Source organism: Eptesicus fuscus, chromosome 20 (assembly GCF_027574615.1).
Source record: "Eptesicus fuscus isolate TK198812 chromosome 20, DD_ASM_mEF_20220401, whole genome shotgun sequence".
Taxonomy (NCBI): domain Eukaryota; kingdom Metazoa; phylum Chordata; class Mammalia; order Chiroptera; family Vespertilionidae; genus Eptesicus; species Eptesicus fuscus.
This window is the reverse complement of record NC_072492.1, coordinates 28,881,659-28,944,913: the sequence shown is the minus strand read 5'-3', so window position 1 is coordinate 28,944,913 and position 63,255 is coordinate 28,881,659. Positions and strand designations below refer to the sequence as shown.

Here is a 63,255-nt window from a genome sequence, read left to right as displayed (position 1 = left end):
ACTCACCTCCATGGCGAAGCGGTCCCCGTCCAGGCTGTGCTCCGAGCCTGCATCCGGCATCCTGGACCAGTGCAGGTGCAGCTGCTTGGCCCGGTACGGGGAGGCCAGGCCTCCTCCAGCGATCGTGGCCCCGTTCCCCAGCGACACCATCACTGAGGGGCACAGGAGGGGCAGTCCTGTACCCACCTCCCCAGCTCCTTCCAACCACTCTTCCCAGCTCCACCCAAGCAAGACCTCAACTGCGTCCCACCCTCTGTGGGCTTCAGGCCTGGACCCGGAGGGAGGGGACAGGATGGGTGGCGCAGCCCTAGACGGTTCCCTGGCCCCCCTATCTGCCTCTCCCTCTGCACACCTCCCACTGCCCCAAACAGGAAACTCCGTGGGTCCCTCCCCTGCTCCAATGCGCCCCCCGCCCTCCATGGTGCCCCAGCGTCCTCAGGGGACTAGCCACCTCCTCAGCCCTCGGGGACCTGCCCCGGCCCCTCCCAGCCTCACTCTGTGAGCCACAGGCAGTTCCCAGGCGGTTCCACATCCACACCTCTGCACCTGTCGTTCCTTCGTTCCTGGAACACCCCCCTCCCAGCCCCCACCCCTGTCCCAGCCCCAGACGGATCCGATGACGTCTGGCAAATGCTTCTTTCCAAAGGCTGTCCTGCCCCTCCCCTCCCCCACCCCTCCCCCGAGCTTCCAGCTTCTCCTCAGCAAAGTGGACCTGGGCCTGTGCGCCCTCCTTGTCCTCAGGGAACTCAGGGGCCCCTGGACCGGTGCCCACGCCTGCCCAGCCCTCCATCCTGCCCGCCCCCCCCGCCCCGGGACCCACCTGAGTGCCCATTGTTTTGGACGGTCCACTTTTCCTTCTTGTCGTAGCCGGAGAAGGAGAAGGGCCCCAGGCTTTCGTTCACCCGCGCCTTGGTGGTGACGATGTTGATGGGGGACTGGCGGTCCTTCTGGCATTGCCCACCCCACTGGTCCGGCCCTGAGCAGGGAGAGAGGGCGGGCTGAGTCGGGGTGCCTGGCGCCAGGCTGCGGCCTCCTCTGCTCCTTGGAGGTCAGGCCCAAGCACCCAGCTCACTGGTGGCAAGGCCTTGGGCCTGGCAGTGATGTGGGACCGACAGGGTGGGGACAGGGTGGCCAGGAGGTGGCTGTGAGCTCTGGGGGAGGGGACAGCCTCAGGCTGCTGGGCTGTGAGGGGAGAACTGTGGTGCTGACCTGCGTGATCAAGTTCAATGGGGAAGGGGAGGGCTCTGGGCAGGTGTGGAGTGGGCCCCCTGGAAGGGCTGGAGGCGGGGTGTGACCCAGGGAGGAGCCTGGTTCCCCAACCCAGGTGACCGGCTGGGCTGGCCGGCCTGTGGCAGCAGAGGCAGGACCAAAGCTGCAGCTGGAAAGCGGAAAGCGGTCCGCGTTTGAGTAGAAAGTGCAAGTCTCCATTTTGTTCCTCGAAAGAGTCACATGTCTCCATCTGCTGCTGCCATCGACGTCCCCGAGGACGCCCCTCTATGGCAGGGATGGGGGTGCCAGGGAAGGCCCCTGAGCTCGGTGTGTCCCCGCAGGCGTGTGCCTGCGTTCAGAGCTGGTCTGTGGCTGGCGGGGCACCATTATCCTTCGTCCTCCCACCATCCTGTGCCTCCAAGGCCGGCTGGACTTACCCACGCAATCCTTGGAGTCCTTGGCTTGAGTCGCATAGCACCAGTGTGACTCTGGAGCAGAGAGAGGCAGGGGGTGAGGCCTGTGCACGCGTGTCCGTGGACCGGTGCACACATACGCCCCTGGGGCGCCCGTGAACCGTGTGCACACAAGCCACACCGGGTGTGTGTGTGTGCGTGTGTGTGTGTGTGTGTGTGTGCGTGTGTGTGTGTGTGCGCACGCACAGAGGGTCAGAGGCTGCTAATCTCCCTGGAGTCAGAGCCCCCCTCGGGTCGGGTTGGGGTGTTCCTGGGAGAGGACACTTAAGAAGAAACCGTGGGTGGGGATGGGGCAAGAAGGCCGTACAAGAACTGTGACTCATCTGCTGGTCATTCTTCCCCAAGACAGGGTTCTCGGCTTTTCTTTCCTGGGGCAGGCAGGGCTCCGAGGCCCCCGGGCTCTGGCCTTCACACGCTCCCATTGCTGCTCATCAGCCTCCCCCTCCCTCCTCCAACCCAAACCTGGAAGGGCGGCGGGAGGGGAGGAGGGGGATTAGGACCACAGAGCCAGGTTCTGGATGCCTTCCCAGAGTTGACCAGGGGGGTGATGCCTCCAGGAGATTAGGCTGGCCCCTCCCTCTTGTCAGTAAGACCCATTCTTGGCTCAACTTTCACAGCCCCAGGGCAAGGAAGACAGCCAAGCCTTTGCCCCTGACCCACCACCCCACACTCCTGAGTTTTGGGACCAGGCGGACTCAGGTTCTCATCCCGGACTCAGGTTCTCATCCCGGCTCTGCCTCAGGCTGGTAGAACCAGCATCTCTGCAAAAAGGCTGCACCACAAACATGCCACACACATGCATGCCGATAGGGGAGACTGTGCAGGGGCAGAGGGAGCACACAGGAGCCCTCTGCTTTCTGCTCAGATTTTCTGTAACCCTAAACCTGCTCTAGTTAAAGTCTGTCGATATATATTTTTTAAAGGCTGGACCAGCAGGGTGGACAAAGCATTTGATCCGGAGCTGGAGCTAGCATTCTGGCTGAGGAGCTGTGGGTTTAGGAGCAAGTCACTTAACCTCTCTAAGCCTCAGTTTTATCATCTGTAAAGTGGAACAACACCGCCCACCTCACTGGGCTGTGGGGAGGACTAAAGGAGATGGCAGGAGGGTTGCGGGTAGCCCGGAACTCAGTCACGTCCCTGCTGAGCCCTTCCCTTCCCTTGCCTCCCTCCTTCTGGCCTCTTATACGTGCACAGATGGCAAAAGCCAAGTTGGAAAGAATTCAGGGATGAGGAAATTCCTAAGAAAAGCACGGCTTCCCACTCAGCCTGAGCTCAGTCCTCTGAGCAAACCCCCCACACACACACACCTTCTTGCCTGGGCTGCCCCCCATCCAAACCCACCTTCTCTGGCGTCCCTGGAATGGGGACAGGGTGGGGAGGGAGCCGTGAGGAGGGCAGGGTCTCCCTAGGGAGTGGGAGGAAGAGTTTGAGGCCAGGAGTGAGCCCTCACAGAACGCTGGACACCCTCTTGCTCTGGGACCCTCAGAACCACCGTGGGCGTTCAAGTCCCCCAGCTCTGGATCAGATGCTCCGCCTGCCCTGCTGGGACAGCCGCTTTCCCAGACGGACAGTCCCTGAGTGTCTTCCCCACGGCAGCCCGTTCCCCTGGACAGGGCTCTGCTGCCCCTGGGAGTTGCTGCATCTGGAACCCCCCCTATGGGTCCACTCTGCAAGGGAGAGCGGCCACTCCGCATGCAGGCCCCTCTGCGGGTGGCAGGAGCTCTGAGGCTGGAGGGTCCCCTGGCTGCCTCTGGCTTAATCGCTCTCAGCGGGAGAGCTCACGGACTCCTGAGCCCCACGGTCTTCCTCAGGCAGGAGTGCGTGTCCCAGGAGACAATGAGAGGGAGGTCACCTGGGCCGCTGAAGAGCTCCTGGTTACAATCCCGTGTCTTCACCTCTCAGAGGTCCTGGAGGCAGAAGGGGCCTCCAAGGTCAAGTTGGACTGGAGGCGGAGGGAGAGCCACTCCAAGGGAAGCCTTACTTAAACCAGAGCCCTGGGAGCCAGCTGTGAAGGGAGGAACCCCTCCGAGCCTCCCCAGGGCCTATTTGGTTCAGGCTAAGCTTTTCTCAGGAATTTGCTCTTTCCTGCCGGCTACGGCTCCTGTGTTTGTAATGGTAACCTCTGATCCACTGTCTTAATCACAGAAACTTTTGACCTGCTTGGATGAATGCTCTTGTAACTACCCTCTTCAGGAGGCAGGAGCCAGGAAAACACAACGTTGATGGGGCCAAGGCCAGGGGTCAGGTCTGTCTGTGGGCCGAGGGGAGAGAGCTGGCTTTTAGGCAAGAGGTGGCAGGTCACACACCAGCTCAGGTTCCTGTATTCGTTCACGAGAGGGCTGCCCTTGCTGAGGGTTACCCGCCCTGTCTCAGCCCCCCCTCCAAGAGGGCCCGGGAAGGAGAGGGGCTCCCCACACCTAGGTCTTGGCTCTGAGCTCCAGGTTCCACCTAGCCTACCCGCCCCTCACCAGAAACAGAGCGAGAGACCTAACCACCATCGCCAATCACCCAGCCACTGTCCCCCACCCTTGACTGTCCCACCCCTGACCCCCCCTTCTTTCGAGATGACTGAAGAATCTCCCTCTGATGGACCTTGGTCACCCCACCCTCCCACTCTGGGGGGAGGAAGGGATCCTGAAAACCAGCTCAGCGGAACCCAAATATGTCCTGGGCAAAGTCTCAGCAAGCCCTGGCCCGGAGGCTGGGACTCTCCCGTCCCCTCATGGCAGCAGGTGCTCTGGGGACGTCTATGTGCAGCCCGGTCCTTCCCCAGCCTCAAGTTCCCTAGGGCAGTGGTCGGCAAACTCATTCGTCAACAGAGCCAAACATCAACAGCACAACGATTGAAATTTCTTTTGAGAGCCAAATTTTTTAAACTTAAACTTCTTCTAACGCCACTTCTTCAAAACAGACTCGCCCAGGCCGTGGTCTTTTGTGGAAGAGCCACACTCAAGGGGCCAAAGAGCCGCATGTGGCTCGCAAGCCGAAGTTTGACGACCACGGCCCTAGGGGCTGGAATGGCTGCAGGAAGGCAGGGCCCAGGCGGTACAAGGAGCACAGGCTGTGTGAGGGGGCAGCTGAGATCAAGCCCTGGTTGGCTGGCGCAGGCCAGTGGTAGAGCCATCGTAGCCAGCCTGCACCACACGGAGCACGTGCACCCACTATCTATGGGGACCCTTAAAACCACCCGTGAGGTGAGGTTCATCACTATCCTGCTTTGTAAATGAGAAAAACGGGGAGTGACTTACCCAAGGCCACACAGCCACAAACTATCCGAATTAATTGCAAAACCTTTCTCTTCCTACTGAGCCCATCTGCTTAAGTCGGTTTCAAAGGTCCCACTCTATAAATAGAAACGTTCCCGGCCGCCCGCTGTGAAAGGGAGGAACACAGGTCCTCTGCCCTCCTGGGGTCTCTCGGCTGTCTGATCACCAAATAGACATGAGACAGATGAACAAGCGAGCATGACCAAGTTTAATGTCGTCTGTATGTGTGGGAACCCCACAGGCACGAGCGGTTCCGAGAAAGGGAAAATGAAGTCCATATGGCATTCTGGGCTAAGGATGAGGCAAGGCGCCTTGGGGCTTCCGAGGGGAGGCAGCCCATCCCCAAAACAGTAAGAAGAGCAGATGTGCAGTCATTAGAAGGCTGCCCTGCCTTATAGATAAGTCGTAAGAAGCCAACTCCGGTAATAACTCCGGATCGGTGAGGTCCCCACTTTAAAGTCTTTCAGGGAGAGGTACAAGTTTTCCTATTGCCTTCAGCTCAAAACAATTCACAGGCCCCCGGGGCACATCGTGGGGAGGGAGTCCTGCTCTGAACCCCTTCACGGCCTCGTTTCTCTTTCCTCCTCTCCTGAGAGTTGTGCACGATGCCCCTCATCCCGGCCCTCCTCCCCCAGGCGGCCCAGTCTGTCCCGCGCCCGCACCCCCTCTCCCTGCTGCCGAGGTTCCCTCGCCCCCCACGCCATGCTCCCAGGGAGGGCATCTGGCTTTGGAGAAGAGAAGAGGTTTGGGCGGATGGGCGCCAAGGACCGTGGTTTAGGGGGAGCTGAGCTGGGAACGGGCAGGCGGGGGCTTCGGGAAGGCGGTGGGCCCCCGGGAGGTCGTAGAGAAGGCGCCTCCCGGGTCCCTGCGCCCAGCCGCTGGAAGCGCCTTCAGTTCCTTATCAAATATTAACACACGTCTCCTGCCACCTCCCACCTAGGAGAATAATTAAGAGCTTGCCCTCACCATTAATCTTTAAACGAAAATCACCCTGGCCGGAAAGACCGGCTCAACCGGGGACCTCGGGTCTCCGGATGTCCCCAGCCAGGCTCCCCACAACAGCGCCGGGGCCGCCCCCGGGGACCAGGAGCTCAGGGTAGGGAGCGGGGGTGCCAAGGACCCGCCGCACCCCGTGTGCTGCCGTAGCTCCGGGCAGAGAGGGTCGGTCAGCCCCCCAGCCCCCAGCCCCGCGGGGCGCACAGCGGCAAACTCGGGGGGACCAGGAACCGCCTGAGACGCCAGAAAGGGCGAGAGGCGGAGGCGCGCGCCCGGGCGGCGGGAGAAGCATCCTTCCCACGGCCTCGCGCTCCTCTCGCCCCGGGCCGCCGCGCACACACGGGCACGCGTTTCCCCCGCACAGCACGTGGCCGTTCGTGTGCGCCCACGAGCTCGCTCACGTCCCGTCCGCCCGCAGCCGCCGCTCCCGGCGCACGCGCCGCCCGGGACGGACGCGCAACCGGCGCGCACCGGTAGCCGCGGGCGCAGCCTGGGCCGGGGCGCGGGGCGCAGGCGGGCCACCCGAGGGGCAGGGGCCGGAGCCCCGGCGTTCACCTGCGCGGGCCAAGGGCCGGGAGGCGGCGAGGGCCAGGAGCGCCAGCAGCAGCCGCATCCTGCGCGGGAGCAAAGACGCCGCCGAGCCGGGGGTCGCACGCCGAGGAGGCCGCCGTGGGTGCTGCGCCCATAAGGGCCGGGGTTTTATAGCGGAGCCGCGACGGGAGGGAGCCCCGATCCACGGGACGCGGGTAGCGGCTCCTCCCCCTGGCGGGGCCTCCCCTCCCCCTTGTCCTGAAACCACCAACCCCCCACCCGCACCCTGCTCCACGCAAGAGGCCCCCCACCGACTCCGCGTCCTCTCCTCTCAGAGGAGCACCCCCTCCCCCCGCCCCCCGCCCCCGTTCCACACCGTCGCGGGTTTGGGAACGGGGTAGCAGCATCGCAAGGTGCTTGAGCCACACAAGGTGCCCGGGTTCCTGGCTTGGACCATTTTGGCGGGGCCCCTGAGCCGCGCTCTCGCCTCTGGAGAAGCCCGCGGGGGCCTCGGGGGCCTCGGGGGGCCTCGGGGCCTCGGGTTGGGGGCGGGCGGTGGAGACGGCCTGGGCGGGAAGACGGAGCTGAGGGATGCGCGTTGGCCCCGCACGGAGGGTGTGCGTCTCTTTCCCGGGCGGTGGCCGCTGATTTTGGGTCCCATTTCGTTTTCTCTTTCCTCCCAGGCTGCTCCCTAAGAACTTAATTTCCGAGCAGACCAGAGACCCTTCTTTCAACACAGCGTGAAGACGCCCCTAAACTCCCGTGAGTGTTCATGCGATGCCCAGAGCAGGAAGGGTTGGGGCGGGGCGGGAGGGGGGGGCGCGCAGAATTGAGAAATGAATTGCAAAGGGGCCCCATGAGAGCCAAACCTGCGGGGTCAGCGGGGAGGGCCCGGGTCCTGTGCAGCCACCCTCCACCCCTGAGATGGTGTCCGAGGGGACCCCTAGTTCTCTCATGTGCCAGGATCTTCCGACGAGTTTGGGGAAAGAAGGGTTCCGTTGAAGGAGGCCCAGCTTTGGGGGTAACGGGGCCGGGGTGGGGGCCTCGAGGGGAAGCTGCCTGTGGTCTCCCCTCTCTTCCTTTCTCTGCGCCGGGGGTGCGGGCTTCGGTGGCAGTTTGGGAACCTCAGACTTGGGTGAGGAAGAGGGATGGGGAGCCAGGCAGTGGGCCGGAGGGGCCCCCCTCCATCAACAGGAAGCCCCCGTTTTCTGATCTAGGCTCTTCCCCTTCTGTTGCCAACTGCTCAGCCCCCGCCAGCCTTTGAACCTAGGCTCGGGACCTCTGAAAGGGATTGCCTCCCCAAGAATTACCTGGGTAAAGGGCTTCCTCCTTGGCTAGAGCTCCCCACCCCGCTCCTGGCCCAGGATCACTCAGGCCCAGGAGCAGCTTTGATCTTACAGAGGCAGCAGGGCCCCCATCAGGCTTGGGGCCTATTGTCCTCACTGCTGTGGACTTGAATCACCAGCCTGGGCCGATGACAGTGGGCAGGGCGTCTCCAGGGCTGAGTGGATTTGGGGAAGTGGATTTCTGTTCACAAGGCTGTAAATCTTTCAGGACTGGGGACGGGCAAGGGGAGGGGCGGGAGAAGCCTATTCCTGGGAATGGGGTCTACTTCAGAGGGTCCCCGTGGCCCCAGGCCAGCCCCACCTGGCAGGAGAAAGACTTGGAAACATTTGTGGGGTTAAGGGGCTATTGATCAGCGACTCTTGGATTCACTTCAAAATCCATTGCATTGGGGGCCCCCAGGGGAGAGGAGTGTGGGAGGGGGAGCTGCTCCCTAGGTAATTATGCTCTTCTCAGGTCATTGCACCCCCTATTGTGTTTTGGGGCCAGCAAGATGGGGAAGGAGAGCCCGGCTGGTGTGGCTCAGTTGGTTGAGCGTCATCCTGTGCACCAAAAGGTTGCAGGTTTGATCCCTGGTTGGGGAATGTACTGAAGGCAGCCGATTGATGTTTCTCTCTCCCTCTCCCTCCCTCCCTCTCTCTCCCTCTCTCTCTCTCCCTCTCCTTCTCCCTCTCCCTTTTCTTCTCCCTCTCTCCCTCCTTCTCTCTTTCTCTCTTTCCCTCCTTCCCCCCCCCCCCCCTTTCTCTAAGCATATCCTTGGATGAGGATTAAAAAAAAAGCTTGGGCAGGGGAGGAGGTAAAGGATGGGCACCACTACCCTGGCTGGGTAGCTCAGAGGGTAGAGCATCGTCCTGATACACCAAGGTTGTGGGTTTAATCCCTGCTCTTCCTCTGACCCAGGATAACCTAGGACAACTTCCCTACTCCTCTCTTTTTGCAACTTCCTCATCTCTAAGGTGGGGATGGTAATCTCTGCCCTTCTGACCTCTGCCAATAAACAGTTATTGGGCTTGCTGTGAGCCTGCCCCTGCCCAGCCCAGACTTTCACAACCCGCAGCCGTCCTGGTGCCTGGGTGTCACACTGACCCACGACCGAGGCAGAGTTGAATCATAGTTCTCATCCTCTGGGGATGTGCACGTACAAGGCCCTTCCAGGAACAGGAGGGAGGCACTGGGCAAGCCAGAGGGCTTGGACATCAGACAGCCCTGGGGTCACGTCTGGTCCCCTCCACTTGCTCTGTGATGTCAGCAGGGCCTCCGTTTCCGTCGCCTGTAAAATGAAAACCATACCCCTCACTTCCTTCTAGGTTACTGTGAGAATGCAGTGAGCTGAAGCCAGGTGGGACACATTAGTACACGTGACCATGACCTCTAAGGGGAGGTCCCTCTACCTGGATTAGACCTGACCAGAGGCAGGTGTGGATATAGCATCAGGGGGCAGGGGACAGGAGGCTGAGCCCCAAGAGGGGCCCTGACATCAAGGTTCTTCCTAGATTCCAAGACTTGGGGGCGGGGGGTGAGCAAGGCTGAAGGGCAAGAGGGAAGCCCCAACGGCAACCGCATGGGCTCTGAAAATGCAAGATTCAGATTCAGCCCTTCCTGGGGCTCCGGTGGGCAGAGCGGGGCGGAGGCACCTATCTCAACACGCGTGGTGTCCACAGGTCAGAGGAAGGATAGAACATATCTGGAAACAGAAAACTGTGCTTGTGTTCAAGGGGTGATGTGAGCAGACAGAGCTTCTAATGGGCTTTGGCATGACACCGCCCTGGTTCACATCCCAACCTGGGCACTTACCCTTCACCTCCCTCAGGTCAGTGTCCTGATCAGCAAAAGGAGAACCAAGACCACACCTCCCTCCCACAGGTGTGGTTAGGATTTAACTAGATGATGCTGGGTGAAGGGTCTGGTAGAGGGCCAGGCACTTAGAAAGTGCTCAATAAATCTCAGCTGTCATCACTAGCTGTTGAAGGCAACAGTGGCATATGCCCGTGATGTTACAGGAGCCCGGGGCAGTGGCAGCTCACCCAGCCAGGAGGTGGGGAATCTAAGAAAGCTTCCTGGAGGAGGTGAGCTGAGTATTAGAAGACAAGTAGTTGTTAATCCCCAGAAGGAAGGGAAATCCAGGCAGAGGAAACAGAATGAGAAAAGGCGCGGAGGTGGCTGGATGGGTAGGAGCATCCAGTGAGGGGAGAATGCTGAGAGGAAACTGGAGAGGTATTTGGCACCAGATGGATAGGATTGTTAGTTGGGATTAGAAGGTTGGACTGATCTTTCCTTCGATGGGGTGTAGATATCAGGATCCTAATTTTATAGGCCAGGAAACAGCCTCAGCCACTCGGCCCTAGAAAGGGACAGGGATCCTTGAGTTACAGAGAGGAAGCTGAGGCTCAGAGAGGGCAGTGACTCACCCAAGTTGCCCAGCAAGGAGAGAGCAGAGCTGGGATTCGAACCCTGGTCTCCCTCACCCTGATGTTCTTTCCATGCCCTCTCATTCCCCACAACACACCTTCCTCCCATGGGGACCCCCAGCCTCCAGCTCCCCTGGCTTTCTGCAGTCTCCTCTTGTTAGTAGAAAAGTAGGTTTGCAGAGACTGCAGTTTTTGCATCCCGGGAATCTTGAGATTAAACCCACATGTAGTACAAGGTTTAACCCAGAGCCTCAGCTCCGCCACTCCCCACCCTGGATCTCTGCCAGATCCTAGCAGAGACAAGAAAGCTCCTTTCCTGCCAGCATCTGTGGAGGCTGCAGTCCCTCTCCCCCCACCTTCAAATCTACCTTCTTTCTGGGCTCTGTGGAGAGAATCCTGCGGGAGCAAAAAGCGGGGGGACGGACAGAGTCCTGGGGGTCGTCCTGGGGAAAGACAAGGGCTTCCTTATTAGAGGGTTTGGCAGGCACTTCTGCCCCTGAACATTTTGAAATAATAACAGCAGGAACAAGCACGGAATAATCTGGCTCCGGAGAGGACATATGTTCTGTTCCTGCCCTGCAGAGTTCAGGAAAACTCCCCCATGGCTCTCCCCGCCCCTCTCCGCGTCTCGGCCGCCGGGGAGCCCGGGCTGACCACAGCAGGAGGCTGAGATCTGACAGCGCTTCCTTGCCTTTTCCAAGTGGATTCGTTTACATTCTGGCTTTGTAGTGGAAGGACCCCTAAGGAGCCTGATGAGGGTGCAACCAGGTGGAGAGAAAAAGGAAGAGCTACGCAGGCAGCCCTGGGGGGAAAAGGGGACAGTCCCTACTCCGTGAATGCCGTGGCAACAACTTCTTTGTGGGTGTGCGTGCGCGTGAGCATGGAGGCGGGGAGGGAGCAGGGAGATGTAGTTTCCTTGCCTCTTATTATCCAGATAATATCTACTCAGTGTAGAATATTTGGGAAGAAGCAAGGGGCAAGAGTGACCAATAATCTTGTCTTCTAAAGGCAAGATTATAAAAAATTTTATAATTTGACATAGTTTTAAGGGAAAAAAATCTTAAGGAAATAACCTTAATTCATCTGTTTGATTTTTTCCGTCTTCCCTTTTATCAATATGCAAAACACTATTGACATAGTGAACAGCTTAGCGTCCTGCTTTTTAACCTTCACATTTTACTGTAAACATGAGTCCCTGTTACCTCACAGCCTCCACCAATGTCACCTTGCAGCTTCACAGTGTACCCGGTGTTAAAGAAACAAAAATAAAAAAAAAAAACCCACAAATTCAACGGAGTGAATTTGAAGCTCTAATGGGCTTTACTAAGCAATTCATGAATTGGGGTCTTAGAAAAAGTTTCCTTCCCCCAACCCTTTCCCTTTGGCAACCATCAGCTTGTTCTCTATATCTGTAGATCTGCTTCTGTTGTGGTTTTTTAATTCATTTAATTATTTTCAATTTTTTATATTCCACATATAAGTGAGATTGAACAGTATTTGTCTTTCTCGGTCAGACTCATTTCACTTAGCATAATACCCTCTAGGTCCACCCATGTGGTCACAAATGGCAAGTTTTCATTCTTTTTCATTGCTGAATAATACTCCATCATGTATACATACGACCTCTTCTTTATCCTTTCATCTACTGATGGACACCTAGGTTGCTTCTATTTCTTGGATATTATTAGTAATGCTGCAGTAAACATAGTGGTGCATATATCTTTCCAAATTAGTGTGTTTGTTTTCTTTGGATAAATACCCAGAAGAATAATTTCTGGGTTATATGGAAGTTCTATCTGTAAATCTTTGAGAAATCTCCATATTGTTTTTCATAGTGGCTGCAATAATTTACAATCCTACCAATAGCGTAGGAGGGTTCTGAAAGATGAAACAGAGGGCCAGAGACCATGGGATACCAGGACACAGGCTTTATTGGAGAGAAGACCCCTGCTGGCTCCCTTCCAGAGGGAAAAAGAGAGAGAGAGAGGGCGTGTCGGGGTGAACACGCCTTTTAAGGGGAGGAAAAGAGGGGACGGGGCTTAGGGCACTCAGCACACGCTGATTGGTGGTTTCATGTAAGGCACATGATTAGGCACCTAGGGACTTAGGAATCGGGGGCTTAGGGTATTTGGCAGGTGCTGATTGGTGGTTCAATGTACAGTCCATATAAGGTGTTCAGGAATGTCCGGCTGCAGGTGGAGTTTACATCATACTCCGTCCATCAGTTGGGGGAAGGGATGATCTATCAGGTTTCTTTTTCTCCACATCCTTTCGAGCACTTTCTACTTGTTGATTTATTGATGATAGCCATTCTGACAGGTGTGAGGTGATATCTCATTGAGATTTTAATATTCATTTCCCAGATGATTAGTGGTGTTGAGCATCTTTTCATTTGTCTGTTGGCCATCTGTATGTCCTCTTGGGAGAAATGCCTATTCAGATCCTCTGTCCATTTTTTAATTGCATTGTTTTGGGGGAGGGGTGTTTGGTGTTAAAATTGTATTTTGAGTTATTTTCAGATTTGGATATTAACCTCTTATTAGATGTATCATTTGAAAATATCTTCTCCCCTTTAGTAGGCTCTCTTTTCGTGTTGTTAATGGTTTCCTTTGCTGTGCAAAAACTTTTTAAATTAGTGTAGTCCCATTTGTTTATTTTTTCTTTCGTTTCCCTTGCTCAAGGAGACATATCCAAAAAGATAGTTATAAGAGCACCATCCGAGAGTTTCCTGCCTTTGTTTTTTTCTGAGTTCTATAGTTTCAAGTCTAACATTTATGTCTTTCATTCATTTTGAGTTTATTTTTGTATATTTCATTTTTTGCATGTGTCTGTACGGTTTTGCCAACACCACTTATTAAGAGACTGTTTTTACCCCACTGTATATATTTACCTCCTTTGTCATGGATTAATTGACCATATAAACAAGGATTTATTTCTAGGCTCTCTATTCTATTCCATTGATCTATGTATCTGTTTTTATGCCAGTGCCATAATGTTTTGATTATTGTAGCTTTGTAGTATAGTTTGAAGTCAGGGAGCATGGTACCTCTCACTTTATTCTTTCTCAAGATTTCATTGGCTATCCAGGGTCTTTTGTGGTTTCATACAAATTGTAGGATTAGTTCGAATTCTGAGAAGAATGCCATTGTTATTTTAATAGGGATTGCATTGAATCTGTATATTACTTTAGGTGGTAAGGACATTCTAACAACATTAACTCTACTAATCCATGAGCAAGGTTTATCCTTCCATTTGCTTATATCTTCTTACATTTCTTTCTTCAATGTCTTACAGTTTTCAGAGTGCAATTTCCACCTTTTTGGCTAAATTTATCCATAGGTATTTTATACTTTTTGATGTGATTGTGAAGTATGGTAGCAATCATCTCAGGTAGAAACTGCTGTTTGGGTTCTGTACTTATTTGTTTGCTAAAACAATAGAAAGTTATTTTGATTTTCTGAACTTATGTATGCTATCCCAATACTCCATTGATGATGGTATGAATGTCCCATTGATTGTGATCTCACTGGTCATCGAAGCACATTCTTCTGGGACCCAGGACAGATCAATTATCCTAAATTACCTCAGTAGCTACAAATAGTGCATTCCTGTTGACTCAGTGATCCCAGAATCTGGACAGCACAATTATTCTAAATTGCCCAGGTGGTCCCAGATAATGTGTTTCTGTTGATTCAGTGATTCTTAGATACTTTATTTATTAATTTATTTAAAATATATTTTATTGATATTTTACAGAGAGGAAGGGAGAGGGATAGAGAGTTAGAAACATCGATGAGAGAGAAACATCTATCAGCTGCCTCCTGCACCACCCCCCACTGGGGATGTGCCCAAAACCAAGGTACATGCCCTTGACCGGAATCGAACCTGGGACCTTTCAGTCCGCAGGCTGACGCTCTATCCACTGAGCCAAACCGGTTTCGGCAATACTTTAGTTAACTAACTTGCTCACGAAACAGGTTCCTCATTCCAGACCCAAAGATGTAATTGATACCTTTGTGATATTCTGCCAATATAAGCCAGATGTGGCAAGCTGTTCGGGACTGCGAGATTTGGAGCTTTAGCCCCTCGTATGCCACCAGCTTTTAATAAATGACTCCATAATTCGACTTTTTGAGGCGTCCTTTGTAAGATGGGGGTTACACTACAACAATTGTAAATGGGATTGTTTTCTTAATTTCTTCTTCTGTTTGTTATTGATGAATAGAAATGCAATAGATTTCTGTAGATTGATTCTGTATCATCCTTCAACTTTACTGAAGTCATTTATTAGTTCTAATGGTTGAGAGTTTTTATCATAAAAGGATGTTGAATTTTTTCATATGCTTTTTTTCTGCATCTGTTGAAATGACCATATGGTTTTTGTCCTTTATTTTGTTAATGTAATATATCACATTGATTGATATATGGATGTTCAACCATCCTTGCATGCCTGGGAGAAATCCCACTTGGACATGGCATATAATCCCTTTAATTAATTGTTGAATCTGTTTTGCTAACATTTTGTTGATATTTTTAAAAATATATTTTATTGATTTTTCACAGAGAGGAAGAGAGAGGGATAGAGAGTTAGAAACATCGATGATAGAGAAACATTGATCAGCTGCCTCTTGCACACCCCCCACTGGGGATGTGCCCGCAACCAAGGTACATGCCCTTGACCGGAATCGAACCTGGGACCTTTCAGTCCACAGGCCGACGCTCTATCCACTGAGCCAAACCGGTTTCGGCCGTTTTGCTAACATTTTGTTGATAACTTTTACATCTATGTTCATCAAGGATATTAGCCTGAATTTTCTTTTTTTGTAATGTTTTATCTGTTTTTGGTATCAGGGTAATGCTGGCATCATAAAATGAGTTTGGAAGTGTTCCTTCCTCTTCAATATTTGAAATATTTTAAGAAATATAGGTATTGCCTGGCCAGCATGGCTTAGTGGTTGAACATTGACCTATGAACCAGGAGGTCAGGTTCTATTCCTGGTCAAGGCACATGCCCAGGTTTCGGGCTTCATCACCAGTGTGGGATATGCAGCCAATCAATGATTCTCTCTCATCATTGATGTTTCTCTCTCTCTCTCTCTCCCTCTCTCTCTCTCTCTCTCTCTCTCTCTTCTCTCCCTCTCCCTCCCTCTTTCTTTCTCTCTCTCTCTCCCTCCCTCTCCCTTTCCTCTCTGAAATCAATCAATAAATATATTTAAAAAATAAATATAGGTATTAATTCTTCTTTAAGTGTTTGGTAGAATTCATCTGTGAAGCTACCTGGTCATCGGCTTTTATTTGTTGGGAGTTTTTTTTACAACTGCTTCCAGTTTCACTGCTAGTAATTGGTCTGTGGTGTCAGTTGTAACTTCTCTTTTTTTCATTTATGATTTTATTTATTTGGGCTCTCACTCTCTTTTCCTTGATGAGTTTGTCTCTTTTATTTATCTTTTCAAAGAACCAGCTTTTAGTTTTATTGATATTTTCTGTTGTTTTTTTATTTCATTTATTTTCATTCAATCTTAAAAATTTCCTTCCTTCTGTTTACTTTGGGTTTTGTTTGTTCTTCTTTTTCTAATTCCTTTAGGTGTAGAGTTGGATTATTTGGGATTTTTCTTGTTTCTTTAGGTAGGCCTGTATAGCTCTGAACTTCCCTCTTAGAACTGCTTTTGCTGCATCCTATAATTTTTGAAAAGTTGTGTTTTTATTTTCATTTATTCAACATAGTTTCTGATTTTTTGTTTGATTTCCTCTTTGATTCACTGGTTGTTTAGTCTCCACATATTTGTATTTTTTCATGCCATTATGATGAAATCATATGCTTGATATGATTTCAATCTTCTTGAATTTATTGAGGCTAGTATTGTGGCCTAAATCAGGCATGTTAAACGAGTAACGTTGAAGATTTAATTGTCTTTATTCAGCAATTTATCTATTGGGTAGCACCCCATCTAACAACTAGAAGGGTACAGTGGGGGGTTTTACAAAATGAAAGGTTTTTATAGGAAGAAGGATCGGGCAAGGGAGCTAGTAACAAAAGCAAAGAAAGGATTATTTTGAGGCCAGGACATCTTTTTCTTTTCGGTTGGGGAGAGCCTTGCTGGTGGTTGACCAGAAAATTCCAGGCTGGTGCTTTAAGATTACATTCCTGTGAGATGTTGAAACGGCACTTAAATCAGGTATTAAATCTAGGTTTGGTTACAATGGGTTTTAAGCATGAGGGATGGCATTTTGGACCTGTGATTTTCTCTTTAGCAGGCAATATGCCATCGAGAAAGTAGAGAGGCACTCCAAAGAGTTGTACAAAGTGGAATGTTTTTGTAAGCAGAAAGAGGTGGGATTAAGAGAGTGGATTATTTCAGGCAGGAGGTCTTATGCAGAAGTGTCTGATCAGGAAATTCCAGGCTGATTGGTTTAAAATTCTACTCCTGGAAAAAGCTGAAACTGAATTAGGTTAGTTATTAAATTTTGGTTTAATAATATGGCTTAGCAAAAGTGACTCCCTCTGGCCTGTTTCTTTCTTACTTTTTCTTTTCTTTTCTTTTTTTTTTTTTTTTTTTAACACCAAATTGTGTCAGCTCACTTTCCGTGGAAAATGACAATGCAGGGAACATCTTCCCAGTGGAGGGGCAGGGCCACAGGCTGGGAAAGGAAACCAGGGTCCCAGTTTCTCTCCCCAGCTCCTCACTGAGCAGAACTAGCGTCAGCTCATGAAGATAGTTTGGAAGTGGGATAAGGATTAAGGCTAAAGATTTGGGAGACACCACCCTTGAAGGAACCCTCAGAGGCTGTTTGGAGAATCTGAACCTGGAGTTGTAACTCTTTTTGATTTCTGATGTGCCTGTAAAACAGGGAGTGTGTGTGTGTGTGTGTGTGTGTGTGTGTGTGTGTGTGTGTGTGGTGTGTGTGGTAACAGGTGTTTCTGTGTAGATTTGCAGGGTAGAGATGTCCCCGAAAGGGGACTGGGCCTAGAGCGGATCTGCCTCAGGCCCGCCAGTAGTGTGTGGGTTCATGCAGGGAAGATTTCACAAGATGAGTCCAGGTGATTTCGAGAGTATGTTTGTTAAAGCTGGGGACAGTGAGATGAAGAAAGGCTTAGCCTAGAAGAAGCAATAAGAGAGAGCATGTGCGGTACTCAGCTTTGGCTCCCCAGAAACGTTATAGGGAAGAAGTGGGCCATGCTGGGCTGCGTGAACTCGCTGAGAAGTCAAAGTCACAGTGAAGGCGATGAGCCATGGTGGTGCTGCCGTTAGTTCACTGAAAAATCAGAGAAAAGGGGGCCCTGGAGACAAGTTCAGGGGTAAGCCCAGGACGAGCTCCCTCAGTTGCAAGTCTCATGGGGACCCTTAAGAGTTTAGGAAAGAAAAGTAAAGATGCACAAATGAGAGGGAAGAAAGGCATGGGCATGCTCCAGAGAGCCTGAGCTGAGCTGGGTCTTTGTTTTGAGGGTTCTTATCTGTTTTCTAAAGGTGGGGATTTTAGGGGAGGACTTAGAGGAGGACCTCAATAGAGTATTGCATCAGCTTTATGCTGAAGTGCCAAAATGAGATTTATTCCCCTGACTTCATCTGTCCTTGGGTGTGGTTGGCACAAATGGCACTCACTTGATTTCTGTTATCTATCCCCTGAGTAGGGTGATTTATGCTATCTACCCTCTAGTTGGGGAGAAGTGTAAACCATTTACTCTTAGTGTCCTTGGTTAGGGAAGATAAGATTTTGTGATTTACTAGATGGCTGTAAATTGCTTAGCCGTTCAACATCCTGTCTCAGTTTCCCTTTTCCATTTGTCCTGGCTTACTAGCCTGCCTCACAGAGGGTGTGAGAAAAATGAGTGCCTGTGGGTGCCAGCTCCCAGGATTGTATTTGCACAATGGCGCCCTCTGCTGTCCCTGCTTTTCCAACAGTTCCGGGCCATCTACGGTTTGGAAGTTCTTCCTGCTGTCCATCCTTCCCTGGTGTTTCAGTTGTGGGGAGGACATCACTTAATGATAACAAAATAGCAAACAGAGAACTGGAAAGCAACTCTTTAGGTCCACCCTATACCTGATACCCAGAACTTTAGCTTGCTCCTGGAGACTTTCCGATACTACTACCACATGCAACCTCTTTTAAGACCTGAACTACTACGGTCTCTTAGGTATCAGAGGGGAAACTGAGACAAGCCACTGAGAATGTGTCAGAAACTCCTCTAACGACCCCACCTTACCTACTTCTTTCAGGTGTGACCCCAGCTGCCCCCATACCCTGGGGAAGGATGGGGGTGTCAGAGCTGCAGAAAGAGGCTGAGATTTAGCAAGGCTGCATAGATAGCTCACTTCCCCGCTCCGTAGGTCCTGTGGGAGGGTGAGATCAAACTGCCCTGCCTCCTTCCTTATTCTGGCAAACCAGGAGGTGGGGGACAGTGGCTCTTCCATAATAAGTAACCCCTATGTTAACCTGAAGTGCAGTTCAAGTTTAATGAGACCTATATGGGGTTGGTAGGCTTCATGGCTGTGGAACTCATGAAGTTTCAGAGGGGGTGCACTTGGTTTAATATTCTGAAATGCACAACAATTTTTGAACAAAGGGCCTAGCATTTTCATTGTGTAGCGGATACGGGGTGAGGGTGGGTGGGTGATGTGCAGTCTCCTGGCTGGCTGTCCACCCTCCCGGGGCTGGTCCAGAAGCAGCCAGGCAGTGGTGCTCGGACAACAACCCGTGGCCCAGCAGCCCCTTGTGGAGCCCTGGGCTGGCTCAGGTTCTGCTTTCTCAGAGGAAATGCTCCCTTGCTAGAAACCCAGGGCACCACATTGCTCCCTCCCCAGACAGCCAGCTCTTTGGTATATGGGCTGCGGAGGCCCTGTGGGCTGTGCACCGAGTCCAGCCCAAGCACTGTTGCCACGTGGGTCGGACTGGGCTGGGAGCCGTGTCTGGCAGTGCTGGACACTGGCAACTGGGCACTTGGTGCAGGCTCAGCTCACCGGGAACATACTGGGTGGCAACTAGTCTCTGGTCTCCCCCTGGGCTTCACACTGTGCCCCAGACTGAAGATAGGAAGGCAGGAGAAGGCCCTGGAAGAATGTTCAGGGGCAGAGCAGGAGCTGAGGAGCAGCAGGCCCTCCCAGGGCTCCGGGAAGCGCACGAGTGTGCCTTCCGGCTGCTCAGTGCCCTCTTTTCTGCACTAGGCCCTGCTGCAAGGAGCTGCATCTGGCTTCTTCGGGCTTCCCAGCATCACCACATGAGGGTCACACTCACGTGCTTCTACCTCATCCCCAGGTGCCCCAGGGGTGGGTTTCTTCTGGTTCGTGTGTGGGCACTCAGGCTGCCAATCTTCTGATCTGAGGAGAGGGCTCCCACCTTGGCCTTCTTCCGGCGGCCCCTGCAGTGCCCCTCAGTTTCCCTCATTCGGCCAGGCCTGCTGGATGTGTTTGGATTCACGTTTCCCCCCAACAACAGCATGGCACAGCTGTGGCTCAACTCTGTGATGAGAAGCGGAAGCAGCATTCTGGCTCATTGCCTGAAGGCCCGCGGTGAGGAGGCACCTGCACTTCCTCAGGCCCCGACCTGTCCCCTGGGTCTGACTGGCAGTCCTTTCCCCACTGGGTGTTCATGTGCGTGTGTCAGGCCAGCCCAAGGGTGGCATGTTGGCCCTAAGGTAATAACCCTCCTGCTGTCCCCCCAGGAGGATTATGTTGAGAACCCTGGAGCGGTTGTTTTTTAATTACCGTGGCCATCAGAGCTGTTTGGGTCTGATAGGAGGGACCTCCATTATCACCAGGTCCTTGACGAATGAAGTGGAGAACAAGGAACAGGGAGGAGGATGTTGGAGTGAACAGAAGTTTGTCTTTGGGGGTGTTAGCGCTTTCCCATGCCTTCTCTGACCCTCTGTCTTCCCATATGCCTAATGGGTTTGCTAATATCCACTTAGTCTTTTGGGGTCACTATGATGCCCAGGGCAACACTAGTTATTAATCTGTTGCCATAGGGGCCACAGGATGGGGCTCCCATGTTGGGGTGGGGTTAGACTTTTTCAACTGCTGGTGGACTGCCCACTCCTGCCCACACAGGTGTGTTCCTTCAGCAGGCTGCCTATCTTCATTCATCCAGGTTGCACCAGCAGGCATCCTGGATAAGGACAGGGAGCAGACGTCAAGAGTCAAGCAACATGATTCACTATACACCCTTTTGCCTCTACTCGTACCTCATTCCTCTCCCAATCTGAACTGAGGTTTGACTGATGCTAAGGAGAGATGACTGGGCCCTGGGCTACCATAATGGTCACCCATGGGGTTCTGGGGCAACAGGACATGGTAGGTCCAGTGTGGGCTTGGTCCTGGGCACCTATGCAGCCACCTGTCTGCTCCTTCTGGCATCCTACCGGCCCCTCTTTTCTGGACTAGTTTCTGCCCTAGTAGTTATACCCAGTTTCTTCCTGCTGCCCAACATCACTGCCATCACGATTATGATAAATTCACGGGGCAACCGTGTCATTTACTCCCTCAAGGGCAAGACTCTAGACTCCCAAGTTGCAGAGCCCTTCACTGGGGACCCCGGATCTCCCCTGCCTGCCTGGACACTGGGTGAGGAGAGCAGTCGTGGGTATCTGTGAAAATTGGTGGTCACCCAGAGTGGAGTGGAGGCATCTTTACTGCAAGGAATGTGTATGAGAGGGATCCCAGGGCTTGTCTCCTCCTCCCCCCTTTCAGGTGGCTGGGCCTGCTGGCTTGGGTGCAGGTGGGAAGAAGAACTGAGTTCCTGGAAAGTGAGTGGGCCCTCCCCAGTTGTCTGGGGAACCATACAACGCACACGACAAGTGTGAAGAGGGCAGTGGAGATGCCTGTAGTGCGTGAATGCCTACTGCTTCCAGAATGGTGCACAGGAATTGAGTACTGTCCACTTCCCGAGGCTCCAGGCCCCTGGACAAACATTGGCATTCCTGGGCCTCCTCAGGAAAGCTCGGATCTCTGGGAAAATTCCAGTTTAAACCCGCTGAGGCAGACAAGCACCCGTACAGATTAATAGGCTAGTCTGGACGATGGCCGGGTTAGGAATAGCAGCTGCAGGCTGGGACTGCCTCTGTTCTCTGGCGGCAGTGCTCTGGCTGCTTCAGCACCGCGGGCTGGACAGCGCCTCCAGGGCCGGCGGGGAGGCTCCTCTCAGAACTTCTCGGGGTGGGCGGGCGGGGGGGGTCGGGGGGTGGGGTGTCTGACCGGACAAAGAAGGGAAGGCTGTTAGAGATAGAGACGATTTTTTTTTTTGGCCCCTAGAGGGCGAGCGCAGGTGGTACGAGAATCCTTAACAGGTTGGAATCCTTGTGGGGCTGCGTCTATGTGTAACGCCCCCTCTCCTGATTCTGGCCGCTCAGCTCAAGACCGGTCACAACCCGCCTGTCCGGACTTATCTGTGACCAGTCCACACCCCAAGACCTCTGGACCCAAAACATCATTTTAATTTTTATTTTTTAAAATATATTTTATTGATTTCAGAGAGAAAGGGAGAGGGAGAGAGAGATGGAAACTTCAATGATGAGAGAAAATCATTGATTGGCTGCCTCCTGCATGTCCCCTACTGGGGATGGAGCCTGAAACCTAGGCATGTGCCCTTGACCAGAATTGAACCCCGGGACCCTTCAGTCCGCAGGCTGACACTCTAGCCACTGTGCCAAACCAGCTAGGGCCAAAACTCACACACACACTCTCTCTCTCTCTCTGAATCAATATATATATCAATATATATAATTTATTTCAGAGAGGAAGGGAAGGGAGAGACAGAAACATCAATGATGAGAAAGAATCTTGATCGGCTGCCTTGTGCACACCCCCTACTGGGGATGGAGCCCAGGATCTGGTCCTGTGCCTGACCAGAAATTGAACTGTGACCTCTTGGGTCATAGGTCCACATTCAACCACTGAGACACACCACCTGGCTGGACCCAGAACTTTTTGAGCTGGGTCTGCCTAGCTTGGGGACCCCCATTCTGAGCCCCACTCCGCATGGGACCCTTCAAAGCTTCTAGGAGAATCTGGTTGGGAAGTCCTGATTCCTTTGATCTCTGTTTGTCCTAAGGAGATCTATGTGGATTTGCAAGTGGGAGAGAGTGGGAGGCAGGGTGAGTGTGTTCAATGAAACAACAAGGACCTGTACTGTTGGTACTTTCCCAGTTCTTCTGGGACTGTGAATAATGCAGTTATTCTCTATCCCTTTTATTGTTTGGAAGTTCTCTTTGGAGTCTAACTGTAGGACAGACTGTCATTGTCTAGAGTTGGGGAATGAATACCATTTCACAACTATAAAATAACATGCGGAGAGTTGGAAATCAGTTATTGGGACCACTCCACCAGAACCTCAGGCCTCCTTTTATTGAGAACCAGCAACCTCATTCACTTGAACACCTGAACACCAGAGGGAAAACAGAGGGGGGCAGATGAGAACATGACAGTAGTTCACCTAAAATCTCCATACTGGGGGGCAGGGATAGAGGTGTTGGAACTGCAGAGAGAAGCTGAGATTGAAGCATGGCAGCACAAAGAGTCTGACCTTAACCCCTGGGCTCTGATAAGGGCAACGAGTAGCCCATGTGGGCTGATTAGATTGATCCCCCTGCCCCATCATGGCATTGAGGGAAGGTGCAGGGCAGTGGCTCAGGCCCTAGTTAGTAACTCAAAAGCTCCAGATTAAGCTTTCATAAGACTAATGTAGGTGGCCTCCACCCTCTGGGGCTGACAGGGAGCATGGGGCGATGGTCACTGGGGAACTGCCCCTGGACAGCCAGTTGCATTTGGAGTCCTCGCTAGCGTGGGCCTTGCTTTCGTCCAGACACTCTTGACCATAGGTCAGCTGCTTCCTCGTCGCGCTTCCGGCTCTTCCCCGCCACTTGGCGATGTGCGAGGTGCCGTGGCGGGCCCAGGTCCGGACTTAGTCCTGCCTGCGGGGTGAGCGGGGTGAGACAGCCTTGTCTTCTCTGCAAGGTCTGGCGCGAGCGCTGCTGCACCGGGGCCGATCTCTACCTGGAGCGCCCTCTGGCGGTGATGGGCGTCAGGCCTGGGCATCCCCGCGCGACTCTGGTCTTAGGAGTTAGCCCCAGGATTGGCTTGCCTGAAATGCGCTGGACAGCGCCTGCCAGGGCCCGTAGCTCTGAAAACCATTGCTCCAGGATTATTACCTCGCCTCTCCTGTCGGCACTGCTCAGTCCGACGCTAAGGAGGCGCGAGACAGTTGCTAGGATGGGCATGGTGGAGGTCCAGGGGAGACAGGCGGCCACCGTGGGCATCCGCATCCGTGTGGACATTGCTGGGCCTGGTGCCATACCTGTCATTCTTCTCTGAACTGCCCACTGCCCACAGGAGTTGGACTGGCCTTCCGTGGCTGCTGCTTTTTTTTTCTTTTCATTTTTTTATTAAGGTATTATATGTGTACATATCTTACCATTGCCCCCCCCCTCTCCGTGGCTTCTTGATGTTCCTCGATTTCATCGCCATCACAGCTGAGCCACCTTCTATCCTGGACATTGGAGGAGGAGGGGTGAGGCTGTCCAGGAAGTGGGGGTCTCCCAGAGTAGAGGGAGGGTTGTTTTTTATTGCGTAGAATGTGCGTGGGAGGAATCCCGGGAATTTTTTGTTTTTGCTGGAATCACCATTCCTGGACCCGAAGTTAAGGGAGTCAGTGTGGTTTGGATGTGGGTGGGGTTGAACCCCTGAAAATTTTGTAAACTTTTCGGGGCCTCAGCCTCCAAACACAATTCACAAGAAAAGCCTGGAGAGGGCAGTGGTGATGTCCATCATGGGCAAATTTCTACCAGTGCCAGACAGGGCACGGGATTTAAGTGTGGTCTGACAAGTCGCTCACCTTCTCTCTGGCCTTCCCAGGTAAGCACAGACCTTCTGGGATACCTCTGATTGAAACCAGCGGTAGTCACAATTGTTGAGGAATACAAAGAACACTGCAGATTATTGGGTCATTGTGGGTGCATCTTGGATTTTGCCCGGGCACCTGGCTGGAGGCTGGAGGTAGGGACATTAGCACACGGAGGCAGCCAGAGGGGACCTGACGGTTCAGCACTGAGGACTGGACAGCGTCCTCCGGACAGTCCGGCACAGCCAAAGGAAGGATGGAGAGTCACTCATGCCCAGGGCCAGCACAGCTCAGAGGCTGATCGCAGAAACCCGGGACTTGGGGCCTGGGACCTGTGCTCATGGGGTCTGGACTTGGAGCTACAGGAGAGTTACAGAAATGTTTTAGATATTGTGGAAATAACTCTTTGTAGTGCTCCAGATTATAAACCTTTTTATACATGGTCTCTTTGCCTCACAACAGATAGGGAATATAGGTCTGGATATCTAATAGATGAGGGAGCTCAGAGAGGATAATCAAACTTTCCAAGTCACAAGGCCAGGGAGGGGTTTGAGCTAAGACTAGAATGGCTGCCTTGGTTGTAGCAGATGCATTCCCACAGATTTTGAAAATCATGGGGGACCCTTGTTATTGGGATCCTGAGGGCTGATGAGCCAACAAAAGGAGGGGCACTTAGGGTGAGGGCACCACTCATATGGGGCAATGCTCAGGGCTTTGAGGAGAAGGGGGACTCCAAATAAAGCGTGAACTTGTCTATTCCTAAAGCCTGAGGTGGCATTCAAGGCTCATCAGAGCTCACCTATCTGGACTCAGTAGGACAGGATTCCCACCTTTGGGCCAGAAGTCACACTTCGCTTACCTGGTTAATCTGTCCCACTCTGGGCTGGGACTAGGGTGAGGTGAGTGAGAAACCAAGGGTGCAAAATTTAAGCAGGCACTCACTCTCGGGGTCATGCAAGTGCAGGCTAGTGTCAGCATGACTCTAAAACTGAGTCTCTTCCTTCCAACCTCCCCCTGCTTCCTTCACTCTAAGCCCTAAGCTCCCAGAGGCCAGAGACAACCTTTGATAATCCCTGGGTGTCCCAGCCCAGCATGTGGTCATAGCAGGACTCACAATTAGCTTCAATAAACGTTTGTCAGTGACCAAGCCTCATCTTTCTTTCCTCTGAGAAAAATGGCCTACGATGGGAAGGGCATGTGTGTGTCACGTGATCTGACAGAGGTTTGACTAATGGCTGGACTTCTCATTTACTAGAGATAATGCCATGTTAGAAGAGAACCCAAAGCCTGTGCAAGATTCAGAAAGTCCACACCAGAAAAGGAAATGTGGGGCGACAGAACTGGAGAGTGCCGATGGCTTGTTCCAAGTCACGCTGCGGCGTATGGACGGACAGGGCTACTGCCAAGTTCTTCCTCGATGTGACCCAATCAGGGAAAACCTCTGCTGCAGTTACTGGGCGCACATCGAGTGTATCGGCTTTCTACTGATTGGGCCTGGAACAGTAAGCAGGATCAATCTATTGCTTTTGTCTGCCAGTAAATGCTGCGCGCTGATTGGTCCTGGTTAAGGAGGCGGAAGAAACAGCGAGCACGTGGCACCCGCGGCCAGAGCCGCGCGCGGCGGGACCGGGAGACCATGGCGTCGCTCAGTGGTGGCACCGTCGTCTGTGTGATCTGCTTGGAGAAGCCCAAATACCGCTGCCCCGCCTGCCGCGTGCCCTAGTAAGCGCCGGCCGTCGTGGGGGAGGGAGACGCGAGTATCGGGCCGGGTGGGGTGGGGCGGGGGGCCGGGCCGGGGCGCGAGGCCTTGAGCTGAAATGCCCTCTCGGTTCTATTACAGCTGCTCTGTGACCTGCTTCCGGAAGCACCGAGGTAAGGCCCCCGCGTCCCCACCTCAGCCCGGGCCTCCCTCCTCGTGTGGGGCGGCTCCCACGTCCCGCCCCGGTCTCGGGGATGTGCACCCCTCCGGCCCGCCCCTCCGGGCCTTGTCGCGCCCGATCCTGTCGGATCTCTTGGGGACACCTCCGCCTGTGAATGCTTCTCTGGATTTTGAACATTCAAAACCTTCTGCTCTGTCTTTTCTTCTCTGTGCTATCCTTTTTTGTGTGTGTGTCTTTAAAAAGAGTTGATCGTTTTTCGCCGGAAAAGTCAACCCAGCTATTTCATCTTTGTATTCCTCATCATTTGGCCCAAGTTGCGCTGGCTAAGGTTAACGAGAACATTTTTCTAAATTATGTCTTGTTAGAAACAGGGAGGTAGATCTTTTTACAATAAGGATCTATGTCCTTGGCTGTTAATGTTGTCAAGTGTACATTTTAACTTTGTCCAGCGCCTCTTCTCAGCCCCTGGGGACCCTTTCCCACGACTTCATGATTGGTTGATTCATGGTGAAGTTCCTCGTTTAGTTTTTTTATTTTTTATTTTTTTAATTTTTTATTTCAGAGAGGAAGGAGAGGGAGAGAGAGAGAGAGAAACATCAATGATGAGAGAGAATCATTGATTGGCTGCCTCCTGCATACCCTCTACTGGGGATCAAGCCCACAACCCAGGCATGTGCCCTTGGCTGGAATTGAACCCCGGGACCCTTCAGTCCGAAGGCCGATGCTCTATCCACTGAGCCACACCGGCTAGGGCTAGTTGTTGTTTTTTTTTTCCAAAAAATATTTCTTTATCGTTGGTAGTATTATAGATTACCCCCCCTCCCCTTTTCTCATTAGTTGTTTGCCTCTCGTTTCATCCCCTCCAATCTCTGTTTTACAGCAGTATGTTTCATGCCTTTCTCTCCAACCCCGCCCCCCACCTCCCGCCTTTTTTCTAAGATCTCTGGAGTATCTCAAAAGAAACCTAAGCCTGGCCGGCGTGGTTCAGTGCTTAGTGTGGACCTATGAACCAGGAGGTCACGGTTGGATTCCGGGTTTCAGTTCCTGGTCACGGCAAATGCCAGGGTTGCTGGATCCCCAGTAGGGGGCGTGCAGGAGGCAGCTGATCAATGATAATCTCTCATCATTCATGTTTCTCTCTCCCTCTCTGAAATCAATAAAAATATATTTTAAAAAAATAAACCAACTAAAGATAGGAAAGAAGATAACTGTTTTGCTGGGATGGAGAGCTGGGTTGGGAGCACTTCCCTCTCACCTTGCATTCCCACGAGGCCCCTCTAAGAACCCTGTCAGGAGCTCTTACCTGTGTGGCCTTCTGCTGCCAGGGTGAGTTTTCTGAAAAGTAATTGGAGCAATTCACTCCCTTGTTAAAAAGGCCATTCTCTCTAGCACAGGTCAGTGGTTCTTAACCTGGGTGTTGTTCTCCCTAGGGAGATACCTCTTCACAAAGTTTTTGTTGTTACAGTAGCTGAGGAGGAGTTGGTGGTACTTCTGGTAATGGGTATTGATTCTGATAAACACCTTGCGGTGTGTGTGACTTACAGCATTGAAGACCTTCCACCCTAAACACAGTAGCACTCTTGCTGAGAAACACCTGTGACGGCCTGGCCCGTGTGGGGCATACTTTTGCTTCTGCTTTCTCCACTTGTGTTCCAGCCACCAGTCTGCTGGCATTGGCTCATCACCATCTCCTTGCACCTGACCCTATCTTAAGGGTTGGGGCCAGCCACACATCTTTCTTCTGCCAGAAATGGTCTTTGACCTGGCAATGCCTCCTCCTGCAAGACTCCTCTTGTTCTTATCTTCCGGCCCTTTGCATCTTATCCGTCTCTTTAGCTGTCTTCCCTAAGACTAAACCCCTCTGGGCTGGACCTGTGTATGCCCGATGGCACGAGCACATGCAAAATTTGATATCTGAAACTCCTGAGAAAATAGTTTGCTGCTCATTGAAGTCAGTGTGCCGCTAATACATAATGAAAGCCCTGTGGTACTAGGCAAGGCAAGGAGGGATCCGGACAGGTCCTAGGGGTCCGTAAGTTGTTCTGCCAGGTTCAGGGTTGCTTGTTTTTGCTATACTTTCCCTTGACTTGATCTCTCACTTCCTCTGCATCCATCTCTACCCCCACCCACATCCCTTACTCCATATGCTTCCCACCTCGATGCTGGCTTGGTGGGGAGGTATAGCCTTGTCACTAAAATGGAGGTGATGTGCTCCTGACGTTTGTGTGTCTTTCAGAGCAGTGCAATACCGAAACTCGTCTTGTTGAGGAAAAAATACCAGCTTTTACTGCAAAAACTATAAAGACTGAGGAAAACAAAGGTGGGTGAGTTGACTTCAAACAAACAAACCTAGAAAGGGGTTTCAAATAGAATAAGTTGAAATGAAAGAGGAGACGGGCTGGAGCAGGGAGTCAAGGACCATGTCTTCATTAGGGAGAAGCAGCTTCCTTAGCCCAGAGCATCAGGACTGGGGGCACTGTCCTTGCTGGTGATATAGAGCAGCCTAAAGGCATTGTTCAGGACAAGAATAATAGGGGCAACAGGCAGGAGGGGAAAGACTGTGGGTGTGGTTTGGGGGTGAGGGAGCCTTCTATAGTTGTGGCTTCAGTCTCCCTTCATGGGCCTGGCTGGACCTGGAGGCTTCTCACAGGTTACAGTGGTAGAGAGCTGCCATCCCATCCTGCCAGCCAACTGGCTATCGGGGTCATGCATCATGCCTGCCTCTGAAAGCAGTCCCCTCTGATGCTACCCAACGCACATTGAACATGCACAGCAAGGAGGTGGCCCATTTCTGCCCTTGGAGAAACTTCCTTACTGGGTGCAGGCAATGTCTGCCCATGAGGAGATTCACCTTAGCAGGTTTTTATGGAGCACACCTACTTTGTTGGTCCATCTTAGAGTTGGAGCCATGGTGAGGAGAGGAGGAGTGATAAGAATTGGAAAATCGGCCTCCAAGCATAACGACCCCAGGGAAACATAGAGTAAGTGTGTGGACACTAGGATGCATTTGTTTTAAGTCACCAGTGTTTCTTTCATTTTCCTTCCCTTTCCTAAAAGAGTGTTGGTAGTCACAGACTCCAGAGAAGAGGTTTTGTTTATACAAATGGGTTACTGTCACATGTGTGTGCATATACATTTTTAAAATCTATTGGAGTAGTTGTTAAAATCTGGCACCTGGTCTTTCTTTAGAGCTGTAAGTAGTTGATTGTGTTATATATTCCTTAGATGATGACGACTCTGTAGCTGATTTTCTCAATAGTGACGAGGAACAGGACAGAGTTTCTTTGCAGAATTTAAAGAATTTAGGTAAGTCTGTACTGTGCTTATTTTTTGTCAACCATTGAGATACATTTAATCTTTTGTATAGAATGTGGTTTTATTTGTGATTTTAGAGAAAGAGAGGGAGAGAGAAAAAAAAGAAACATCAATTTGTTTTTCTACTTATTTATGCATTCATTGGTTGCTTCTTGTACCCACAACCTTGGTGTATGTGAACGAAGCTCTGAGCCTGAATGTGATTTTTAAGGTTATTAAATACTTTAGCATGGCATGCAGAGCCCTTCATCCAGCCACACGGTTTTATTAACAACACAGGGTTTCCACACCTCCCAGCTTGTCTGCAAGACCATTTTCTTGGCCTGGGGTCACAGTGGTTTTGTGAGTTAGCAGAATTCTGTTCCTCCTTCAAGGCTTTGTTCAAGTGTCGTGTCCTAAGTGTTCTTGACCTTTGACTGTCAGAATTAGAAAATACTTTTTTATCTTCCCATGGTGCCTTGTAATATACTGCTCACCAAATTTTATGGTAATTTGTTTCACATCAGTCTGTAGGGGAGAAACCTACATTTATTTCTATGTTCCTAGTGCTCCATTTACAGTCAGGCCATTAATGCATACTGGATAATCCAGGACTTGTTTTTTAAAATTTGTTTTTATTTTTTTAAATTTATCTTACTGTTGTTGTTTTTTCGTTAATTCTCACCCGAGGATATTTTTCCATTGGTTTTTAGAGAGTGGAAGGGAGGGTGAGATACAGAGAGAGAGAGAAACATCAATGTGAGAGACATGATTGGTTGCCACCTGCACTCGCCCTGATCAGGGTGGGGGATCATGCCTGCAACTAAGGTGCGTGCCCTTAACCAGAATAGAACCTTAACCCTTCAGTCCCCGGGGCTATCCATTGAGCCAAACCGGCTAAGGCCATTTTTATTATTGAAAGTATTATATGTCCCCTTTTTTGGACTTGATTTTTAGAGGATATGGGTGTTAATAATACCCAGTATTTTGTGGGATTGCTCATTCAGTCCCTGATAGTTCTGTTACCTATATAATTCATGGGCTAGGGCAGTTCCTACAGATGGGCATTATTTTCATTCCCATTTCAGTCTGCCTGACAGGTGGTGCTTTGCAGTGGTTAGAATTAGGTTGGAGCTAGCTGGGGATAGTTGTGAACAGTTCTGTAATCTGTAAAGTACCATACAGATGTTAGAGTCATTTCACTACTTCAGGCTGGATCAAGCACTTAAGCATCATTCAGTGCAAGCATGTCTAACTTGCAGCTGGAGTGCCGTGAGTTTGACGTGCTCGATTCAGTGTATAACTGTCCTTGCCAATAAGCTAATGCTGTTTTCTGTATTTGTAGTTGTGAAGTATTTAACTTGGAAATCATTTTATACGCTGATTTCACCTTGTTTATGTAAAGCACTGGGGTTAATTTGTGGGTTTAAAGATTAAGGGGATACAATATTTATTACATTTAAAGCATTTAGCTTGCAGCCATCTCCACCTGTTCCAGCTTCAACTCAGATTGGCTTTCTTTCCTTAATTTTTAAGGGGAGTCTGCAGCATTAAGAAGCTTACTGCTCAACCCACACCTTAGACAGCTGATGGTCACCCTTGATCAGGGGGACGACAAGGCCAAGCTCATGAGAGCCTGCATGCAGGAGCCCTTGTTTGTGGAGTTTGCCGACTGCTGTTTAAGCATTGTGGAACCATCCCAGAATAAGGATCCTTAAAATGGATTATGGTGCTGCTTGCCCCTTCTCCCAGGAGACCAGGGCAGTGTTTCCAGGACGAAGACCTGCTGATGGAGGGTAGGTCACGCGAGTCTTCACCTCCGTTGCCGTGGGCTTAGATGTCAGGCAGATGGCGGCACTCAAGTGGCACATTCAAATGGTTGTTTTTAAGTTATTTATTTTTGGTACAGTTAAGGTAGATATTGTGAGATAATTTATCAAGTTTCATACTCTTTGGAGTGAAAACTTGCTCAGTGTTACTAAATAAAATCAAGGTGTGGTTCTGTGTTACATTGCATTGTTCATCATCCTTGATTCATAATTTACTTGCTTGAAATTACATAAATCAACAACATATTAAATAGTAAAGTTTTGTTCCTTTTAAAGGAACTAAACGCAGAATTTCCCCAGCCAAAATTTTAGAGCTGATCTCAAGTTGCCTGTTCTGTTTGTGGGGAATCAGAGTGGGGGGGGTACCCCACTGTAGCAACAGACAACTCTCAATCTTGTTTGATTGCAGTTGGCTCCGTGAATGTAGTTAAGATGTGGCCTTGCTGTTTCTTAATCTTGGTTTGGGAACTACTAACCCTGACACCTGTCAGTGCTGGAGATGGAGGCTCGAGCCCCAGGCACCACTGGTGATTGGCCGCATAGCCCTGCAGGCAGGCGGGCAGGCAGGAGCCATCACTCTCACAGGCCTGGGAGTAGTTTGGCAGCTGTGTGTTGATTAGATGTCTTTGGCAAGGCAGCTGGCAGGAAAGGCACTGTAGAAACAAAGGCACCACGGGTTGCCCGGCCAGGTAAGGATAGGAGGTGAGAAGAGATCACACGTCGCCCAGTCTGTGTCTTTCCAGCAGAATCTGATTAAAGCCAGTAACACTGTCGGACGACGGTTCGGGGCAGATGTCAGCATAGCGCAGCGGAGACTTCCTGCAGTGAAACTTGATCGAGCCCTAGGGAGAGAGAGAGGCGTCTTAACCCCGGCTCCCAGGAGAGCCAGGGCCTAAAGGTACCTCACAGAGCAAATGCTAGGGATGCAGGGGAGTGTGTGCTGGCATGAGAGTCATGGCAGTAGCAGGACTGAACTAACCAACATGTTTTCCAGTTGGTTAAGTGGCGAAGTCCAGAGCGGTATTAGAATATAAAAGTTCACATCCCTGCAGTGTGAGACAGATGAGGACAGTAGAGCGCTCCCTCCTAGAAGTATCATGTCTCAGCCCTAATACTGCTTAATGCCAGAAGGTCGAACAGTTAGATTTCGGTTTACACTGTGTGGTCATGGGAGATTCTACCCTGGTTCTGGCCTACAGTAATTCCTCTGGCAAGAAATTCAGTTTCCTTCCTTCTGCCTTGTCGATATCATGTAATCCTTGAGTGTTTGCCTGTTTTATATGCTGGCTGACTTTTTCCCTGGCTGCCCAGAATATAAAAACACAGGGCACTCGGACCAATGACTCACCTGCTTGTCATTTCCTTAGCTGGAAAAGGAGAAAAACCAAGTAACATAAGTTGGGGGAAAAACCTGGTGCCAAATCCAGTGTCACTGGAGGGAGTAAGCTGTCAGCACAACCCAAGTTTTTTCAAAGTGTGGGACTAATTAAAAGGTAACTCTAGAAAAGTGGTCGCCAACCTTTCAGACCTCACAGACCACCAGTAGCGGACCGCTGCTCCAAAGGTTTCCTTAAACCAGCGGTCACCAACCTTTCAGACCTCACGGACCACCAGTAGCGGACCGCTGCTCCAGAACACTTAGAGGCAGTTTTTAAGGTGATGAAAAGGCTCTGGAAAAGTCGGAGTTGTAACTGCAGCAGTTGGGAAGCTTAGGCTCTGGGTTCCCCAGTAGGGTTAGGACGGCTCTTGTCCCAGCCTCAGTCCTGCTCCCGCTGTGGATTCCTGGGCCTGGCCTCCTGCCTTCTACAGTGAGATGTGAGGGACCCAGGGCTGCTGTGCCAAGACTGCCTCCATCCCATCACAGCTTACCTGAGGCAGTGCTCGGATGGACGTGACACCATCTTGCTCTTGTGCTGTCTGGACAGTGTAGCTACGGGGGCTGCTGATGGGGAGCTGGAGGCAGGCCCAGACCACCAGTTTCCTCTGAAAGCCATGCACACCCACGGCTGCGTTGGCCAGGACCAGTCCCAGGGGCCAGAGGCGGATTATTGCCCCCGGGAGCCAGCTCTGTGCCTGGGGCAGCGGGAAGGAGCTTGGGGAACGGGGAGCTTGAAACAAGTGTTTTTCTTCTACACCATCCAGTTCTTTAGAAGCAAGGAAGGCCATTCTGATCTTAAAAAGAGAACACCACTTTATAGCTTTTGATTTATCAGCTCTTAATGGAAACCAAAACCCCCTTTAATAAGTCAGCGTAACAAGGTGAACTGAAGGGCACCTGGCTGTGAACCGCTGGATGCCTTCGACCAGACTGGCTCTGTGTGGCAGAACTTTATCCCCAAGGCAGGCGGGCCTAGGCCTTACATAGGTTACTTAAAAATACCTTGTCGAGATCTAATTGATATAAAATCCACTCCTTTAAGAGTCTATCATTCCATGGTGTTTAGCGCGTTCCCAGTTGCTTATGCCACTGTTTACCGTCACAGCCACCCTGCAGTGCAGGTGGGGCGCCCATTTTGTGCGTGAAGAACACGAGACCACCTACTTTGCAGTGGCAGGGCCAGCGTTCCAACCCGGGTCTATCTGGTGCCAAAATATCCACAGGCAACCCTGACTTCTGGATCCGATACTCACTCTCCACTTCTGCCATGCGCGCTTGATGACTGTTGCAGCTACGTGCAGCCTCTGGACGTGCTTCCGAGTTAACCAGGAGCGAATGGCTAGAGGGTTGCCCAGAAACAGGGGAGAGTACAGTGTTCATTACAGTTCTTGTAACCTGACTGTGCAGCGACACCAGAGCTGCCCTAAAAGTTTGAAATAGGTATTTTTTCAGTCCATGGCTACTTGCACTCTTTCCTTAAGGTAAGGTACTAAAGTCAATACATGAATCAAAATTGGCCCTCACACGCCCACAGACTTGGAGGTGCCTATACCTTGAAGGGACAGTTAGGAGCAGGGTCAACTCCCACCCTAGGCTCAGTCTGGCATAATGCCCAGGGAATCAGAGGAGTCTGAATTGCCTGCATCTTTTAGAATTAGTTCTGTTTTTTGGAACCCAAATCTGCTTGCTTTGTGAATTCATGAATGATATCACCAGACACCCACATGCTGGTAAAGGTAATAACTACTGAATGGTGGACTGACCATGATACTTCTTGAAAGTTCAGCATTTTTTTCTTTTTGGTATAATCATATTCAGAAAAAGGACTATTCCATAAAATATGAATACATTTGGATTCTGGATTTCTAAAAAATGAAAATGTTTAAAGACACATAAAAGTCAGCTGTTACCTCACCAAACCATATAGTTCTACAGTACTTTCTTATGCATTGTTTTCATGCTAATATGCACAGAAATGCACCTGAAGAAGGTGGCATCACCTCTGATGTGTAGTTTGGCGCCCAGGTTAGAACATCATATTGGAAGTGGTTTTCCATTAAATTTAAAATCTTCAAAAAGACTTGTTAGCTACTTCATAAGGATGGTCCATAATATAGCCATGATTCCACTACTGGCAAATATTTGGGTGGTTTCTAGTATTTTTATTTTTAAAAATGAGACTGCTGTTAACATGGTTCATACATTTCTTCTTTTGATGAATCAAATCTTGTCAGGTTTTTACCTTGTTAAACTCATTAAAAGCCCTGGAGACCAGCAGAGTTTTCGTAAAGGGAAAGAAAGATGGAGTAAACAGCTCTCTAGGTCTGGGAAAGGGGATTAAAGAGATTTTTAGCCTCCACTGCCTACATAGCACCCGTATTTGTGGTGTGACCTGGTTTCCCCTGAACGGAAAGACGCTCTGGGTGAGGACGGGAGCGTGAACCCCAGCGCACCATAGGACGTGCCACCAACGCCTTGAGGCTGGGACACTGTCAGCTTTGGTGTATGGGGACTCAAGGAACAGCATTCCAAGGGACGTAGGGTCTGCGATCACTGACAACAGCTGCACTCAAGGCCATCTGTGGGCCTGGAACGAGGCTACGTGCCCGGGGCCCCAGTCCTACCTGCCTGGATGAGCACCGCAGCCCGCCTCTGCCTCTCCTGCTTGCGATGCCGGTGTCGCCTCCAGCCAGCCTGGATGCAGCGGGCACACTGCTCCAGCACCTGGGCACGCCTGCGTTCCAGGAGCTCCAGCTGGGAGAAGGGGCATCCACTGAGGTCCTCGCCCATCCTGCCCCTATCCTGAGGAGAGCCCAGCCCGTCCTGCTGAGAGCACACAGCTGTTTCTGTGATCTCTGCTCCTCCTCTGAAACCAGCTTACCGTGGAGTCCGTCATGAACACCTTGGTCCTGCCACAGTGCACTGTGGCTGGCGTGGCCTTCGCCGAGTCGCCCGATGTGGCTGCTGCCCCAGGTAGAGCGGGGAGAGTGCGGAGTATGTCCTGGAGCAGAGGCTGCAGCGTGGCCTCCGCGGCCTGTGGAGACCATTCTAGGGGTGGGAGACAGGTCCCATCAGTGCTTCGTCATCTACACACTTCTGTGGCCTTAAGAAACTGGTTCTGGTCTCCCTAGCATTTTACAGGCCTCTTTTCTTGTCTCTAGCCATTTTTACCTCCTTTTTTGTGGGGGAGAGACCAGGGGCAGCCCCTCTCATATCCCTCAGGCCCCTGGCTGTTATGAGGAGTCTTGGAATCCCACTGTGGCTGTGCCCTGGACTGGCCTACAGCCTCCACTCCTGTGGGTCCCTTTGGGCAAGTGACAAAGGGCACTTGGTGCCCCAAACGTGCTGAGGGCCAAACAGGGCAGTAGGGCCACCCCCTCCGCCCTGACAGCTCACTTCCTGCCATGGGAGGGAAAAGAGAGGACAGATTCTGGGCCTGTGGAGGCCCTGGGGTCCCCCTGCCGACCTCCTGCATCACAGGGCTGACTGCTGTGGAGGGAGGTTTACCTGAGGCTCTGAACACCTTTGGCTGCCCAGCGCCTCTCTGGAGACAGAGGCTGCCAAAGAAGGTACCGCAGACGAGAAACAGCAGCAGAATCAGCCAGAGCCCAGGGGACGTGGGCAAGAGACAGAGCAGAGCAGACCATGGAGAGAGGAGGAAGAGCGGTGGGGAGAAAGGTGAAAGGAAAGTGACAAACTGTGCCCAAGACAGAGAAAAACAAAGCAGAATTGTCCCAACTGGGTTTCCTGGCCCCAAGGTAAGGCTGTGTACATGGGAGTGGTTACTGCTGGGCTGGGATCCTACTGGGCGGAGCCTTGCACCTCTTTTCCTCCTCCTGTGCTGGGGTCACAGCCTCAGTGATAGCCACCAGCCCACAATCCTCAAATCAGGGTCACAGGCCAGAACTTTCCCTTGAGACCAAAGTTTGGGGGGAGAACCCCAGCAGGCTCAACAGCTCCCCCAGGGTACTTTTCCCCACTGGCCAGGCAGAGCTCATTATTTTAAGAATAATTTTAACCAATTACTTCCTTTCCTTTCCCTCTATATCAAACTGCTTGCCCAGTCTGACCAGTTTCTTCCCAATATTTCCTGACTGTGTCCACATCTCTAGCTTCTCTCTACTCCTGCCAACCTAACAGCCCTACCATGTGGCCCCCACAGTAGTGTCCAGGAAGCATGAGGAGTGCCCCCATCTACCCAGAAAATAAAGTCCAGCTTCTGTGACTGGGCCCCACCTGTCACCCCAGCCCCACTTCCCACCACTCTCTGCCCCTATAAGCCAGCAACAGTAGACTGGTTGAACAAATGGGCCCCACTCACCTGAGCGCCCTTCATTAAGAGTCGGGCTCTGGGGGCTCAGGGCTGTGCGAGGACGGAGCTGCCTCAGTAATGCGTACCGTTCCACAAAGTTCCGGTGAGAGACCCTGGAAGCCAGAGTGGGGGGAAGAAGAGAATGAAGCGACTTCATCCATGGACACAGTGCTCAGGTTCGACGGGAGTAACTTAATCTGCTCAACAACCCGGTGTGGCGCTGCCCTGGCTGCACTGCATGGCCGAGGCTGTAGCTCTGGAGAGATTACTTTGAGGGTCTGCTCTTCCTGGGCCCTTTCCTGGAGGACTTGCTGCCTGCCTCCTTCCAAGGGGCATGCAGCGCCCCCCCTCTCCCCCCCGCTTCCCCTTAGACAACTAGACCACTCCTGCCTCACACCTGTGCTTGGCTGCGTCTCCACTGTCCTGACCCACAGCCTCCTCCACTTATCCTGATTTCTCTACTCCCCTTCACGGCAACACTTCTCTAAACAGCTGGTGACATCTAACATCTGCACTTCCTCCTCTAAGTTTGGCTTCTGTCCACAACACTGCACCGATGTGGCTCTTGTCACAGCCATCAGCATGCCACTCAAGTTATTGTTGCTAGTTTCTTGTCATCCCCCCTCTCGAAATGTGAGCATTCCTCAGGGCATGGCCCTGACCCCTTCTATCCCCACTGGGGTTTCCTCCTTGTTTGTGGTGTTGAGACCCTCCAGCTCTTAGAGCTCTGCTGAGCCGGGGCCTGTCTCACAGCCATTTCAAACCTGACGCTCCCACCCTGCAACCTGTGCCTTCCTCAAACCATCTCGCCTCCAGGAATTATCCCCCATCCATCCATTTGCCTCAGAGGGAAGCCTGGAAGTTGATTTCCCTGCCTAATACCCCACGGTCAATCAATCCACAGTCCTCTTTCTGTCACCAGCCACACCAATTTTACCCACTTCTCTCCAGTGTTCACTGCTGCCACCCTCGTCGGGGACACCATCCCGCCTGTCCACCTGCAACAGCCTCTCATCTCCTCTCTTCTCTCCTGACCCTATGTCCAACCGCCACTTGGCAGCCATGGGATATGAGTGAGCACAGCACTCCCTCAGAATGCCCAGCAGCTTCCACAGCACCTAGGACAGGTTGTGAGTCCTTCAGGTCTGGCCCCCCTCCCTCCCTCCTCTCTTCCCAGTCTCTGTCTCCAGTCACTTAAGCACCTCTCAGTTCCTAACCTGTCCCTAGTCTGGAATGCTCTCCTCCCCAAATCTTCCCATAGGCCCGAGCTGCCTAGGACCGCTCCTGGACCAGCCCAAGGGTACCCTTTCCCATTAGTCTACCTAATAACATTTTTTTCTTCCCTAGCATTAACTTTATACTTATTGTCCTTGTTCCACAGGAACGTATGCCCCAAGAGGGCAGACTCAAACTTCCTTATTCACTGGTATATACTAGAAACAGTGCCTAGCACAAAATTGTGCACAGAAAGTGAGCGGGTAAATGACAAGCACAGTCCCTTGAGTTCAGGTTGACACCTGTAGACCTGCCCTTTCTCTTCATCTCCATATCTGGCTCTTGGCTGGGCAGGCTCTTGTTGGGCCCGAGTCCCGAGCTCTACCCTGACGTTGGCCCTGCCCCTGCAGTGATGGGCCCACTCACCGGATGGGGAAGCCGGCGGCACTGATGTGGATGGTCTCCACGAGGCCACAGGCCTCCAGCTGGCTCAGGACCTGCAAGGGGTGGAGAGACAGCGTGGCACCTGCAGCATGGGGCCAGCAGGCCAGAGACCCCACGGATGGAGGTATACACTCTGGGGCTGGGGCAGTGAGAAATTAAGAAATATCTCCCTGCTAGAAGGCTCCCGGCAGCCCCAGGTCCCCTATGTGGTACATGGCTTCTGACACAGCTGAGGCAGCTGCTGGTGCGGCTCTCACCATCCCCGCAGTGCAGATGCTCTCTGCCTCATTTCTGTTTTTATTTATTTTATTTTTGGCTAGGCAATCAAGTGAGTCACAGCTGCAGGGTATGGGAGGTTGTTCTACTGTGAAGAGCCTTCTGGGACCCGAACCATGGTCTTGACCACAGAACAGAGTGGTCCTGGCTATAAGCCCTAAGGTCACATCTACCAGTTGACTGTGGGACACTCCAGCATCGCCCAGTACTCACACCTCATCCACATCCCGTGGAGCCCGGTAACCTGAGCAAAGAACAATTGCTGGCCCTTTTTATGCAAATTAAAAATCTAGAATGTAAGGTGAGACAGACTTTTGGCTAATTGCAAGAGATAGCCATTCTTCTGGGGCTCCAGTCTCATCAGGGCAGTGCTCAGTGAGAAGAGAGCAAGAGGTACCAGAGCCCTACTTCCTTCCTTAGCGAGGTCACTGCAGTGCAGACCGCACAACCATACACGCCTGTCCTACCAGCTATGGGGAGACAAGCCCCCCTAATGTCAGGCCCAGCCTGAGAGATCCCCTCTGGTCACTGCACTTGGAGCAGATGTCCTGCCCTTCACCCCTCCAGGGCCTTTGCCAGATAGGGCTCTCTGCGAAGCAGCGTTGGTTCAGTGTGAATTACCTCCTCCCGGAGGAAGGTCTGGGCCTGGCCCTTGCTGTTGGGCTTGATGCAGCGAATGTAGTGGGGCGTGGTGCTGTGCAGAACCTGCAGAAGTTGCTCCAGGGAGGCCTGCAGAGGGGAGAGCAGGTCAGGCGGAGGTTGGAGCTGCCTGGGGGCACCAGCTGGGCCCTGGTTAGAGACTGCATCAGACATCTCCAGCCCCAAGACCAGGATCTTCATGTGCCCTGGGATGGCTATCGGAGGCTCTTACTGTGTCCAAGCACACCCATCCCTTGACGTCCCACTGCTCCTCACATCTGCCTCCAGGGACCTTTCTTGAACTGTGACCCTCCAACTGGTTGGTCTCTGCATCTGGTCTCAGGGTTCCCCACTCCCCACAATCTTCTTAGAAGAGAGCAATCTCAGAACCCCCAGCCATTCATTCAGGAAATAGCTGTTATTAAACCAAAGCCTGTCCTGTGTGCAGGAAACTGAAGGGCTATGACCGGGGCAGTCTACTGCTGTCTCAGAGCCGGGTCTGACGAGCCACACAGACACTGGACGGGCACCCTCAGTAGTGTCTGAGGCTGGACAGGAAAGTGCTCTTCAAACCTGGGCTCCCCTGGGTGCCTTCCCAAGGAGGTGATGATAATGCAGAACTTTGAAGGATGAGAAGGAATAAACTAAAAAGAGACGTGGAGGGTGGAGCTGGGGGGGCCCGGGTGAGGAGCAGAGTGTGCTGAGAGACAGTAGAAAGTGTAAGATATGGGAGGAGTCAAACCTGCTCTGGCCAAGGACAAAGTCTGAGCAGGAAGCTGGAGAACTGGGAATGGGCCAGGTCACGGGTGCATGTAACTATTGTTCTTCCACAGTCCCCCATAAGCAGTGGGTGACAGACCGCTGTGCCACCCACAGGCCCCTAGGCTTCCCATCATGGCAGTTATGTGTCTGTTTCCTGTCTCTGTCTTTCACACAGGACTGTCAACTCGGTGTGAACCTAGACCATGTCTTGACTCATCAATGCTCTCCAGTAAATAGCACCAATCCTGGAAAGTGCTCGTTAAACATTTGAGACTGAGGAGTGACCCAAACATGTCACGTCAGCACTACCAGACCCACCTTGAACCTGGACACCACGGTCAACACTGGGGTCCTGCTCTTGCCAGAAGGCTCCTCCTGGGACTTCTCTTCTGGGTCAGTAGGAAATAACACCTTGAGCAGGGGGTCCTGGGATTGCTGCAGGAGCCTGGTCAGCTCAGGGGGCACAGGGTCCTATTGGGAGAAGACGAGAGCAGTGGGTGAGGGCAGGTGGTGTGCTACTCAGGGCTGTCCACAGGCCTGCCAGCCTGCTCACCCAGGCCCCAGAGGAGGGAGTTCCAGGGTAGGACAGGCCCTGAATCCGGGAGACAAGCTGGTCGCCTATGAACCAGCAACCCAGTGTGACATGGGTCATTTCTGGGCAGGTCATGCCTGATTAGTAGACCTCAGGCAGATGGCCCAAGAGGTGACCCTGGGTTCTGGGAAGATATTCAGGAGGGAGATGCACCATAGGAAGCTGCGTGTATGGGCAGCAATGACCCAGCGTGCCGTTTTACCCCGGTCCCCAGGGGCCGTGGCCCAGCCTCACCTTGTTCTTCTCCACCAGGCCTGCGGTGTGGTACCGCACAGGCCCCGCGTAATGCACCACAATGAAGCTGGGCTCCCGGCTGAGCTTGTCGTGGCCTAGGCAGGGGCTGCCTGCCAGGGCACTTTCAATGCGTGTCTGGAGCTGGGCTGCACTGCTTGGCCGATTAAGGCGGCATTCCTATGTGGGGCGGGATAGACAGTCGGCCACAAAAGTGAGAGGGCTCCCCACACCCTCACAGTCTCCATCCCATCGCCCCCACGGTAGCAGAGTTGTCACACAGACAGTACAGTGACCCTGAGTGAAGGAGTACGGGAATTAGGAAACCCATTTGGCAGATGGGGAGACAGAGGCACAGAAAGGCATTGACGAGGCTTCAAGGCCCCAGAAAAGCCCAAAGCCCACCTCTGGTGCTCAGCACACTACTGACGCTCCCACCTCGTTTAAGAGGGAGCAGATGCTGATGGGGCTCCCCTCGATGAGGTCCAAACAGGTCTGGTTGTCCTGGTAGTTGACAAATGACCACTCCAGGCCCTCCAGTGCGTATTCCTCCTAGAGGGCAAGGTGAGGGGGCAGGAGGCAGCTAAGGGCTGAGGCCCAGAAGGCCATCCTATGGCTGGCCTCAGCAACACCAGCTATTCCAGAATGGCATCAAAGAAGGAACTAAAGGCTAGGTCCTGGGGGCCAGGAAGAGATAGAGGATCCAGAAGGACGGCCCCACCCTGCCACACGCTCACCTGCTGAGCCCTTAGGTAGTGAGCCACAAAGTGCTGTTGCAGCTTCTCATTGGCATAGTTGATGCACAGCTGTTCCAGACTGTTGTCAGGAAATGACTCAAAGCCGTACACATCCAGCAGGCCTGGGGGGGGGGGGGTGGGCGGGGAGGGCGCGGGTGAGGGGAGAACCCACGGGCCACTGCAGAGGCAGGGGGACTGTAGGGGCCCAGGGTGAAGCTTCATCCTTGGCAGCCTGGGGATGAGGCTGAGTGAGCATGACACCCACAGTGGGCAGAGCACCGTACCCCACCCCAGGGTGCCCATCTCTACCTCATGCCCCGTCAGAATTCACAGCAGGAAGAAAGACCGAATGTGTGTGAGGGGCAACCCAGGGCACCAGGTCCCAGGGAACATTTTCTGCATGCAGCCCAGTTTGGAGGGCCTGGGTCTCACCAGCCCAGTTGGTGTCTAGAATTCCACATTCTGTGAACAGACTCACTGGTGCCTCTGAGATTTACTGCCTCCCCTACCTGACATTCTCTACCCAGGTTCCAACAAGGTTATCTTTCACTCATCCCCACTACGCTCACAGACAAGTGCCATCTGAGTCTGCCTGGTGAGCTTTGGACGAGTCAGATGTGAGCACCCGGGAGTACAGAGATGTCCTTGCCCAAACACTGGTGGACAGACGAGGAGAGGGGGATGCAGGGGAGGGAAAGGAGCTGCCAGAGTTAGCACGGTGGGCCCAGAGCTGCCCTGGTCTTTTCTCGAAGGGGTGTTCCCGGCGGGCCTGCGGTGTGGTACCTATGAAAGTGGTCCAGGAGTCGGGGGCCGCATAGATGCTGCTGTTGATCACCGATACCAGCCAGTCGAACAGCCTATTGGGGTTGGGGAAGAGGAGACTCTGGTGAGAGAGGGTCAAGCTGCGTTTGAGGGGTGGCAGAGCTGCTCCTCCACCCAGGGTGCCACACCCAGGAGGGCCCAAGTTCCCATAAGCACATGCACATGTACATACACGTGTTCCGGCCCCTAATTTCAAAGGTGCCACTTGACACCCTTACATGGCATCTTGAAGGTTCTCAGAACCCAGGGTGAGAAAGCACCCATAACCACATGGCCAGAGGGTGGACATGCCCATATAACCCACTAGGAAAGGCCAGGACCTCACCCTACCCTGTTCTGGGCTCCCACTTGCTGCTTGCTGGGTTGCCCTGCACTTTGGTCTGAGGTTCTGGCTCTACCACCATCTATAACATTCCCCAGGTGCCTACAAAGAGCTGAAACACAAGGACACATGGGTCTGCACCTGGAACTCTGAGGACCCCAGATCACCGTGGCGGCCTGCATTGCCAGCAGAGAGCTAGGCAGGCTCTCCTCACCAATCACCAAGGCCAACCCATGAGCTGAATAAGGGCCAGGCTGTGCCAATTTCCCCATGCAGAGTACCCTGACTGAGGCCAAGGGCCTTGCTTGGGGACGTCCCAGGAGCTACTCCCTGCTGTCGCCAAGGACCTGGGGAGCGAGGAGGGAAACCATCTGCTGTGTCTGGCAGCCCTCACCCTGGGCCTGGGCCTATTGCATGGCAGTGTCTGGTTCAACTCCAAAGAGGGGAGAACTTGGAGGCAGCAGGGGCCCAGAGTACTCACCGTGCATAGATCAGTTTGGCCAGACAGTCTCTGCGGGTGTCGCACTCGGCTAGGGAGCAGGGCTTCCGGAACACCTGCTGCTGCCTGCCCGCCCTGATGGTCCTGATCCTCAGTGTCTCCAGCAGTGGGTCCTCTGGGAGCCAGAGCAGCGAGGCCGATGTTCTGACAAAGCCTGGGAGGGACAAACCTTCCATCCAAACAGCCCCCTTCACAAGGCAGTGAAGTCATTGTCGTGGAACCATCACCCACCCAAATGAACGGAGGAAACCTTGCTGGTAGGCGAAGAGACCTGCCGAAGGCAGAGGCAGGACATGAACCCAGGACTTCTGTGTCCCAGTCCACATTGCCACGTGTGGGACAAATTATAAACCCTCTGACTCTTGTTTGCTCATCTGTAAAATGGGGACAATGCTGCGTGCTTCAGAGATGGGGTAAGGAGTAACTTATCCACGGCAGGACCCTATAGCTGATGTTTAATCAAGGGCATCGATTCCAAATTTCACCCTCTGGCCTCCTACCCAATCCCACTGATGCTGGCTCTTTTCTGGGCAGGACCAGCCCTGCGCCCTGGGTCTGTGACCGAAGCCTGAGGCACAGCCCCCTGCCACCCTTGCTCTCACCCTTGGCATCGTCCATCAGCTGGCAGGGCTGGGCTTCATCCTCACAGTCAGCAAACCGGACGTTCCCGAGGTGCAGCAGTCCAGCCAGGACCTGAGGGGCAGGAGAAAGGAGACATGTAGTGGGCACCTTGTAAGGGCTGGAGTCCAGCCTGGAAGGCTTCTCTTCCGCTAAATATAATCACAACAGAAGAAGAATAGCAGCTCCCAGCTACTGCCCATTTGCTGCAGGACTCTATGAGACACAATTCTATGCACGTTACATGCATCATCTTGGTTAATCTTTTTTTAAAAAATATACTTTTATTGATTTCAGAGAGGAAGGGAAAGGGAGAGATAGAAACTTCAATGAGAGAGAATCATTGATTGGCTGCACGCCCCCTACTGGGGATCGAGCCCACAACCCTGGGCATGTGCCTTTGACTGGACTCGAACCTGGAACCCTTTGGTCCGCAGGCCAACGCTCTATCCACTGAGCCAAACCAGCTAGCGCTTGGTTAATCTTTTCAACATCAGTGAGGCGAGTGCTGCAATGATGTCCATGACACAGATGAGAAGGGGACAGGTTAAATGAGACCCGGGCAGTCTGACTACAGAAGCCTCCCAGGGCAGCCGGTGGGCCCCCAGGTCACCGTGGTCTGTCCGTCTGCCTTCCCCTCTGGAGCAGACGGTAGGACACGGCTCCTGTTCCTTGTGAGCAGGCTTACTTCTGTGGAGCTGGGCTTGGACTTCCTTTGGCTCTTTCTCAGCCCAGTTGGGCTCTGATGGCCCAGCCTAGGGGAGGATCTGTGACCTCCTGTCTGGACACCCTACTGTTGTCCACTCCTGCTGTCCCTCTGGCCAAGCGCTTGCCTGGCAGTGCCCACACTGGCTGTGATCCCCTCCCTGCCTGAGGAGCCCCACCTGGAGATGGAGGTCACTTTCCACTGCACTGCCACCTCCCTGCAGTGGCTCCCGTCTCTGCTGCCAGCCTATCCTATCTACTCCCTCCCGTTGCTCTGGTGGGTGAGGAGGTGAGGGAGCAGGAGGTAGTCAGTCAGCCAAGACAGATGGGAGGAGAGAGGCCACTAATGGGGATGAGAGGAGCCCAGGTCACCCGGGTCAGCATGTCTGGAGAGGAGGGGAAAGAAGGTGGGAATTGGACTTACTCCACCTGGTGCAAGTCTATCTGTATCAGTGGTGTCTGACCTTGGGCAGGTCACTTTACCTCTCTAGTCTTCTCAAGCATAAAGTAGGAATAACTCCCTACACACAGGCCTGTTGAAAAACCCAGTGAGCTAAAGGGTGTAAACATGATTTTAAAATTCCTACACACCAGAGCCCATTAGCTGCCCTGGGCAAACGTGGCAGCGTTATTTCCCTACTCTGACTACTGCAGTAAAAGCTGACCCAGGCTCCTTGCCCTCTGAGCTCTGGCGCTCACAGTGCTGTTTTATATACAGAACTATGTGCTCCGCACCCCTCGCACCGACACCGTGTCCAGGTTCAGTGGCACAGAGGAGCGGTCCACTTCTTGGAGACTGCAAGGCGGGGCCCAAAGTCTCAGATTCTCAGGAAGACTCTGGTTCAGAGGAGGGGCTTCCTGAGACCTCAGTCAAATGTAAGTGCCATGGCTTTCCTTCTGACCTTAAAGATGTTGTTCTGGGTTGGGGTGTCGATGCCAAGATGAAGCATGGCCTCTCTGGTCACCTCAAAACAATCCTCTGAAAAGAAATCCAAGTCACAGCCCAGTGTCAGGGCCAGAGGTCAGCAGGGGCAGTGAGGGGTGAGGGAGGCAGGCTGTGAGCAGAGGGGGTGGGTGCTGGGTAAGGCTCCTCCTACCTTCCAAGGTCCTCTCTGGGTTGGGCAGCCAGGAGAAGGCGGCTCCCTCGGGGAGGTGCCACCGGAGCCTCTCGTCTGCACTGGCTCCTTTGCAGATCTGTGGGAGGGGGACAGGTTGCTGAGCTGGGGGTGCGAGGGAAGCCCAGGCTTGTACAGGCCTGCGGTCGAGATAAAAGGAGTGAGAAATGGCAGTGACATCACAAGTCTGTAGAGCATCCAGGACAGGCACGGGGCAAAAGCAGCAGCAACCAGTCCTCATGTCTGCAACCCGGTGCCAAACACCATCTGAGGCCTGTGTCTGAGGAAAGCACAACTCCTCTCTGGGGAGGCCCCAGGCCCAACCTGAGAGCCGGGGTCACACTATCCATGCTTTGGGGGACCACCCGTCTGATGAAAGAGGCAAAGAGGCAAAGCTCTGGGGAAGCCCTCGTTCTGTTTGGAGGAAACAGTTGCCATTCTAAGGAGAGTCCTCAGCACCGTCTGGTTTGACAGAGGAGGTAATACACATCCCCATGCCAAACCATCCCAGAAGCCTAGGTCCAGTGTGAGGCAGTGCTGCACAAAGCTTGCTGGAATAAGTGGTGGCACCACTGGAAGCCAATTAAAGAGGCAGGCCTGGGGCAGAAGGAGGGGTTGAGTCACAGGCTATCTCCACCCTGCATCTGGGCAGCTGTGGGCCCCACCTGGCACAGACCTGGTAGAAGATGTGGAAGTTCCTCTCACTGGAGGCCTGGCAGGCCACGCGAGTTTTCTCTAGGAGGTAGGTCTGGACTGCAGCTCCAGTCATCTGATGGGCCCTGGCACAAGCAGGCCAGAGCCCATTAGTTACCCATTCATTCCAGAGGCATTTACTGTGTGCCAGACTACAACCCCCACATCCCCACCAGGCTCTTCCACTTAGCCAACGGGGGTCATGAGGACGAGGGACTACTCAGCAGGCCCTGGAGTTGGTACGGGACATTCCCCTGCAACCAGCTCAGGTGGGCAGAGCCAGGGCCTCTGTAAGTCATTATGCACCATCCCAAGGCAGGAGCAGAAGCCCTGCCAGGTTCAAGCTCTGGGTTGTGGCTCATAGAAGTGGCTGTTTAACTATAAGTCCCCAAGCAAGGGGAGAAGCCAGGAGGAACACACAGGCTGACAAGCATGCTGCCCAGGTTCCCCAAGGCTGGAGCAGCTATAGTTCTCTAGACTCAAAGATCACCCTCAGGGTTCACTGATCCTAATAAATCCCACAAACATGCATGCCAGGAGGAGCAGGGTTCCGCCCACAGGGGTGGCCCAGGCTAGAGACTACTCCAGCCACTTGCAGACTCCCTGCCCCCGTCCTCCCATCAGCCAGGGCAGTGCCGGCAGCAGCAATTACCTGTTCATTTGGAGCTGGATGAACTTCCCAAAGCGACTGCTGTTGTTATTCCTCAGCGTGCACGCATTCCCTACAGATCACACCTCTGTTTATACCGCTCCCCTAGGTTTACAGAGTCCTCAAGGGCCATGTGGCTGCAGGTCTGCTGGGGCTATGTCTCTATAAAGTCATCTAAAAGCCCCTTTTTGGTTTCTATGTCACAGGGGACAGGACTAAGGAAAGAACACTTGGGCTTCAGCAAGTGTGACTGAGGGGTTAGAACTTCCTGGCAATGAACTGCAATGAGCAGGCCTAGGCAGCCAGGGACTGCCTTCTTTGGAGGGAAAGAATAAAAAACAAGCTGTCACTGTTGAGTTAGGCAGTAGGCACAACATCTAGAGTCCCACATGGACACGAACTGTTGTACATCCTTAGACAAGTTCCCCTCTCCTCTGAACCATCAGGGTTTAGACCAGAGGAGCCACAAGATCCTCTCCAGCACCACTGTTACATCTGCGTAGGCTAGAGGGAGGAGATGGCTGGATGACAGCATCTCTACTGGAAAGAGGCTCAGGGTACCTGGAGGAGATTGGGAGCCCAAGGCAGTGAATGATACACTCATCCTCCAACCCCCAAAGAGAGGGTTTCACTCTCCTCTCTCTGGAAGGTGGCAAATCCCAGAGGACATGGGACAGAGGACACCGAGCTTACCAAAAGCTTCCATGACAGGGTTGGAGTTCAAGATGCGCTGCTCGATCCTCTCTGCAATCTTGTGGCTCTCCCAGGATGTAGGTGAGGCAGCCACCACAGCGTAGAACTTCATCAGGCAACGGGACGTCCATGTCTGCGGCAGAAACAGCCCTGCGGGAGCCCTGCCCAAGCTCCCTCCCACCTCTGAGCCTGCCTGAGAAAACGGTGCCCACTAGCACAATCTCCACCAAGCGAGGTGCTAACCAAATGGGTGAATGCTGAATTCAACTGTGTCCTTGGGCAAAGCACCCGCCCCCCAACCCCCGCTCTGTGAAATGGGAGTGCTTACTTCTAGCTCCAGAGGATGCATTTAAGAAAAAGAAACAAGGGGGCCTGGGGCAGAGATGGGACAACACACCCTGATCTGAGCAGGCTACTGTGTCTTAGGTATGAACAGATATTTGAGGATCAATAACTATTCGGTAAACTTCCTTTACATGAATGACATATATAAAAACAAATGGAGGAAAAGGAACTAGAAGGAAACAGTCAATGCAAGGAGCAAAAGACAAGTAAAATTATGAGATATTCTCAACAATAGGAGAAGATATTGAACCTATGAAATAAGACCAAGATACTGGGGGAAAATAATAGAGAACAAAAAAGTGTTCTTAGACTTAAAATTTTGAACAAAAATTCAAAATTCAAAAGAATTGAAAGTTATTAAAAAAAGAGAAAAACATTTATCTGGAAAGATAAAGTAGGAAATATCTTCCAGAAGACAGAACAAAATGTTAAGAGATAGAAGACTAGGTGAAAAAAAAATAAGACTATTAAACAATTAATCAAACTTACTAATAGCTATTGAGCTCCAGAAAGAGAAAACGGAGGGGAGTGAATTATTAAATATACACAAAAATATTTCCCTAAACGAAAAACACGAGTTTCCAAGTTAAAAAGACCCACACAAAGTATCCAGCATAGAAAGTAAAAAAAAAAAAAAAAAGACCATGAGTTTTCACCTTTTGCACTCGGATGTCGAGTGTGACTCGACACGGTTAGCATCGGTAGCAGCTCGTATGTCGAATTGTATTGAATGTATCAATAATTTAAAATATAAAAAAATCCAAATAAATTAAGTTTGTATGAAAAGAAACTCCAGTTTTTTATTCTACTGCCGCGCTTTGTAAAATCTGGGTTATTTAAAAAATTAAATCCCGAGTAGAATAAAGGAATCGAGAAAAAAGCAAGTGAGTGCAAAGGGTTAATACCTACAGCTTTTGGAAAGTAAAATCACAATTTATGGACTAGGACTTTCAAAAGCAACACTCAAAAGAATATATAAGAAAAAACTTCTATCCCTAACTGGTTGGGCTCAATGGATAGAGCGTCGGCATGCAGACTGAAAGGTCCCAGGTTAGATTCCGGTCAAGGGCATGTACCTTGGTTGCAGGCACATCCCCAGTGGGAGGTGTGCAGGAGGCAGCTGATCGATGTTTCTCTCTCATCGATGTTTCTAACTCTCTATCCCTCTCCCTTCCTCTCTGTAAAAAATCAATAAAATATATTTTTTTTAAAAAAAAGAAAAAAACTTCTAAATTTGGAAAGAAAATTATTTCTAACCTGAAATTATAAAACCCAGCCAACATATCCAATTTAACCCTTTGCACTCGCTTGCTTTTTTCTCGATTCCTTTATTCTACTCGGGATTTAATATTTTAAATACCCCAGATTTTACAAAGCACGGCAGTAGAATAAAAAACTGGAGTTTCTTTTCATACAAACTTATTTATTTGGATTTTTTTATATTTCAAATTATTGATACATTCAATAACCGTCACACTCGACATCTGAGTGCAAAAGGTTAAGGCAGAATAAACATTTTCAGATGCGCAACTCAAAAATTTGCCCTTCATTTACTACCTTTTCCAGGAAGCTACTAAAGAATGTGCTTCATAAATACAAAGCAGTAGGGGAAGAAGGGAAACCATGGATTCCAGCAAGGGGGGTTTATCATGGACACAGCCTGACCCCAGAGTGAGGCAGAGCTCCCAGGTAATAGCTGCATGGCAGTAGACCCGGGCAGCCACCAGGCCAGATGGGAGCAGATCTGAGAGCTCTGGGAAGGGCACCTCGAAGAAAACAAAAAGAACCAGATGTACTTGCCACAGTTGAACAAGCTGGAAAAGTTTTGGTGATAAGTTTGGTAATAATTTAATAGGCATGTAGAAACTAAACAAGTAGAAAACTGGGGTAATTATATGAGGGCAAGTAAAAACTAGACAAGGAAATATAATCATAGATTACATGGTTATAATATAAATACTGCCTATTAACTTAATTAGAAATCATGATAAAATTACATATATGTTTGGGGGCAGGGAAATAAGACTAAATCCTTATCAAAGTAGGAAATGAAAAGATTAGGTCCAAAACTGAAAAAAAAATCAGTCACTAACAATATCATGCTGGTTAGAAACATGATAAAAACACCCAAATACACTGCTATAAGATGTGAAAGTAGCCAAGGGGTTGAGAAATATGGGGCAGGGTTGTTGTTTTTCTTTGTAAGCCTTGCAGTATTGCCTGATTTTTGAACTATGCAACTATGGTATTTAAAAATAAATCTACCAGGTCCAGCCCATGACCACAGCAGCTGCTCAGTAATGGGTTACTGAGCTCTGGTTGCATGAGTCTCCAGCCAGGTCCAGCTGCAGCTCCAGAGGGACAGTGGGCTTTGTTCAGGAGCTGGACAACTGTCATTGCACTGGCCACCTTGATATAACTTTCAAAGATCTCCTCCCCACCCAAGTCCAAGTCCTCGTCCCTGCAGCTTACTGCCTTCATCTGTTTTCTTGTCTATCTTTCCCAGTGGACTAAGAGCCCCCTGAAAGCCAGTTGTATCTCTGTTCCTCCCCCTGCCACTCCTCAGTGGCGAGCCCAGGGCCTAGAATCTGGCAGGTACTCAATACTCAGCGATTCCCTCATATGTGAGTGTAGACAGAGGGGGTTTATGGTCCAAAGAATCCCTTGAGAAGGTAAGTTTGGTGGAAAGGGAGGGGTGGTTGCATGAGGCTTGCCAGGAGGGTGAGGCCTGGACCAGTCGCCTCCTCTGACCAGCTATGCAACTCCTCACCCATTCTTGTGCAACATTTGGTCTCACCTAGTGTGGTTCTGCTCCCCAGAGAGCCACATGACTCACCAGGAGCTTCTGGCCCAAGGAACTGCCCTTGCCATCATACAACACAGAGGATGCAAGTGGGCTACTTCAATAACCCCTTTCCCATAAGTAACCCCAGCTACCTTCAGTGTCGATTGCACTGGTTCATTTAACTCTCACAGAAGTCCCATAAGTGAGGTGTTGGTCCTCCTTTCCTTGCTATTTTATAGGTGAAAGAACAGGTTTGCAGAATTGAAATATCTTTCTGATGTGCTCTGAACCACTATGCTGGAATCCCCAGTAGCTATCTTTTGTTTCCATCGGTGTCAGAGCTGGGAGAGACTTATGATGGGGAAATGAAGGCCTAGGAGGAAAGTATCTCACCTAGAGTTACATCAGAGCTGGTGGAAGAGCCTAGACTAGAATCCTGTCTCTTGATTTCCTTTCCTGCCCAGCACTACACGCTGACTCCCTGCTAAAGCCAGCCTGTCCGGGAATGACGAGGTAGCAAACGGCTCCACGAGCAATGTCCCCCTCCCTCTCTGCCCACCCAGCCAGTCATGAAGTGGACAGGAAGGGAAAGAGGCCCTCCTACCTTTCCAGCACCACTCTCTCCACTGACAACGATGGACTGGTTGACTGGCTCAATCAGGCTCTTGACATTCCTGTAGGTCTGTTCACCCACAGTGAAGATGTGGGGTTTCAGTTTCTGAAACATCCAGGGGTGAAAGGTCATGTGAGGGAAGGCATGTCTTCAAGGAATGCTGATCCAGTGATGGCTGAGACGAGGAGCCTGCCAACAGCAGTGCCAGGAGGCTTCCTCTAGAAAAATGTCCTGGAGGTAACAGTGTTAGGCCCAACTGTGGGCCCCCTGGGGGCTTTGCCACTCATCTTCTCTCAGTCTGGAAGCAGAGCTAGCCTTGAATACTTCATCCTCCCATTTTATCTTAATAGTCTTATTCTGCTCTGTATTATTTTGTTATTGTACTTTGCAGTTTGCAAAGAATTTTCTTTCAAGTTACTGCCTAAGATGTCTGTATTAGATGGATAGCTAATCCCATTTTATAGATGAGAAATCTGAGGTTCGGAGGGGTTAAATAACCTTCCCAAGGCCACTCAGCAAGTAAGTGAAACCATCTGACTTGCACTCCAAGGCCACTCTTCTCCTTTCCATCACCAAATAGAAATTGTCCTCCATGTGCTAGGTATCAAGGTGGGCACTGGGAAAGCAGAGGGGGTCATGACATGACTTTTGCCCTTGAGGAGGCAGATGGTTAGTGAGATATGGGCTCTCAGGACAGACTTCACATGAGTCCACCCCACAATGATTGCTTACCCACGGCTTCCTGAAGGAGAAGGCACAGTTCTGGATGGTGTCAGAGCTGTCCCTCTCTCCATCAGCTTCTGCCACAGTCACTTCTCACCTGGACTATTACAAAGTCTTCAACTGTTCTCCCTGCCTCCTGTCTCACCTTCCTCAACACAACTCCCCCAGCTTCCAGGGTAATTCTCCCCGCAGTGAGCTCCATTCAGTCCACCTCCACTCCTGGAAGCAGCTCTGTGGACTCTCTGCCTGCTGATGACTCAGACCCTTCCTATTTACCTCAGCCTCTCTTCCTACCTCATCTACTGCCTCTCTCCCCAAGAGCCCCTTCCTGCCAGCAAGTCTGCTCTTGCCTTTCCCTGAACACATGATGCACTTTAACACCAGCGAGTCTATTCCCTGCCTGCATGCCCCCACCCCCATAAGAATTTATTCCTCTCATTAGAGATGAACATGCGCTGAGTTTTCTAGGGTAATCCTTAGCGCATTAATTTTATCTTTTTCCCAAACACTGGTTTGTTAAATACACAAACATATCTTTGTAAATCCTTTCCTATTAAACTCATAAGTAAGAAAAAAATACTTTGCCCTATGTCCCTATTTTATGATCCAAACTCAGTTAAACAAATATTTACCTCTCACTTTGCACCACTGTCATGTGCCCAAAATTCCTCGAGCTCCTGATGGACAGGGCTGTGGCACCAGCATGGCCGATGCATAGATGGATAAGGACAGGGATGCTGCAAGGAGGCCTAAGGGGAGGTAGGGGAGTCCTGAGGCCCAGGAAGTAGCTGAGTCTTACCTGGGGCTGAGGAGCAGCATGGTACTCTTTCATCAGATCTGGCGAGTAGAGCTGAGGGACAGGCTTGAAGGGGTTCAGAGCCACCAGGGTGCAGCCAGCATTGGTGTAGAATGTGTCTGCCATGTACCGGGCCTGCAAACACCTCAGGACTGAGGCAAAGGTGCTTTTAGCAAACTCTGGCTTAAATGTAGACATGAGCACACACAAACATCTGCCTAACAGCACTTGCTCTGCAATCAGCCAAGAGCCATTAGATTCCAGCAGCTCCCTGATGAATAGGTACAAGATCTAATTAAGATGAATGCCAAATCTGGAGCAAAGTCGGGGTTGGGGAGCCCAGATGCAATTGCCAGGCAGGTCTGAATCAGCGTATCTGGCTCCAGGTCAGGAGTCCTGCCTGCCTTGGTCTGGTCAGGGGAAGCTGTGCTGAATACCGACACCAAAGTGCTACCCTCTTGGAGAGGGCACTCTTGAGGAGAGGGAGGCCCATACCTGTCTCCAGCGTCACAGGATTCACCTTGGTGAGGTCATCCAGCAGGTGCAGCGGGGCCTCCTGGCCTAGGAACTCCTGCAGGTCTTCTCTGAGGGCTTTCCCACCGTGGGCATCAGGGCCTGAACTATGGCCATTCACCTGGGAGGGTAGAACAGGGCCAGGAGAGCTGGGACTCAGACCAGCTGGCAGCTGTGTAGGGGTGGAGGCCTGTGCAGTGGAGAGAGACTTGGCTTCCAGTATCATAGTCTGGTTGGGTTCAAATTTCAGTTCTGCCCCTTATTAAGCATGTAAGCCTGGGTAAGTGACTTAACCTCTCTGAGACACAGTTTTTTTGTAAATAAAAGAAAATAAAGCCTGTTCACAGGGCTATTGGGAAGAAAAACAAGAAGCAATATAAAAAGCATAGTCCTTGGCACATAGTGAATACTGGGTAAATCAATAAATGCTATCACATCTCCTATGCCATGCGCTCTGGCTTCCAGGCTGGCCAGCTACTAGCCTTCCTGGGCCTGGCAGGGTTGGGGGCCATGGTGGGGGGCTGCTATAGGAGTACACAAAGGAAAAGAACCATGCTTTGGGCCTTTTTTTTTTTTTTTAAAGAAACGATTCAATTTGAGATGAAAAATCAGCTGTGAGGTAACTCCATGCCTTCATCACCTGCCTCTTGGGGCTTAATTAATCTGGTTCATTACACAACTAGTTTCCTCTGCCCTGGGTCTACTTAAGAGGCTCAGAAGGGCCGAAACCGGTTTGGCTCAGTGGATAGAGCGTCGGCCTGCGGACTGAAAGGTCCCAGGTTCAATTCTGGTCAAGGGCATGTACCTTGGTTGCGGGCACATCCCCAGTAGGGGGTATGAAAGAGGCAGCTGATCGATGTTTCTCTCGCATCGATGTTTCTAACTCTCTATCCCTCTCTCTTCCTCTCTGTAAAAAATCAATAAAATATATTAAAAAAAAAAAAAGAGGCTCAGAAGTCAAGAGAACAGGCCTTTCACCTTCTCCCTTTCCCATGCGTGATGCCAACACTTTCCACGTTTCTTCTCCCCATTTCTCCTCTTTTCTCTCTGGGGGTTGTAGGGAAGATGGGGTGGGGAGTAGAAGACAGTAACCTGGATGAAACTGCTTTTGGAGGAAAGGGTCTAGGATATGACCTGTGTGGGTTTCCATGAGACTAGTGAACTCTACAAATTCAAATCCCTCAAGCCCAGGTGGCAGGTGTCATTTGAGAGGCCCAATGACAAGTTTCTTTTTTTTAAAGACATTTTTTATTGATTTCAGAGAGGAAGGGAGAGGGAGAGAGAGAGAGAAACATCAGTGATGAGGGAGGTTATTGATCGGCTGCCTCCTACATGCCCGCCCCACACTGGGGATGGAGTCTGCAACCCTTGACTGGAATTGAACCCAGGACCCTTCAGTCCACAGGCTGACGCTCTATTCTCTGAGCCAAACCTGCTAGGGCAACAAAGATGTTGCCTCTTCTCTGAACTTGGGCCCACCATGATGCACAAAGCGGAGTCTTGGCCTACAGAATAAGTGCTGAGATCAGAGCATGGCTAGATCCCTGGAAATCCCTCTGCTTTGGGGGCCATAGTAGCCTTTTCCGAGCGGTAGAGATCCAATAGCAACCCCCCCATATACCCTGTGATCCATCCATCAAAATCCTTCTCTATTTTCACATAGGTCATCTTCTCCCACACTTTTGCGCAGACTGACCTCTTTGGGCTGCTTATTTTCCTTCTCTACTTGGCTAATTCTTACTTATTCTTTCAGAGAGGAAGGGAGAGGGAGAGAGAGATAGAAACATCAATGATCAGAATCATTGATCAGCTGCCTCCAGCACACCCCACACTAGAGATTGAGCCCGCATCCTGAGCGTGTGCCCTGACCAGGAATTGAACTGTGACCTCCTGGTTCATAGGTCAATGTTCAACCACTGAGCCACTCTGGCCAGGCCCTACTTATTCTTTAAGGCCCAGCTTCAAGGAGACATCTTCAGGGACATCTCTCAGCTTCACCTCCTTTTGGAAGCCCCAGGCTTCCACTGTGCCTCAACAATTCCGGCTGGCAGTGACATCTCTCAGGACTTCCTCACTGGTTCAGGCTTAAAGGTCACCAAAGTGCCCTCAGGATTCCCTTAACCACCCCAGGAAAAGAGCTATCAACTACAACAGGAGAGATTCAAATTAGGTGTCAGGAAGAACTTAACAACAGGTGAAAGGCACGGGAATAACTACCTGAAGTGAGAAAAGAAGACCTTTAAGGGGTCGTTTTCTTCCTTCCCGGACAGGGTAGTGAAACCACATTCAGACAAGTCAAAGATGCAAAGGTGCTTCAGGTGCTTTGGGGCCTGGGTTATCTGAGGGTGAGGTTTTACCTGCTGGAGCATCCTGCTTCAGTGTGGTCAGCCAGAGTTCTGGGTTGCAGGCACAAGGAGTGCAATCCACCTAGTCATGAGGACACAGGCTCGGGCATGGGTCCAGCCAAGTTCTGGAAGAATCTGAGATGAGTCATTCCAGAGCCTATGGCACGAGAGAGAAGACAAGGGCCACACACAGGTGAAGGCTTCTTTAGGGTGACTCACTCCTGCGCCCCGCACTGAGCAGAGGAACCGAAATGAGAACCAGAGCGGGCCTGGGCAGAAAGGAAGTCTCTTCTATCCCTGCCAAGTAGGGAACAGGGGACACTTTTACAAGAGCTTCTGGAGACTCTCTGGGCTCCTCCGGGGCTAGTTTTACTACAGGGTTAGGGGTGGGGCTGCAAATCTGGGTCAGTGTGATGTGGAGGGTGAAGACACTTGGAGACAGAGACAGAGACGTCTCCTGCTCTACCCTCTCCACTAGACAGAAATATCCTGTTTTAGCATAGCCAGTAGTTGGTGGGGTGGGAGGCTAAAGTCAACCAGATACTCCAGGTAGAGAAATCAGAGTTCAGTCATTTACTGGTAAGTCACAGCACCTTCCTGGTCCACTTTGATTCCTCATCTTGCAAATGGAGATAGTAAAATCTACCTCACAAGGAGTGGCTGTGAAGGTCGATGAGGTCATGGATTGAAAGCACCCCACAAAACACAAATCTGAATATGTACTCTGAGGGGAAATATTGTTAGTACCATTAACAATATTTGGGGGCACTTGTCAGGTGGAATACCCCAGTGTCAACTTTAAAATGAGAATTTCAGAGGAAGGGAACCACCCGAGAGAGGGTTGTTGTGAGATTGGGCTTAGGCCAATTTCTGTAAAACTGTAAGTGACCCTCAGACTCAGAATTTCCCAGGCCACTCACTGCCCCAGCAAAGCGAGGCAGTGGATGAGGGGTGTCTGAAATGGATTAACCTTGGTGGAGACTTTCTTTTTTAAAGAAAAAGGAAAAAAAAAATGATTTCAGAGGGGAAGGGAGAGGGAGAGAGCGATAGAGACATCAATCAGAGAACCATTGATTGGCTGCCTCCTGCATGTGCCACAATGGGGATGGAGCCCACAACCCAACCCGGGCATGTGCCCTGACCAGGAATTGAACTGTGACCTCTTGGTTCATAGGTTGATGCTCAACTACTGAGGCATGCCGGCCAGGAGGGGGAGACTTTTTTTTCTTTCTTGTTTGCTTGTTTTTTTTTAATTGGGTGGAGACTTTCTTAGGTTCTGAATGCATCTGGCCTTTGAAAGAACAGGAATAGGAACTTCCCTTGGAACTGGAAAATGTACAATTCAGGCAGAGAAGAGCATCAGGCCTGTTAGACATTCCACGTTCACCTGGACACTGACTGTATCCCATCCGAAGGACAGCTATGCAGAGGGCTCCAGAAACTCAAGGAGAACAAAACTCTCTCAATTGGAAGTTCATCTTAGAGGACGAGAGGTGGAGCACAGGAGGTTGTGGGGTTAGAACCCAAAGCCCCTCAGATGCATATCACTAGAGCTCTCTGAGCTTTATTTCCTCCACAGCCACTCCTTGTGAGGTAGATTTTACTATCTCCATTTGCAAGATGAGGAATCAAAGTGGACCAGGAAGGTGCTGTGACTTACCAGTCAATGACTGAGCTCTGATTTCTCTTCCCTGGAGTATCTGGTTGACTTTAGCCTCCCACCCCACCAACTACTGGCTAGGCTAAAACAGGATATTTCTGTCTAGTGGAGAGGGTAGAGCAGGAGTGTCTTCACCCTCCACATCACACTGACCCAGATTTGCAGCCCCACCCTTAACCCCTGTCGTTTGCAAAAAGGAATACTAACACCCAGACCTCACAGTGTGGAGTTCAGGATCAGATGGGCTAGTGGAATCCGTGAGAGCTCTTTGCAAATGTTGGTTAGTATGTGCAGTGTCAGCTCTCAGCCAGAGTTAAGTCAGGTTAGAGCGGTTTTCTCCAGTCCTCCCCGCTCTTGCTCCCACTCGGCTTCGTGGTTACCAGCCAAGTAGTTCTGGAAAGGGTGTGACCACTGTGGGCAGGAGGGAGCCGGTAATGAATAGATGAAACACCAAGTCAAGGCAAGGCAAGCGGCAACCTGATCACCAGCTCCCCCTCCTCCCCAGCCTCAGGTTCTCCTCGGCTCGGAGGACAGAACAGAAAAGCCGGGTGAGGGTCCTGGTAGCCTAGCCAGCCCCGCCCTGAGGTTCCCGATGGGAACCGGGGACTCCCGATCCTGGCAAAGGGCCTGCCGGGCCCAGGGCTGGGATGCCGCTCCTTAAGCACCTGGCACGGGGAGAGCATGTCCTTCCCGGGAAGGTGGACGTGACCCCAGCCAAGGGCGCGGCTGCCCTGACGCCTCCCGGGGCCAGCGCCCCCTCCCAGGTCCCTCTGGAGAGGAGCAGGGGCGGGGACCCACCCTGCCAACCCGGACCTCCCCCGCCCCTTACTGAGGGTCGCCCGCTGCTGGCAAGGTGGAAGGTGACCATGAAAGGTCCGGGTTCATAAAAGTTCCTGCTAAGGGCCAGGATCCAGGCTACCTTCCCTTGGGATACGAGAGGGTCACAAGGAAAAGGGAAAGGCAGGGAAAAGGCGCCTAGGGCAAGGGGAGATGTCCACTTCTTCCTCAGCGCTCCGGGGGCAAACCGGCCTCCCCGCCCCTTAGGGGTCACGGAAGGGCTTCAGACCGGGGCTGGGGTGGCACTCACCGATCCCACGGCCTGAGCGTGCGGCCCCGCCGGCCCGGCTGGAAAAGCGGGCGGGCCGGGTGGGGCGGCGGGAAGAGCCCGAGGAGCGGAGGGAAGAGGAGGGGCGGGGGCGAACCGGAGAGAAAGGCGAGACCGGCTCGCACCCGCCGCAGCCGCTCCGCTCAGTGGCTGGCGGGCCGGCTGGCTCCTCCCCCGGGGCGGGGCGCGCACACGCGGCGCGGGGCGCACGTGGCCTGCTCGCGATGCGGGGACCCGGAGTTGGGGGCTCCACCTGGGACGGGACGCTTTGAGAGTCTGGGGTAAGGCGGGAGTGAAAGGGAGGTTCGGGTCCTGGCGGGAGCGGCGCGGGAGGCAGGGCGTCCTGGCCTCGGGGCCCTCGCAGGGCTGGGAGGGGACGCCACGGCCTAATGTTCGCCGGGGCCTCCGACCCATCACCCTGACCGGCCTCGCCGGGTCTGAGCGGTGGTGCGGCGCCTGGAGCGCCTTTTCCGTTCCGGCTCCTCCGACGGGCCGGCTACGGCCACGACCCGGGCACCCCTGGGCCGGGCACCCCATGCTGCAGCTGGCGAGGAGACCAGCACCACCCAGGGCCGGATGCGCGCGGAATTCGCCGTCCCGGAAGCGCAGAACCCCCCCCCCCCCCTCCGTCGGCCGGAAGCGCGCCTCGGGAGGCGGAAGCTGCCTGTTCCGCCGCGTAGCCCCGCGGGGCCGGCGGAAGCGGGCGGCCTGGCCCACGTAGACAGCCTCCGTCCGGGGAGCGCCGAGACCAACCGGAGCACGGAGCACGGGAGGTACACGGGCCCGACGCGGTGGTGGAAAAGGACTTCTATTTTTAAGCCAGCCGATCGGTTTGTTACCGGCTTAGGCCATCATGAATTCATTTATTCTACATCGTTCTTGTGTGACCAACAAATGTGTTCGTATGTGCCACTTTTCAGACATTGCTGTGTGGCCGAGAGGCGTTTTATTAAACAACCCTGGCATGTGCTATACACCCCTCCCCCCATTGGCATCCATTCTACCTGAGCTATACCTAACGTGAAACTTGGCACTCGGTAAATGTAGGGAGCAGTCTGGGGCTCAGGAGGCCGCCGGAGGACTCAGAGGTGTGTCCTGGAGGCAATACTTTCAGAGAGGCTCTGAACAGAAACCAAGGCCCCAGCTCCCAAGTGTACTTGAATGCCTTCTCCCCCCGTCCTTCCACTCCGTCTGATCTAAGTTATAGCCATTGGTGATGTGTACTCAATTTTCATTACATAATCTTCATGACATGTTTTGTAATAGGAATTTCCATCCGACTGTGAGTTCTTTTTTTTTTATCCCAAATGTACTTTTTTGTGAGTCTGCCTTATACTGAAAATAGCTAAAGCTTTTTAACCAATAATTTCATGCTATTAGTGTAACATTCGTATCCTAATGTATTAGTGTTAGGCTTCTTCCCACAATCCTTGGGAGAGGAGGTCACAAGACCTAGGTTCTACTCTGGAATTTAAGAGAAGAGCAAGTCAGGTACATATATATGCCAATTCCACAAGAACACGGCTTTCCACAAATGCATTCCTTTGCTCTTTGTGAAAACAGGAAGAAGAAAAAATGTCTCAAAAGCAGATGAAGGAAGCTTTTGTTAGTAACCACAATGGAACCAGCGTGCTGGAAGTTACCCAGGGCTTGTGCTTGCCTGTGCTCTGCATCCTGTGCAGAGGACTCCTGATCATTCTCTCACAGCACTTGTGGTCTTCACATACCTGGAGAACTCGATTCTTCATTGACTTTGTTTTCCTAATAGTTCCCGTGGTGACCACTTTGACCATTTTGTCTTCCTTTGTATACCTTGAGCACCTCACTGTAATTCTCTTTGGGGCAGGGCTATTCTATCAAATATACTGCCGGAGAACTTGCTATGCCAAAATGCCCGGCCAGAAAATCCTTCAAAAATTCTTAAAAATTAGTCTAGAATCAGAATACATTCCAGCCATCTCCTGTTTCCGTGTAATTAACAGTGCATTTACTGCTGTTGCCATTTTGGCTGTGGACTTCCCACTTTTCCCCAGAAGATTTGCCAAAACTGAGCTCTATGGGACAGGAGCAATGGATTTTGGAGTAGGGGGCTTTGTTTTTGGAACTGCAATGGTTTGTCCAGAGATTAGGAGAAAATGTATGGAAGGGTCCAGATTTGATCGTTTTACAAAGTCATTGTACTCTGTTTGGCCATTAGTTCTTCTAGGAGTAGGACGATTAATCATTATAAAATCCATAGGCTATCAGGAACATGTAACTGAGTATGGAGTTCACTGGAACTTTTTTTTTACCTTAATAGTTGTGAAGTTGATAACATCACTGCTTTTGATGTTTTTCCCCCCCAATAAATCCTGGATTGTGGCCATTGCCATTACTGTATTATACCAGCTAGCCCTTGACTTGACCCCATTGAAAAGGTTAATTTTGTATGGCACTGATGGCAGTGGCACAAGGGTTGGTTTATTAAATGCCAACCGAGAAGGAATAATGTCTACCTTGGGGTATGTGGCAATACATATGGCTGGTGTGCAAACAGGGTCATATGTGCTTAAAAAAAGGTCACATATCAAAGACTGGATAAAAGTAGCATATTGTATTCTACTATTAGCTATTAGCCTCTTTGTATCTCTTTACATAGTCCAGGTAAATGTAGAAGCAGCATCTAGAAGAATGGCCAATTTAGCCTTTTGTATTTGGATAGTTGCTTCTAGCTTGATCCTCCTTAGTAGCTTATTACTGGGTGATATAATTTTGAGTTTTGCAAAATTTCTAATTCAAGGGGCTCTAGTACCATGTTCTTGGAAACTTATCCAGTCTCCTGCTACAAGTAAAAAGCGTTCAGAATCTCTAGTCTCTGAAGCTGAAAGAAAGAAACCCAGTCTTTGTTTAATCACAGCTATAAACAGAAACCAGTTGATTTTTTTCTTGCTGTCAAATATAACAACTGGCCTAATCAACCTGTTGGTAGATACATTGCACAGCAGTACCCTGTGGGCCTTCTTTGTGCTCAATCTTTATATGTTTACCAACTGTTTAATTATATATATACTACACTTGCAAGATAAGACTATAAAATTTTGGTGATCAATAGGGGTTGGATGTGTGTGTTTGATGAGGAATTAATGAGGAATAAATAGTAAATGTGAAGAAAAAGAGCTTTTGGCAATCCAGTGTTAACTATATTTTATTATAAAATTAAGAGTTTCAGTCCTCTATAAGAGTAGTGAGGCTTAATATTTTAATGTATTTCTACACTATGTAAAACAAACCAGTGGAGAAGAAATGAAACCTTATGACTCGTTAGAATATTAAATTTCAGTATTTTAAAGAAACTATTGTATTTATAGTTGTGACACTGGAAGATTGGAGGATGGGGAGGAAGGTTTTTACTTTAGCTTGTATCACCTTATATCATCTGTATTTTTTATTGTATGTATTTTGTAATCTTTACATTAAAACATAGAGTGAACTGTGGAATTGTCAACACTTTTTTACTGCTCAATTTTAATCTATATATATAAAAGGCTAAGTGTCTGTCTGTTCGACTGGTAGCTATGATGTGACTGACTCCCAGGGGGCAGATGCTCCAACCAGTAAGTTAGCTTGCTGCTGGGGTCTGGCTGATTGGGACTGGGCAAGACGGTCCAGACACGCCCTGGAGCCAACCTCCCATGGTCCCTCCCTGGCCTCTAAAATATTTCTTCTAATTAATGTCTTTTCAATGTGCACGAATTTGTGCACTGGGCCTCTAGTTTAAAAATAAACAGCACCATGGACCAGGCGCTGACGAACCAACACTCGGCTTCCCCCAAGTGGGACACAGGCCTCGCCACCACCCCAGGAATGACACCCCACCAATCGCAGCCAACGCTTGCACCCATGGCGCAAAATGCGGCCCACAGCCCAGCCCCAAAACAGTGGCTGTGAGTGCCAGGTAATGACATCACGTAGCAACACCTGGCTTCCTCTCCCTAGTGACTAGCATCCTTGTAGTTTCTTCAGCCCAGGAACCTGACTTGCTTTATAGCCAGGTGCAAACATTTTACAGTTGAACCAAATGTTTGTAAAGTGTTTTCCTGTGCCTCATCTTGATCCTCACAGAAGTTCTGGAATAGGTAAATAGGAGACTTGGTAGAATCCTATTTTCATTAGCAAGACGTGAATAGCGATATTAAAATATTTCTTTTAGCCCTGGCCGGTTTGGCTCGGTGGATGGAGCGTCGGCCTGCGGACTCAAGGGTCCCGGGTTCGATTCCGGTCAAGGGCATGTACCTGGGTTACGGGCACATTCCCAGTGGGGGGTGTGCAGGAGGCAGCTGATTGATGTTACTCCCTCATCGATGTTTCTAACTCCCTTCCTCTCTGTAAAAAAATCAATAAAATATATTTTTAAAAATATATTTCTTTTAATTCCTTTCAATGTGCATAAATCCGTGCACCGGGACACTAGTTTTTTATAAAAGCCTAAATACGAGAAAGCAAGTGTTTAAAATCAAATACTGTACTAATCTATCTAATAAAAGGGTAATACGCAAATTAACCGTCACAAATATGGTGGCGCCCAGTCCTCAGCTTCACCGGAGTTCCCCAGTCCCAGGCGTGGGAGGGAGG

The 63,255-nt window shown here is 51.3% G+C and overlaps 4 protein-coding genes across 7 annotated transcripts in view; 2 read left to right on the top strand and 2 right to left on the bottom strand.

The window, feature by feature from the left end:
* Positions 1–6,557, bottom strand: part of CA4 (carbonic anhydrase 4) — an 8,505-nt gene extending 1,948 nt beyond the window's left edge. The window contains exons 1-4 of the mRNA XM_054708982.1: positions 6,500–6,557; positions 1,658–1,697; positions 821–990; positions 7–152 (exon numbers count right to left, since the gene is read on the bottom strand). Of these exons, the coding sequence (XP_054564957.1) occupies positions 7–152; positions 821–990; positions 1,658–1,697; positions 6,500–6,557 (414 nt within the window). The remainder of the gene's footprint in view (positions 1–6; positions 153–820; positions 991–1,657; positions 1,698–6,499) is intronic.
* A 19,076-nt stretch (positions 6,558–25,633) lies between these two features.
* Positions 25,634–31,237, top strand: ZNHIT3 (zinc finger HIT-type containing 3). Its single transcript, XM_054708983.1, has 5 exons — positions 25,634–25,776; positions 25,895–25,926; positions 28,171–28,254; positions 29,160–29,240; positions 30,765–31,237. Exons 1-5 carry the CDS (start codon positions 25,691–25,693, stop codon positions 30,944–30,946), a joined length of 465 nt encoding a protein of 154 aa, XP_054564958.1. The 5' UTR covers positions 25,634–25,690; the 3' UTR covers positions 30,947–31,237.
* On the bottom strand, positions 31,108–58,689 carry MYO19 (myosin XIX). Its single transcript, XM_054708977.1, has 25 exons — positions 58,627–58,689; positions 55,892–56,036; positions 53,517–53,655; positions 53,025–53,173; positions 51,494–51,607; positions 47,760–47,892; positions 47,070–47,139; positions 46,401–46,503; positions 45,707–45,803; positions 45,512–45,588; positions 43,889–43,979; positions 43,269–43,440; positions 42,427–42,500; positions 41,644–41,765; positions 41,345–41,458; positions 40,910–41,086; positions 40,402–40,554; positions 39,304–39,411; positions 38,389–38,459; positions 36,757–36,860; positions 35,317–35,483; positions 35,060–35,189; positions 33,689–33,774; positions 32,927–33,229; positions 31,108–31,899 (listed from the first exon to the last, which is right to left on the bottom strand). Exons 2-25 carry the CDS (start codon positions 55,901–55,903, stop codon positions 31,771–31,773), a joined length of 2,895 nt encoding a protein of 964 aa, XP_054564952.1. The 5' UTR covers positions 55,904–56,036; positions 58,627–58,689; the 3' UTR covers positions 31,108–31,770.
* A 136-nt stretch (positions 58,690–58,825) lies between these two features.
* Positions 58,826–62,113, top strand: PIGW (phosphatidylinositol glycan anchor biosynthesis class W). Of its 4 annotated transcripts, none has more exons than XM_054708980.1 (2): positions 58,826–58,925; positions 60,208–62,113. In XM_054708980.1, exon 2 carries the CDS (start codon positions 60,220–60,222, stop codon positions 61,726–61,728), a length of 1,509 nt encoding a protein of 502 aa, XP_054564955.1. In that variant the 5' UTR covers positions 58,826–58,925; positions 60,208–60,219; the 3' UTR covers positions 61,729–62,113. The 4 variants fall into 4 exon arrangements, with proteins under 4 accessions (XP_054564955.1, XP_028013339.2, XP_054564954.1 ...); XM_028157538.2 differs by lacking the exon at positions 58,826–58,925 and adding an exon at positions 59,279–59,417; XM_054708979.1 differs by lacking the exon at positions 58,826–58,925 and adding an exon at positions 59,279–59,474.
* Positions 62,114–63,255: the final 1,142 nt, after the last annotated feature.

Excerpts from the sequence above, each read along its gene's own strand:
- PIGW (XM_054708980.1), top strand. The coding sequence starts at position 60,220 with ATGTCTCAAAAGCAGATGAAGGAAGCTTTTGTTAGTAACCACAATGGA.
- ZNHIT3 (XM_054708983.1), top strand. The coding sequence starts at position 25,691 with ATGGCGTCGCTCAGTGGTGGCACCGTCGTCTGTGTGATCTGCTTGGAG. Across the intron at positions 25,927-28,170 it reads CTGCTTCCGGAAGCACCGAG|AGCAGTGCAATACCGAAACT; the intron begins GTAAGGCCCCCG and ends TGTGTCTTTCAG. Across the intron at positions 29,241-30,764 it reads GCAGAATTTAAAGAATTTAG|GGGAGTCTGCAGCATTAAGA; the intron begins GTAAGTCTGTAC and ends TTAATTTTTAAG.
- MYO19 (XM_054708977.1), bottom strand. Across the intron at positions 45,804-46,400 it reads ACTTCCACATCTTCTACCAG|ATCTGCAAAGGAGCCAGTGC; the intron begins GTCTGTGCCAGG and ends CCCCTCCCACAG. Across the intron at positions 38,460-39,303 it reads AGACCTTCCTCCGGGAGGAG|GTCCTGAGCCAGCTGGAGGC; the intron begins GTAATTCACACT and ends CACCCCTTGCAG.